The sequence below is a fragment of the Heterodontus francisci genome, chromosome 5, assembly GCF_036365525.1.
Source record: "Heterodontus francisci isolate sHetFra1 chromosome 5, sHetFra1.hap1, whole genome shotgun sequence".
Taxonomy (NCBI): Eukaryota; Metazoa; Chordata; class Chondrichthyes; order Heterodontiformes; family Heterodontidae; genus Heterodontus; species Heterodontus francisci.
Genome location: NC_090375.1, coordinates 189,366,480 through 189,438,568, shown reverse-complemented (window position 1 = coordinate 189,438,568; position 72,089 = coordinate 189,366,480).

Here is a 72,089-nt window from a genome sequence, read left to right as displayed (position 1 = left end):
TATATACAATGCAATTTGAGTGCTAGCAGAGACCAAAAATGGTGAAAGAAAATATTGGTAAGAACAAGAAAAACAAAAATGTCAGTTGACCTTGAAAAATTAAAAGATACATGGATCAAAACGCACCAAATTTAAAACATAAAATATGACTTTGACCAGTAACCTAAGTGGTCATTTCCCTTTAAGAAGCCTACTAGAGTAGGCCAAATTCCAGGATTCTGCAGGTTCCCCTCCAAGTCACACACCATCCTGACTTGAAATCTTCACTTGTTCCTTCACTATCACTGGGTCAAAATCCTGGAACTCCCTCCCTAATAGTGTACCTACCCAACACAGAATGCAGCAGTTCAGGAAGGCAGCTCACCAACACCTTCTCAAGGACAATTAGGGATCAGCAATAAATGTTGGCCTTGCCAGTGATGCTCACATCCCATGAACAAATAAAAAAAAAAGCCCCTACTTTAAAATGCAGGAGCTGCACACTGTGGACCGGAGCCGCTTCTGAAGTCATAAGATTCAGCGTGCGGCCAATTTTAGATCATTTATTTCGTTTTTGTAAGGTCCTCCTTATTATTGTGTCCCCCAGATCAGCTGTCGCAAAATGTAGCCTGCTGCAAATCAGGCCTACACCAGCTTGGACTCCTACTCCTGACAGGTTCTTGTAAAATCAGCCTTTTATATGGATTTGAATAATTGGAAAAGGAAAAGGAATACCTTTCAAGATAAACAAGTACGATCCTGAATCTTAATAGGCATGTACAATATGGTTTCTCCAGATTCATTTATAAATCATATATTACTAATTTGTTCTGATTCTCAATGGACAGTTTAGGCAAATATGTGATAGTCATTGAGATAGTGTGTAGTTTCTCCTGCATCAGAAATGGCAGGTGTATTGGTTTTGTCTGCCTGTTCAGGGGCAAGATGTAGAATTTCTTGCTTCCAGAAATAAAGTGGACGATGCTTTGGAAATTCGACAGCCCAAATTCCCTGCGAATCATTGCTTCCTCCTTCCATTCATTGTTTCTGCTATCCCAGTGCCTTAACACTACAAGCGTTTAGATTTGTACACTTTCAGCATTCAATATTTTAAGTGTTTTTTTGCCATCAGACTTGCCATTCCAAAAGATCAACGTGTATTCACTGCAGTCCTTTGATTCCTTGAGAACAAGAAATCGATGAGCAATATCATTAACTAAGAGAGGTCACCATAATGAAGGCACAAAATTCAACGCTACAACTGTGTGGCAAAGAGCGCAGACAGACAGTATTACCTCTGAGCCTGTCTCAGGCTGTTGTGTAGAATAAGATTGTATCAGAACAAATGGGAGACAAATTCCATGCCCACTGAATATATAGATCTGAGATTGTTTTCAGAATGAGAGGCCGAGCAACATATTTGGACAAATGGACTTAGTTTCACATGAAGGGAGTGGATTGACGGATGTGGGGCAGAAATTGTCCACTTGTGTTACCAGCCAAATTTCAGCTTTTTCTCTGTTGCATAAAGGAAGACACAATTTAAATAGTTCAGCAGCTGCTCTTTCTTCAATTAGCTTCATTTCATCGAAACTGATTTGAGCATGGCAGCTGAACCAAGGCTGGTTTTCTCAATCTACATTACGGTCCAAATACTCTTTCTGCTGGTAGCAAGATGACATTTAAATATGTTAATTTTGTAAAATAAATGAATGAATTACTTACCCACTCCAAAAATGTCAGTCCACCTGCGCGGACCACACGTCGCGGAGCCTGCGTGATATTCAGCTCGGCGGATAATTTAAATGGCCAGGGCAGACCACACCCCACCCCCCACCCCCCGATGATGTGGAGGGGGTGGACGGTCCGTCCCCGGAAACGGCGTCAGGTGCCACTGCGCAGGTGCCGATGCCATTTTTTAAGGGTTTTGAGCCCTGCATTACAATTTAAATTTTTAAAGATACATTGCTTTTAGAAAATGAAATAAATTTATCCTGTCCCTCTCCCACCCCTTCCCCCTCTCAATAACCATGGAATTTATATCCTGCCCTCTCCATCCCCCCAAAAAGCCCTTTACTTGTGCTCCCGACCTTCCCCCCAAAGTTCATCAGCTGTAAACTTTACCCCTTCCCACCATCCCCTAGACCAATGAAATTAGTTTTTTACCCCACTCCCCCACTCCCACACTGAGAAGCTTACCTGCTGCTCCCTCCCCACCAGTGTCCCACATCGGGATAGATCACTGAACGGAGATCCGAAGGCACGGGAGTGCTGGCCACCAGCACCGATATGGCACTGGAAGGGATGAAAGGAACGGGTAAGTAATCAATTCATTTATTTTACTAAATTAACATATTTAAATTTTGGTCCCATCGCTGAGCGGCAGGGGGGCTGCCACGAGGCCTTGCCGCTGCCGACAATATCAGGCCAGACCTTCTGAGCATCGAGGCCCGTAGCGGGCTTCTGTTGGACAAATTCACAGGCCCCTCCCCCCACCATGAACCCTGGTGTCGGGGGAGCTGTAAAATCCAGCCCAATGTATTGAATCCTAAACTAGTCCCTAACACCCCTTTTTGTTGCTTATTGTTGCTCTTGTGGCCCTAACATAGTCGTCATCCGCTCTCTAGCCAGTTTTTTTTTTCAAACGAGCCATCAAGGGGACACTGAAAGAACTGGTTTGGCAACAATATTTACTGGTCGTCACATGACTCAAGTTAAAAATAGAACAGAAACCCTGGTAACAGGGAAGATGTGGGCAGAGAAGTCAGTTGCTCACCCCTTGATAGGACAAGCCCAGGAGCAGCAGTGTAAACCTGAGAGGGCAGAAAACTCGCAAGATTATGGTTGTAGTGTGAGTGTGTTTTACCTTCTGGAATGAGATAAAGTCAAGTCTGCTGAAGAATTCGCAAGGCAGGAGAGAAGGCAACAACCCAGCTCACTTTCCAGCACCTTTCTAAAAGACCCTGAGAAGTCCACTGTGTCAATTCATCTCGTCTCTTGTCTTTGAAGAAAAACCTGCGAAATTACTTATCAACAGCCTGAAAAGAACTGTTCGAAAAGATCGCAGTGACCTGTCTACGTGTACTCAGAAGGTAGACAGTAGGCCAGTTTTGTAACACAATGGGCTGGAATTTATATGCATGTCGCTGATCTCTGCGGCGGGCTTCAAAAATGGCGGGCCGCCAAGGCGGACCGCACGTTGCAGAGCTGCCACGGTATTCAGCGCGGCAACTCATTTAAATGGCTAGGGTGGACCGCCACCCCACCCCCCCCTGCCCCGATGACATGGAGGGGGCAAACGATCCATCCCTGGCAATGGCATTGGGTGCCTCTGCACAGGTGCCAACGCCATTTTTAGAAGGCTTCGAGACCTACATTGCAATTTACATTTTTAAAGATACGGTGCTTTTAAAAAATGAAATAAATTTATCCTGTCCCTCTCCCACCCCCTCGCCCTCCCAATAGCCATGGAATTTATATGCTGCCCTGCCCACCCCCCCAAAAAAACTTAACTTGTGCTCCTGACTTCCCCCCCACCCACAAAGTTCATCAGCTGTAAATTTTACCCCTTCCCAACATCCCTTAGACCAATGAAACTGGTTTTCCCCACTCCCCGACTCCCACAGTGAGAAACGTACCTGCTGCCCCCTCTCCACCAATGTTCCACATCGGGACAGAGATCCGAAGGCACAGGAGTGCCGGTCACCAGTACCAAAATGGCACCGGAATAGATGTTGGGAGCATTAAGTAATTAATTAATTTATTTTACTAAATTAACATTTAAATTTTGGTCGCGTCACTGAGTGGCAGGGGGGCTGCCATGAGCGTTCGCTGCCGCTGGCAACATTGGGCTGGGCCTTCCCAGCATCGAGGCCCGGTGACGGACCTCTGCTGAAGGCATTTTCCACCCCCACCACCGCCCAGCCATGACTCCCAATGTCGGGGGAGGCTGTACAATTCGTCCCAATATATCTCATATATTGTTTTCTTCAAAAATGAGCAGGTATTCAGCCCAAGTGTTTTTTTTGTCTGTAATGGAGCTTTGAACCAACATCCCTTTTATTTTCTGGTTAACCGGTGTATGTATGTATGTGTGTGTGAGTGAGTGTGAGGGGCTAAGGTAAAAAGGGGACTTTAAAATTTCAATCTGTGTGTTTATGCTTTGCTTCATTACTAGTTAGGACTTGCTTTGTAATAAATTGATAATTTTGTTGTTCATTAAAAAAAACCTGGTGGGTGTCTTCTATTCTGGGAAAAATAGAGTATATGACTAACCGTATTGGTAAGTGGGAGAATTTAAAATATATGTGGTGACCTGTGGAGAAGTGGGATTAGGGTAAACAGTGCACTCCTCCCACCTTGGTCGTAACAATATCAGCCTGGGCTTTACAGACCATGAATGAGGTGAGAATCTGTAACCATGTGATGTTGCTCCTTTTGCACATGGCACCCATTTGCTGAGGTCAAACGGGCAGTGACAGCAGGTTGCTGCCTGGAGACAGAATTTAAAACCCATTTGAACAGTGCAGTGTTGGCATCAAACATCTTCTGCCACATGCGATCACTGAGAATTCACTGCCAACATTGAAAGGGGGTGCAGAATGAGTTACAAGTTCTAGGAAATGATGTTGAAACAAAGTTAACTGCTTGAATTTAATTTATGAAATAAACTTTTTATTGGCATCTGAACCTTGGAAAATGGGATGGAAATTCTTTGTCATGATAGTTTTGTGAGATCAGTCACGAATAAATCCACTGGGGAGTTCAAGAGAAACATCTTCTCCCAGAGAATGTGGAACTCGCTATCTCAAGGAGTAGTTGAGACAAGTAACATAGATTCAAGGGGGAGCGAGATATAAACATGAGGGAGAGAAAATAGAAGGATATGCTGATGGGGTTAGATGAATTCGAGTGGGAGCATGAACGTGTTAGCCCAAACAGCCTATTTCCGTGCAGTAAATGCTGTGTAAGAATCCCTGGGTAAGAATATTTCAATCATCATTTAGGTCACTTTGTGCTATTGCCAAATCAAACAATTTGTTGGCTTGCTGGGGTTTAATTGTGCCACATGATACTTGCGTGCAAAACTTCTAACACATTCATATGAAATTCCTTTTCCCAATTATTTGAAATGAGGCTTCAACCATTGAAAATAAATGCCCTGGTGCCTCCACAAAAATAATGGAGAGACATTTCAGAAAAATCTGTTGAGCAATTTGAACAATGTGATGTCACCGCACTTGTCTCTAACCAAATACATCACTGAAAAGATTCTGAAATGTTAGGCGCAATATTAGGTCTTGGCATTATTTGTGAGCCTTTTCTTTGAGGAAATGACTGAACTTTATACTTTGTCATGAAGGTGCTTCCATTATTAATATTTTTTGAGGACTTGTGTTTAAAAGACTGTGGAAAATACCTGAGCAGATGCCTGGACTTATTTTTTTTTAAAAGGGGCCTCAGTCATAACATATAATTGAAGGCTCAGGATTGGAGGAATGCACTGTCCTTCTCTGTCCACAACTCCACTGACAAAATATATAATGACCTATAGAAAATAGAGTCATATTTTATTACAGTGCGTTTAAAATATTAGGAACACCAACATTTTATGATGGGACCCAAATAGGGTTCCAACACGTGGAGCTCTTGGGTTGGATTATCTTCTCTCGTTGCTGGGAGCGGTGGCGGGAAAAAATGGCGTCCCACACATGCAGGCCCTGCCCCGACCTGCCACCGTGATCTTCCTTGTGGCGGCCCAGGATAATGAGCCGGTCAGGCTGTATGCCCCCCAATCACATGGAGGGGTTGGGCTCTCCAACGCCGGCAAAGGCGTCAGCTGCCTGTGCGCAGGCACTGGCACCCTTTTTAAAGGGCAGCCAGCCCTGCCAGGTCATTTAAATTTTTAAAGGGCTACCCCCCACAATGTACTGCCGATAAATCCATTGTCCCTTCCCCCCAATAACAATTAAATTCAACATTTGCCCTCTCCTCCCCAAAACACTTAACTTCAACACCGCCACTGAACTAAAAATCATAAGTTCCCACCTTTCCCACCATGGTGGTGCCTGCTTTCCCTGACCGGGAAAGTGAAGGTGCGTGAGTGCCAGCCGCCGCTTGGAAGATCGTGTTCCGAAGGTAAGATCGCTTTTGATTTTATTCACATGTATTCATTTAATTAATTTTAATATGTTAATCTGGGTCCTGTCGCCTGGCAGCGGGGGGGGGGGGGGGGGCCACCACGGAGCCTCGCCGCCACCAGGAAGATTGGGCCCAGCACTCCCAGCATCGGGCTCCATGGCAGGCCACCGCTGGAACAATCTTCCGGCCTCACCCGCCCACCCCACCCTGCCATGGAGCCCACGTCGGGAGCTCAGTAAAATCCTGGCCCTTGTCTTCAATTGTGCCAAATAGCAAAGCACCAAAAGAAAAGGACTAAGGTCTAGAAATTCATTGGCATGACTTCCAAATTTTCAGGCAGGAAATGGGCAGCTAAGAGTCCAATATGGCAGCGCAGACATGAACTCATACTGAGCCATCTTGGAATGGGCTGCTTTGAAGGCACTTAGTGCACATGTCAGAAGTATGTCAAACCATGATTAAACATTTAAGTCAGGGTCCTACACTTGTATTAGGAACATTTTGTGATTTGGGCTTGATCCAGCACTTGACATACCACATCATAAACTTGCGTAGCGACCTGTGGCGCTAACAACAGGACGGACCCTTCAGCAACTCTCTTTGAAGGGCTCAACCACTCCATAGCAAGATGCACTGCAGCAACTCACCAAGCCTCCTTTGACAGCACCTTCCAAACTCACGACCTCTACTACCTAGAAGGGCAAGGGCAACAGATGCATGGGAACACCACCATCTGCGAGCTCCCCTCCAAGGCACACACCATCCTGACTTAGAACTATATCATAATTTCTTCACTGTCGCTGGGTCAAAATCCTGGGATTGCAGCAGTTCAAGAAGGCAGCTCACCACCACCTTCTCAAGGGAAATTAGGGATGGGTAATAAATGCTGGCCTTGCCTGTGACACTCACATCCCGTGAAAGAATATTAAAAAAAGTTTCTGTTTTGTCTTTTTAGGTTTCAGATTACGTTGGCATTTTTTGGTTTTGTTTTCTGACATATTAATTTGTTCTCATGGCTGAGAGGTCATTTTTGCTGGTCTTGCACTATTTTTCTCCATCTTCGAAAAACTTTACAGCAATCATGGTAGGTCTGGTAGGGCTGCCATTGGGGCTACAGGATGAGGAGGAAACAGTAAAGAAAACAGCAAGACAGGAGAGGAGGAAGGCACTGGGAAGGAGTGCTGACCCACAGTAGGTCTTCAGGGATCACTTCTTAAATCTTGACTTCACTAAGGAGTAACATCTCAGGTGCTTTCACTTCACCAAGGAGGCTGTCACTGAGTTATGTCACCTGCTACAGCCACAACCCGAGCCTGGAACCACTGCTCCTGGCTTTCTCGGTTACTGTAGCCCTTAGCATTTATGGTATGGGCTTCTGCCAGGCTGCAGCAGGTGACATCAGTGACATTTTACAGTTTGAGATCACTTGCATCAGGGACATCATCGAGGCTCTCTATGCCAGGAGAAACACCTATATCTCACTCACCGTTGACAGAGCTAAGCAGGAGAGATCGCATGAGGCTTCACCCACAGTGCAGCCTTCCCGAGTGTCCAACATGCCAAAGACTGGCTTGCTCCCCATCGCTATTCTGGCATTTCTTTTCTCTTTGTTCGGGGGATGAGGGCATAGCTGGCTCGGCCAGCATTTATTGCCCATCCCTAATTGCCCTTGAGAAGGTGGTGGTGAGCTGCCTTCTTGAACCGCTGCAGTCCATGTGGGGGTAGGCACACCCACAGTGCTGTTAGGAAGGGAGTTCCAAGATTTTGATCCAGCGACAGTGAAGGAACGGTGATATAGTTCCAAGTCAGGATGGTGTGTGGCTTGGAGGGGAACTTGCAGGTGGTGGTGTTCCCATGCATCTGCTGCTCTTGTCTTAGGTGGTAGAGGTCGCGGGTTTGGAAGGTGTTGTTGAAGGATCCTTGGTGAGTTGCTGCAGTGCATCTTGTAGATGGTACACACTGCTGCCACTGTGCATCAGTGGTGGAGGGAGTGAATGTTGACGGTGATGGATGGAATGCCAGTCAAGTGGGCTTCTTTGTTCTGGATGGTGTTGAGCTTCTTGAGTGTTGTTGGAGCTGAACCCATCCAGGCAAGTGGAGAGTATTCCATCACACTCCTGACTTGTGCCTTGTAGATGGTGGACAGGCTTTGGGGAGACAGGAGGTGAGTTACTCGCCACAGAATTCCCAGCTTCTGACCTGTTGTTGTAGCCACAGCATTTATGTGGCTGGTCCAGTTCAGTTTCTGGTCAATGGTAACCCCCAGGATGTTGATAGCGGGGGATTCTGTGATGGTAATGCCATTGAACGTCAAGAGGAGATGGTTAGATTCTCTCTTATTTGAGATGGTTATTGCCTGGCGCGAATGTTAATTGCCACTTATCAGCCCAAGCCTGGTGTTGTCCAGCTCTTGCTGCATCTAGACATGGGCCTCTTCAGTATCTGAGGAATCGCGAATGGTGCTGAATATTGTGCAATCATCAGCGAACGTCCTCACATCTGACCTTATGTTGTAGAGAAGGTCATTGATGAAGCAGCTGAAGATGTTTGGGCCTAGGATACTACCCTGAGGAACTCCTGCAGTGCCGTCCTGTGTTACAACCAGGTGAGAAAGAGGTCAAGGGTTCCCTTTCAGCCTTCACCTGGTCTTACTGTAACAGAGTTTAATTTTTAAACACACCATGTTTTTATCTTCCCCTTGGTGAATCCTTGTTCACCACTTTCCAATTATAAGGCAAAGAAACCAGCACAAACAGGCTTTCTTAGGTTTAAAGAAGAAACGTTGAAATTTATTAGACTTAAACTCTAATTCGGTTAACGCCAATGAATACACAACGTGCCCATGCGAGCATGCATATGCGATACACATATGCAGATAGAGACAGAACAGAGCAGAAGAAAAATAAAGTGGAAAGGTTTGAGGTAATGTATGAAAAGCTGTTGTTATGGTTCTTTGAGCTCACTGTAGAGTCCTTAATTGTACTTTTCGTTGGGGCCCAGTATTCTTCTTAAACATTGGTCGCTGTAGGAGACTTTTCTCTCTTGGGGTTCATGTGTCTTCAGTGGATTCAGAGGTTTGTGAGAAAGAGATGGGAGCAGGCAGGAGAGATCTTCTCAGTGCAGGAGCAAACAGACTTGTTTGTACAAATTTTAAAAACTCAGGTTCCCCAGCAGGTTAGTCAGGTGACTAGCTGGTATGACAATGTCCATTTGTGTATTCGGCCATCTTAGCAGTCAACTTGGAATGTAAGCTCCCCCACCTTCAACATCTGGTGATCAAAAGTTCATTGTGGGTTGAATGTGTCAGGGAATGTCTGCTTTGTCCTTCCAAACACTGTCTGTTAATAGCAAATGTCTTTTCCAGCCACAGCTGATCTGTTTAACAAGTTCTTTCTTCACTCCAGTAACAGTTTAAAATCAATGTTCATGACAAAATTAATGTGCCTCATTCTTGGCAGGTGGGGGCCTAGCACGACACCTGGGACTGAGATGATTGACCTCCAACAACCACAAGCATCTTCCTTTGTGCTAGGTATGCCTCCAACCTTGACTCCAGTTTTGCTAGGGCTCTTTGATGCCATACATGGTAAAATGCTGCCTTGATGTCAAGGGCAGTCACTCTCACCTCACCTCTGAAGTTCAGCTCTAGTGTCCATGTTTGGACTAAGGCTGTAATGAGGTCAGGAGTTGAGTGGCCTTGGCAGAACGCAAACTGAACATCGGTGAGCAGGTTATTGCTGAGCAAGTGCTGCTTGATAGCACTGTCAACGACCCCTTCCATCACTTTGCTGATGATCAAGAGTAGACTGATAAGGCGGTAATTGGATTTTGGTTGGATTTGTACTGTTTGTTTGTGCACAGGACATACCTGGGAAATTTTCCACATTGCTGGGTAGAAGCCAGTGTTATAGTTGTACTGGAACAGCTTGGCTAGGGGCACAGCTAGTTCTGGAGCATAAGTCTTCAGTACTATTGCCAGAATGTTGTCAGGGCCCATAGCCTTTGCAGTATCCAGTACCTTCAGCCATTTCATTCATTGAGGGGAATTGAATACAAAAGTAGTGAGGATATGCTTCAGCTATACAGGGCATTGGTGGAACTACATCTGGTATATTGTGTACAGTATTGGTCTCCTTATTTAAGGAAGGATGTAAATGCGTTGGAGGCAGTACAGAGAAGGTTTACTAGACTAATACCTGGAATGAGCAGGCTGGGCTTGAAACTGCTGGAATTTAGAAGACTAAGAGGCGACTTGATTGAAACATATAAGATCCTAAGGGTTCTTGACAGTGTGCATGTGGAAGGGATGTTTCCTCTTGTGGGAGAATCTAGAACTAGGGGTCACTGTTTAAAAATAAGGGGTCGCCCATTTAAGACAGAGATGAGGAGAAATGTTTTCTCTCAGAGGGTCGTGAGTCTTTGGAATTCTCTTCCTCAAAAGACAATAGAAACAGAGTCTTTGAATATTTTTAAAGCAGAGGTAGATAGATTCTGGTTAAGCAAGGGGGTGGAAGGTTAAGAGAGTAGGTGGAAATGTGGAGTAATCAGTTCAGCCATGAACTTATTGAATGACGAAGCAGGCTTGAGGGGCCGAGTGGCCTACTCCTGCTCCTAATTCGTATGTTCATATGTTCGTATGTATTTCTTGATATCATGTGGAGTGAATCCTATTGGTTGAAGACTGCCATCTGTGAATCTGGCAAGTAGTCACATGACTGCATCTCGGTACTCAGCTCATTAGCAAACTACGATCTTAAAGGTACATTACTCTTAAAGGCAATCACACAATATCCCCCTTCTATCCAAAGATAAGCCTTGTATGCTAAAACTACAAACAGATGAAATTAGATAGCATCAAAATCATTTACACATGGATAGACATTATGAACTTTACAAATATAGAAGCTTAGGAGTCCATATATCGTTTCGGTGGTTTGACAACTCTTCCAGGTCTGGTTATGGTATAACCTTCTGGGGATGTGGATTTCACCCTTGGCTGTCCTGGGTTTGCAAGCATGTTGTCAATGTGTTGGCTGTCAACCTGTTGATGTGTTACACCCCCACTGGCAATTGCACAACACATACCACCACCTGGAAAGTAACAAGTAGAGCATGTACAGGAATGGGGTGGCACAGTGGTTAGCATTGCAGCCTCACAGCTCCAGTAACCTGGGTTCAGTTCTGGATACTGCCTATGCAGAGTTTGCAAGTTCTTCCTGTGACCGTGTGGGTTTCTGCTGGGTGCTCTGGTTTCCTCCCACAGCCAAAGATTTGCAGGTTGATAGGTAAATTGGCCATTGTAAATTACCCCAAGTGTAGGTAGGTGGTAGAAGAATTGAGGGAAGGTGGGGATGTGGTAGGGAATGTAGGATTAGTATAAATGGGTGGTTGATGGTCAGCACAGACTCAGTGGGCCGAAGGGCCTGTTTCAGTGCTGTATCTCTCTATGACCCTAGTGGGCAGCATGAAGAGCTGGAGCAGCTTCAACCATCAGTTCCCCTAGCTGCCACAGCTCTGACAGCCACTCATCCAAGTGCATTTCATCTCCATTTATCCTGTCCCTAGTACCTCAACATTTCTCCAATCTGTACTGCCACCATCCAATTGCCTTCCTTCAGTCCAACTTTTATGGGTCTTGCCCTCACTTCACTACAAAAATATACACCAACAATATAGAACTAAAAACAATTTCTCAAAGGACCCAATTCAAAATAAAATCTGAGATGAGGGCTACAGAACCGAGGTGGGTAAATGGAATTAAAATACAGACCAACCATGATCTAAATGAATGGCAGAACAGACTCGAGGGGCTGAATGGCCACCTCCTGTTTCTATGAGAGCAATTCAAAAACTGAGATGGAACAAAATCAGTGAGTCAGGACAAAAAGGAAGTGATATGAAAGTTGTACTCCATTATTTAGATGGAGCATTGTACCTATTTGTTCAGCGGCCTAAATTTATTTGTAATTTTTGCTTTGAAAATACAATAGCTGCAGAAACCTCTTCCTTTATTTACAGAGATGTGTGTATTTGGAGAGAGAGGCATGGATTATTCAGGGTCAGGAAACAACTTTAGCACTTTTCAAAACCAATTCACAACTGCAGACTGAGGATGAAGTTTGGCAGCTCTCAGCTCATGCTCCATTGGAGAATAAACATTCATATTGACAGGATGTGCATTGATGAGAGCATTAAAGAAATAAAGCCACCTGGAAATGCTAACCCTGTGAGAGCACTGTAAGGTGGAACAGATCGAATCAGAGGAACGCATTACAACATACTGTCCTGGTGGCTGACACTTCCAGGAACATCACAGCAAGTTGATGTTCCAGTCTAAACATTTGTTTCACTATTTAATAAAAGCAAAATACTGCGGATGCTGGAAATCTGAAACAAAAACAAGAAATGCTGGATTCACTCAGCAGGTCTGGCAGCATCTGTGGAAAGAGAAGCAGAGTTAACGTTTCGGGTCAGTGACCCTTCTTCGGAACTGGCTCCGGTTCCGAAGAAGGGTCACTGACCCGAAACGTTAACTCTGCTTCTCTTTCCACAGATGCTGCCAGACCTGCTGAGTGAATCCAGCATTTCTTGTTTTTGTTTCACTATTTAAATTTGTTCAGATACTCTCAAGATATGTCTTAAGTCTGCTTTTGGCTTCTGCCCAACTGGATAATCTATCCTTCATTACAAAGGCGTTTGCAGAATATTGCCACAGCTTTTCATCCATCTTCTCTCCCAGTGCTTGTTTCGGTCTTCTAATGTGTTACCCATGTTGATTTGAAGCTTCTTGTATTCTCGATGTAGCCTTTTTCTGGCCTAACTTGTACCCAACCAGCTTGCCATGGTCAAGTAGTTCATATGTACTGTATGATGTGGGGAAATGGAGGTTTGCAATAACAGTGGTTGTGTGAGCACAAGGAAATGGGAGTAGAATGGAGTGTGGTGCAGACTGCAGGAGTGTGAAGGGAAGCAGAGGAAGGGAATATTGTAAGCAGTGAGGCTGGAGGTGTGAGCAGAGTGTAAGTGAACAGTGATCTTATCTTGACAACTCTGGTGAGGTCATCTACTGTTTATGGTATTACTGCCATTTTTTTTATTTGTTCATGGGATGTGGGCATCGTTGGCCACACCAGCATTTATTGTTCATCTCTAATTGCCCATGAGAAGGTGGTAGTGAGCCACCTTCTTGAACTGCTGCAGTCCGTGTGGTGTAGGTACACCCACAGTGCTGTTAGGGAGGGAGTTCCAGGTTTTTGACCCAGCGACAGTGAAGGAACAGCGATATATTTCCTAGTCAGGATGGTGCGTGACTTGGAGGGAAACTTGCAGGTGTCCCCATGTGCCTGCTGCCCTTGGTAGACGTCGGGGTTTTGGGAGGTGATTTCGAAAGAGCCTTGGTGAGTTGCTGCAATGCATCTTGTAGCTGGTAGACACTGCTGCCATGTCTTTGGAGCTGAACTTCTGTTATTAACCTCTGCAACTCCTGACTTATCTCCATGTTCTTTTCAGCCTCCATGATAAAAATATTCTTTAGACTCCCTTTTATCACCTGTATTCCTGATCAGACCAGAATATAACTCTACTGCTTTCCAAATCCACATTTAGAATATTTCACCGATCCATTTTTAATTCTTTGCTCATTTAATCTCTTCTTTTCCCTTTACCACAGATGTTAACCTATGCAGAAGGCAGTTTGTCAGATTGTCCTTTGAACACTGGCAGTGGAAGGGAGGAGGTGTGACCGTGTGGTGTATGCATTTGCTCATCATCCACATTTCTTCCCTCCATCAGGGAAGCCTCTCGTTCTTTGTTTTTTCATTCGTTCTCGGGATGTGGGCATTGCTGACAAGGCTGATATTTATTGCCTATCCCTAGTTGCCCTGGAGAAGGTGGTAATGGCCCACCATCTTGAATCGCTGCAGTCCTGGTGAAGTTGCTGCCACAGGGCTGTTTGGTAGGGGGCATTCCAGGGTTTTGACCCAGCGACAATGAAGGCATGGCGAGTGCTCCTCACCTGTCCATGGGGAAATTAATTGAAATTAGAAACTCACCCATACGATGAATTGAGGCAAGAGGCCAATATCTGATTACTCTGTGGCCCAATGCTTTAGTGCAGGGGCAGGCAACCTTAATAGCAAGAAGAGCCATTTTTTAGATGTAGTCTTAAGGGATGCAATGCTGTTCCTGAAACGCCAATAATAATGAAAAACAAGACGGACCCATTTCAACAATGTTTTAAACGCTTTTACAAAAAGGTTTTTCATCGAATGATACTTTCTCACAAGTACAGTGTTAAGAAAAGTTTTTTAAAAACGTAACACAACATTGAATTACCATTAAAATGGGTTCAATTGATCAAGGTTGGGAACTGCACAAGTCCTTACTGAGCCCCATGTGGCTCGGGAGCTGTAGTTTTTTTTCATTCGTTTATGGGATATGGGTGTCACTGGCTAGGCTGGCATTTATTGCCCATCCCTTATTACCCTTGAACTGAATGGCTTGCTAGGCCATTTCAGAGGGCAGTTAAGAGTCAACCACATTGTTGTGGGTCTGGAGTCATCTGTAAGCCAGACCAGACCTTCCCTAAAGGGCATTAATGAACCAGATGGGTTTTTACAACAATCGACAATGGTTTCCTGGTCACCATTAGACTAGCTTTTAACTCCAGATTTATTAATTGAATTCAGATTTCACCATCTGCATTAGCCTGGGCTCTGAATTGCTAGTCCAGTGACATTACCACTACTCCACCGCCTCCCCCCAGGTTTGTAGACCCCTGTTTTAGTGCAATACTGTGCTGCAGCACATTTAGAGATTTTCCACACAAACGTACAAAATTGCTGGGCAGGAAAAGACCTGCTGGTCAATCCAGCTTGTCTCACACACCACGATGGCTGGAGCATTAATGACTAAACACTTCTGAACTGCTCCTCTCACCCCATAACCACGTAATCCCCTGTGAGAGACAAAAAACAACAGAGAAAAAACAAAGTGCCAATAAAGGGAAAAATACCCTGGAAAATTCCTCTCCGACCCCCTTAGGCAATCAAAACCAGTGCAGGGGGATCACATAGAAAACAGAAAATCCACCACCACATCTACCCTGTACCCCATTAACCCCTGAGTGTGAGAAGTTTTCAGTAATCAGCAATGAACTGGAGGTGAGGTCTCGTATCAAATGAACAACACCTGCATATCCCCTCTCTTCTTTCTACTGTGCAACAAGCTTCTTCATACATGTAGGAGATCATAATCTTGAGAAGGTAAGGGAAACAATCTTGTTTCCTGTATCAAGATCCCGTCAAATGTGGGGCAGTTGGAAGCCTGTCTTCTCAAAATGTCTTTCACAAAACCAAGTCTGCTGTAACCCTAAGATTAGCCTAAAGTCTCCTTGGACAATTTGACAACTGTCTCTTAACCTTGGTTTTAAGAGCCTCTAAGTTTCTCCGATAGCCTTCCTTTATCAGGAAAGAAAGACTTGCATTTACATAGCACCTTTCACGACCGCATGATGTCCTAAAGTACCTTACAGCCATTGAAGTATTTTTGAAGTGCAGTCACTGTTGTAATTGAAAAAGCATGGCAGCCATTTTGCACCCAGCAAGGTCCCACAAACAGCAATGTGATAATGAATGGATAATCTGTTGATTGAGGGATAAATATTGTCCTCAGGACACGAGGGGTGAACTCCCCAGCTCTTGTTCAAAATAGTGCCATGGGATCTTTACGGCCACCTGAGAGAGCAGACAGGGCCTCAGTTTAATGTCTCATCTGAAAGTTGTTTTAGAAGCCCCCTATAGATGACTGGAGATAGATTGGTGGTTCCCTCATTGACACTATGGCTTTCTTAAATGTTGTATATTTCATCTTTTCCCAGCACTTAATTTCTAGTTGCCTTTCAGCTTGGCTTTTCAGTTTCTCCTTGCAGCATCCTCAGCCTGTCATGAAGTATACAACAGTTACATGATTTTTCCAGTGTTGCTTTTAAAACCTTGTGTGTTTATTTGATTAATAATTGTACCCTTACTACAGGCACAGCAAGCGCTGATACGTAGTCGACACTTGGTGAATCGGTGTCATCTCAAAATGCATCATGCCTTTGAAAAAGGTGAAAAAACAACATTCATTCCTTTGTGTGTTGACACCCTCATGCTGATTATTACAAAGGGACATACAATAAAAGCACTTCAAATATAAACAGCAGGAAGTGAAGTTTTGTGCTTCAGACACAGGTGATTAAGGCAAACTCAGCTCAGTTCTTGACCCTAAATAGCAAGCAGTGAGGATGAAATCTTTTTTTTGTGTGTGGAAGGTTCAAATCGAGGTCTCCAGGGGTGAAGGGAAGTCCTTTTAAAGCAACATGCCAATTGCAAAACATTTCCTATCTCCTTTTTATTATTTGTGAGCTGCCCATAACTGATTCATAAAAGATAGATGGATATTGCATTTGGCTGTTTTTTTTGGCTTGAGAAACTTAAGCAAGGAATTATGTTAAATAAAAGCTGAAAATGCTGGAAGTTGGACATGCAAAGCAGAAAGTTAAATTAAAATTGCAGGTGGGACTTTTCGTTAGACCAGAATTTTATTTTAGATTCCAGATTTTTTTTAATAGCTGAAAGATTAAGTTAATTATATTAATCTTCAACTGTGGCATCTATACTGTGTTTGGCAACATATGGTTTGATTTAGTTTGTTCACTTATGCACGACTGACCACAGTTTTCAAAGACTTTGCAGTCGAAAGATGCTACTCCATTTTAAAACGCAAATGAGCTGGGAGACTTGTATCTGTATCGTGGGTTCACAGATAACTGCACCAGCCCCTTGCTGTTGTAGCAAAGGAATCTGCTTTTGCATAGACATATTTCATGTAAAGTCAGAGGGCACTCAAAGCATTTTAACTGCTGAAACAAAATATACTTTGCTTTGCCTCGAAAAAAAGGAGGTGGCATAGCATAACCATTAGTTTGTGAATATTGATTATTATTTTATCTGCAGAAGAAAACTCAAACAGAGTAGATGGGTTTATTATGCAGATAATTACAGGGGATTAAAATACAATAACATCAAATGTGGCTCCAAATCCTTTACTTTTTTCACTCTCTGTCCACCTTCAATGGATAAAGCAGGCTGCAGACCAGTGAGCTGTTGGAAGGTGGCTGTCAGTGTGTCTGATTAATGACCCCAGTGAAACATGTCCAGCCACATTAGGGTTCCATGTATCTGCCAGAGCCCACATGGACCAGGCTTTGTTCTAAGAGGAAATGGTGTCAGCAGCCACTGGCGTTTACCCATAAAAAGATAAAGATTTACTGTCATCAGGGGCAAGATTAAAGTGCACAATGCTGACATTGATTTTTACCAAAAATTCACATTTTGGGAAAACTCATTCCAGGGGACGGCGGAGATATGATCAGCTTATTTGGAGAGGGATAATATGGAATCTTCTCTTGAATGAACTTTGAAAGAAGTAAATTGTAAATATTGATTTCTGAAATGAACTGTCAATCTCAGTTGGTAAGATTATTCCTATCATCGTGCTGCGACGATGAATTCAAAACTGCTGACAAAGTGGAGTGTATAGGATTTCTGTTAAGAGCAGTCAAGGGGCTTTACTCAGCAGAGCCTAGTAATAGTTGTTCAATTTTATCAGATAACGACTTCAGATCTCATCAGGAGTGAAAAATGAAATGAACTGTGACTCCGAATCAGGATTCCCACTCTTATCCCGGACAAAAATCATCACACAGCAGCAAAGGGTTTTATATTATTTCAGGTCACTTCATTATTGGCTGGCAACAGAAACTGAATTGCTTTAAGCAGAGATGACTTCCCTGTTTCACCCGAGGGTCATTTCTGAGGGGCAGCTTGATATGCTACCAGCTTGTTAAAGGGTTATCCTATTACTACTAAAGAGAAGTGTTGAAAGGAAGCAAATCTCACCTGCTTGTTATCCCATATTGCTGTTTCGTTTTTTGCTCTCTCCTCCCCGCCACTTCAAGCAGGTTATCCATTTTTAATCTGTTGCAGAAAGACATATATCACATTTTTTACATCAATGACTCTATCTCCACTCTAATTCATGCGTATGGGTTTCGAGAAAACATTTGCTCATGTGCCTTGGCACGTCACATTCGTGGCTGTATTTAAATGCAAAGTAAGCAGCCAACCTGGAACTTTTACGACGACTTAATATCTCCAGGATAATTTGCAAACCCAGACATTTTGCTGGTGCTAATATTGAAGGCAAGGCCCTACTTCCAAAAAGAAAAAAATACTTTTGAAGAAAAAATTTAACCCTAAATCAGTAGGTACTGTGAATTTGTCTGTACATGCAAACTTCAAGTAGAAAATACAATATTAAGATCAAAATTAGTATTACACTGAAGAGCACAGAACTAGGTGAACAAGTGAAAGTTCATTATGCCATCACAATGTTTTGATAGTGTCGACTAGTCCAATTGGTAATATATGTTTATGCTGTTTGTTGGAGTGGGGCATCTTACAGTTAGTTAGACTTATTTTCTGCATCTTTCAGCTCAAACATTTTTTTGCGCCATTAATTACTGGAAACGTGAGCTGATAACATTGTGGGTGGAACATATGAGACCGCAGTGGATGACGGGACCGACAATCCATCTCCTTAACCAGTGTGATTCAAGGATTGAGAAGGAGAGTGAATTAGAGTGGGTGAATTAGCATCAAATTAGATACAGAAAGAGAAATAAAGAGAGGGAAAGAAATATTTGATAGAGAGAAAAAACTGATGTAGAGGAAAAGTTAGAAAAAATTAAAACAATTAAAACTTGATATTTTTTAAAATCTCCAATAACAATTCAATACTTGAAGCGATGAGATTGAACACAAAATTGTTCCCATTGTGAGCCAGAGATACTGGTTGGCATTGTATTAACAATTATCACATTGTTAAAAAAAAGTACTTGCATTCTTAATTGCCAGACTTAACTTTCTGCAGCGTGCTTAACGGGCAAATATTCTGCAAATCCAGCAAGTTCTTAAAAATACCTGTTAGGCTAAGGGCGAGATGCTGTTTGAGCAAATAAAATGATGGAGCGACATAAATCGACTCACAAATTCTGGAGATTGGCAATTTACGGAATATCTCTTAATCTCCTGAACTTGCTGGCCGATTTGCATATTAATAATTGTGTTATTAATACATTGTTATTTATCAGCAAGATCCAGCCCATTGTTAGGTATATAATAGCATTATTTAGGTGGCACTACTGCCTGGAACTTTGAGAGGACTTAGAGAATCATTATTCCTTGTCCAATTATTCCAATGTCGTGTGACATTGATCACAAGTCGTGGGAGTCAGTTGCCAGCATTCGCCAGAGCTGGCGGGCAGCCATAAAGACAGGGCTAAATTGTGGCGAGTCGAAGAGACTTAGTAGTTGGCAGGAAAAAAGACAGAGGCGCAAGGGGAGAGCCAACTGTGCAACAGCCCCAACAAACAAATTTCTCTGCAGCACCTGTGGAAGAGCCTGTCACTCCAGAATTGGCCTTTATAGCCACTCCAGGCGCTGCTTCACAAACCACTGACCACCTCCAGGCGCGTATCCATTGTCTCTCGAGATAAGGAGGCCCAAAAGAAAGAAAAAAAAGAAGAATTCCTTACCTTCAGGAATGTCAGAAAATAAACTAATTACAGATTTACAAGGCAGTTGCAAATCAAAATGCTCTGTGAGGTGTCATAAACCATCAAATGATTTTTCGTACCTGAAACTTGAGATTTCTGTCATTTTATTTTTTCTTTTACTCTATGTAACACACGCTTATTATTGTGTCCTATCATGCTACCGCCCCACAAAAAAGGGTGACCTGGTTGATTCACCAAATGGGGAAAAGGGTTCGTGAGCCCAGGTACCACTAACGTAAAGCACACTATTATATTACAATTCAATAAATCCAATATGGGATTCAGGAGAAACTCTCTACTTGGCAAGTGGTAAGAATGTGGAACTCACTGCAACAGGAAGAGTTGAGTCGAATAGCATAGGTGCATTTAAGGGGAAGTGGGATAGAGACATGAGGGAGTAATGAATAGAAGGTTATTCTGATAGGGTTCGATGAAAAGGGGAGGGAGGAGGCTTGTGTGGAGCATAAACACCAGCATGGACCAGTTGGGCCGAATGGCCTGCTTCTGTGTCGTACATTCACTGCAAGATGTATAAGTGAGTTACATATGGCACAGTGAAATAATGTTTTACACAGGTTTATTGAACTTTGATGGTGCCTCATGTGTGACACTCTTTGTTTTGACTGGAATGTGAGGGAGAGGTGGTGAGTGGGAGCCGGGGACCTCACGACAGGTTGTCAAGAAGGTAAATCCACGGATAAGGTTGCTTACTTTGGTGTGGTCAGAACAAGTTCCGCGATGTCAATTTCTCCTTCAGTCGCATAGGGCTGAATTTTCGCCACGGAGCCCACCCCAATGACTGAGACCCTTGCAGGAGGGTATTGGAGGGTACCACCCTTGCCCCAGATGTGCACCTTCAGAAGCCTGATGGCCTGCTCAATGGTTGTTCTACCAAGCAGGTGACATTGGTTGCATCACCTCTGTGTCTCTGTTTGGGGATCCCGCAGAGGGGTCAGTAGCCGTGTCCTCAAGGGATATCCCTTGTCCCCTAGGATCCATCCACGCACCTTGGGGGTTGGAGTGAAGATTTGAGGCAGCCTGGACTGCCAGAGGATGAAGGAGTCATGGCAGCTGCCAGGAAAGTGAGTGCACACATGGAGGAAGCTCTTGTTGTGATTACAGACCAGTTGAACATTGAGGGAGTGGAAGCCCTTCCGGTTGATGGATCTCACTGGCCGGTCACTGGGTGTCTTGATGTCCACATGGTTGCAGTCGATGATGCCCTGCACCTGGGAGAATACAGCGTTGGAGACAAAACCCAATGTCTTCTGTCCCTGTGAGGCTGTGTCTGTCATTAAATGAATGGGCTGTTCAGCTGTGGCAAAGAGGGCATCAGTGACCAGTGAGATGCAGTGGTGTGCAGCTGGTTTAGAGATACCACTAAGGTCTGCAGCTGGTCCGTGGAAGGAGCCGGAAGCGAAGTTCAAGGCCTCAGTGACTATGATGGCCACTGGCAGGGCATGGTGAACGTGCTACCAGGTGCAAGGTCTTCAGCGATGAGGGCAAAGATACGCCTGTGACCATCTGCCTGGAGAGTCACAGTCTCCTGTGGTGCTGGTTCTCGGTCATCTCCTGGTAGCTATGTCTTTGACGGTCGATCTTATGTTGAGGGATTGGCCTCCATTGTCTTCTTGCCTCTCTTTCCTCTCCTGTACCCTCCTGATTCCAGGAGTTCTCCCCTCTATTGCACCGTTCTTCACTATTTTCCCGGGTCAGATTCACTTCTTGATGACTGCCAGTGCCTGCTCCAGCCACAATACACCTTCCCTTTCGGAAGTGAAGGCTAGCTTTAAGCAGTGCAGGTTAGATTTAAGTGGTGCTAGGAAGTTCCAATTTGGAGCCCCTGCTGATGCGTGCAGCCAATGAACAGCAGGATTAGTGCTGGCTGCATGCAGCAATCATGCCAATAAACAGGCAGCACAAAGATGATGTACTGCCTGCATTTCAATCAACGGGCATGTGTTAATCGTGCATCGCGATCTCCACACCTATATTCAGCGGCTATCCAATTGCAGCTCCTTAGAGTTTAGGTGAAATTAAATAGATGTGTGCAAGCTGGAATCAACTGGTGGAGCACTCACACTGGGTCAGAAGGATATAGGTTCAAGCCCCTATACCAGGATTTGAGCGCACAACCAAGGCTGATCCTCCATGACTGTGTGAGTGTTGTATTATTGGAAAAGAGGCAAGCTTTTAATGCACCTCTTGCGCATCCCTGATTACCATGGCAACACCATTGGTGGCCTTGCTTTCAGCTTCCTGGGTCATTGGCTCGGGAATTCTCTCCCTGAATCTCTCTACCTCTATCTTCCCCAGTGTATAAGTACCATCAATATTGCACCCAATTGCATTCTGCAGTTGATGGTCTATGATCTTTAACAGCTTTTTTCAAAACTAATGACAGAAACTTATAATCCTATGCATTTTTTTTCTGTAACTCCACTGCAAACAATCTATGTTAAGTGGGGAGTATTTCTGACCTTACACAAACATGCAGTAGTACCACCTACAGAGTATGCTAGTGAGCTACAGACTGTAATGGGATGAAGTATAGTATGTGAGTCACCAACTATTAATAGTTCTAGACAGAGGCTGTCTTTAAAGCTCGAATATCTCAAGGAACTAAGTAACAAATAGCACCATTAGAGATATGTCAGGGAGAAGTAAGGATTTAGGGAGGGTATGTGGAGGGGACAGTGCTATCACAGGGATCAATGTTACACAAATGTTGGGAGGTAGAGCTGGGACAAATAGAATTATGCACAAAGTGGGAGAGTGGGACTGCATCAGAGAACATATAGTGGGGGAGAAAGAAGGAGAGCTGGGGGGCACAAATATGGACACAAGCATAGACAATCTCAAAGCTGGAAGAGAACATAGGCTCACCCAGTCTACCTTCCTGCTCTCCCAGCAGCTTTATCTGATAATGTGTTTCCCTTCACATGATCTAAACCACTTAGCTTAGCAGGAGGACTAATTCTGAATTAACAAATCCAGTTGAAATGACAAAATTATTCAAACACTATAGGTGAATGGTGTATCTCCACTAGTCTGTAGTCACCAATCAGCTCATCTGAAATTAATACTCATAGTTTGTATTTCTATATTTTTTTATGTCCATGGGTGAGAGATGCTAATGTTGGGAAACAGAACACTTCCCATTTCAGGGGCTCAGTGCCAGCATCAAGGCTCCCCATTCCCAGGCCAGCTCCAGCAAAGCTCATTGTGCTCTGTCCCAACAATATGTCTCAACATTATACTTTAGAAGAGCACCCTCTTGTGATGTTCTTCCCATTTCCCACACGTGGCATCCTGAGGTCTCTCAGGTGAGATTTCCAATTAGTGTCATTATTTAACATAGGAGACTTATATAGACAGGGGATTTTTTTTTTTATCCCTGCAGTCTGATTTGGATTCAAAGCCAGGTTCAATTGGTAGAAAGTCAGTGCCTAACTCACTATGTCACCCAGCTCCAGCCCCCCCACAACATCCCCGCTCCCCCACCCCCCCGCACCGCACCCATCCACCCCAGTACTCAAAGATTCATGGCAAAAATAATCAAGTACTTAACAGAATTAGAGAACAATAAATGAAAGAAGTGATGGTAATTATTTTGACCATTTCACTTTGATTTGCAATGCACAGTGTGGTTCTTTACAATGGTCCCACACTCTTCACGTGACTGGGCACTATGAATGGGGTTTGGCAAGGAATGGAGGACTCAAGCAAACTCATAACAGCAGCAAGGCCACCAGAAACTCAATAACTGACCAAGATTCCTGGCAAAGCTACAAGGTATGAGTTGTTTCCAAAATTGATACATATGCAGGAGATAGTGGGATTTCTTCTTAGATCAATGTCAAATGCTCCTCGACCTCGATGAAGGTATTCTAGCGGCTCCATCCTTAGCAGAAGGATATTACTAAAGCAAAATACTGCTGATGGCGAAAATCTGAAATAAAAACAGAAAATGCTGGAAATATTCAGCAGGTCTGGCCGTATCTGCAGAGAGAGAAACAGAGTTAATGTTTCAGGTTGATGACCTTTCATCAGATATTACTATTAACTATGGAGAGATGTATTCAGATATATTGAAGCTTATTGTGTTGAAATGTGAGGTGTGTTTTAACATCAAAGGAGTCTATCCTTCAAACTGTACCATCTGGGCCTCTTCTGGCCCAGGATCTGGCTGTAAACAGGTTTGGACCGATAGTGGAGTCCAAACTAATTTCTGCACTCAGGTCTTGGGCTAAAATTACAGATAGAACCTAATATCCATATTAGAAGAACAAGGGCAGCAGGCTCATGCATACACGACCACCTGCGAGAGCCCCTTCAAGTCAAACACCATCCAGATTTGGAAATATATCACTGTTCCTTCATTGTCACTGGGCCAAAAACCTGGAACTCCCTCCCTAACACTGTGGATGTACTGTGGATGTACCTACACCACATGGACTACAGCAGTTCCAGAAGGTGGTTCACTACCACCATCGCAGGGGGAGATGATGGCGTAGTGATCATGTTACTGAGCTAGTAATATAGAGGTACTGACTAATGCCCTGGGACACAGGTTCAAATCCCACCATAACAGCTGGTGAAATTTAAATTCAATTTTTTAAAAAATTCATTCATGGGATGTGGGTGTCGCTGGCCAGGCCAGCATTTATTGCCCATCCCTAATTGCCCTTGAGAATTAATTAATAAAAATCTGGAATTGAAAGCTAATTTCAGTAATGTGCCATGAAACTATCATCAATTGTTATAAAAACCCATCTGGTTCACTGATGTCCTTTAGAGAAGGAAATCTGCTGTCCTTACCTGGTCTGGCCTACATATGACACCAGACCCACAGCAATGTGATTGATTCTTAACTGCCCTCTGAAATGACCAAGCAAGTCATTCAGTTGTGGAGGGCAATTAGGGATAGGCAACAAATGCAACACCCACCTCCCATGAAGGAATAAAAAGCAATTAGAGATGGGCTATAAATGCTGACCCCTTGCTAGTGATGCCCACATCTCATGAATGAATAAAAGGAAAAATAAAGTAGCACTTCAGTTCCTTCCTGGAGGTGTCCTGCTCAAAAGAGCAGGTTAATATCAGGACACAGTACGGAAGGAGGGGGGTAAGTGACTCAATTTTTTTTTAAACTATCCATACCCCACTGACAGGTAACAGTTAAAATCAGGGTCAGACTTTTTACTCCCCTTTCCCTTGGAAGGGTAGTTTTAAAAATATTTAGCACAATGTTACACTTTCAAAAGTGATCAATTTTTCCAATTTTCGGCCTGCTTTTCCAAAACTTGTTTTCATTTTTATCGAAGCTAATTTAGGTGTGTCATTTATTTTTTTCAATGCATTTCGCATCCAAGTACGGCAGGATAGGAAGTAGCCGTGAAATGTTGCGACCCACTTTCCATTGCAGGGTTAAACAACCAGCAAACAATTTCTTCACAAGAGCCCAGGAGACTCTGACTGAACCATCTGGTGTGATTCTGAAAACACATGTCGCAGCCTTCAGCTGCTTATCTGCAAAAAGGATTGACACAAAGAAGACCCTATCTCCCAGCATTTGACCTTGTTAACCTTTGGGGTGTTAATTGCTATTTTCAGGGGGGTCTTGGTAAGTTGACAGTTTCCTTACAGTGTTGAAAAATCTCTTCAGTCACGACATGTAAACCATGTAAAATAATTTCTGGTGGAAACATTATTGCCTGGTAAAATTTAAAGGTAATTATGAAGCACTTTCAGCCCTTGTTACAAGGCAATTTTTACCATCAGGTGAGAAGGATTCAAAAGGCTCCCCTCTTGTCCCTCTCCTTGTTTAACTGCAATAGGGTTTATTTCTTTTAAACTGTAGATATGCTTACCAATTCAATGAGTGTTTAACCCTTTTAGGTGCTATGATCATAAAAGAACCAATCAGACAGGTTTTCTTGAGTTTAAAGAGGAAAGAGGTAAGTTTATTCTATTAAAATCCAAACCTAATCTAAGTAAAATAATAAACTAAGCTCCAACTTTCACACACTCACACACACACACACACACACACACCACCCCCACCCCCCCCCCGCCCACAAATAGGTTACAGAGTGAAGGAGAATAAATTGGTTGGATTAGAGTCAGGAAGAAATAAAATAATATACAGTCTGTGGTGACTGGTAATTTAGTTGTCTTCCAGTTGAACTCAAGGTCCTGAAGATATTGGTTGGTAGATGTGGTCACCTGGTTCAGAGCTTTCTTGGAGACAGTGATGTAGATGGTTTTCTTCCTGGGGTGTCTGTGTGCAGCAATGATAGATTTGGATGTTTTACATCCCACAGGCAGGGTTTGAACTTACAGTGTTGTCTGTAGAGAGAGTGAGAGAGAGACAGAGACAAACCCCCACTTGGGTCCTGTACTGGTCAAAAGCAGGTGTTTGCTTGCTGTAGCCAAAAGAAACTCCAAGTTTTCACACAGATGGAGAGTCTGTTACATGATTGCCCACTGTATTCCCTCTTTTGCATCTCAATTAGTTCAAGTCTTAAGAATTCCAATCGCTCTCTCGGGTCCCATTGTTTCAATGTTTACCCTTGAGATTCGTCTCCACCAGTGTTAATGTTCCAAGATGGCTTTGAATGTCTTGTTAATGGAGGTAAAGCAGGTAGCTCATTAAAAATCCACAAGCCATTGTTCTGCTGGGAGATTAACTAGACATTCGTCACCACCACAATACCTTGGAATGTGAGGTATTTCATTGCAAGTTGCTGAGGCCATTTTAGCTGCTTTCTTTTTTAATTTAATTTAGGTTTCCAACTGATGGATTAAAAATCATCATTCAGCATAGCACGTGTTCATGACACAATGATATCAATGATATGTAATCATCTTGGAAATCTAGGAGACCATTTGATCCCAGAGGTGGCACTTCTGCCTAATAAACTTTTCCAGTGCTGACCCACACTATAAAACACAGGATTACCGAACTCTTTGTTGGCTGTGCACAACTCCTGTGTAACACAGGGATACTACACGGATGTCAGTTAGAGGATTGTAATTAAGATACTGGCCTTAAATAGCATAGAATTTCAGCTGCATATTGTGAGTGCTGAATGTAGGTCACTACCATTTGGCCAGACTGAGGTTACATCCCCGTTTTAGTCTCTCCACCACTGGTGACTGTGTCTTCAACTGCCTGGGCCTTAAGCTTGCAATTCCCTCCCTAAACTTCTCTGCCTCTCTTCCTCTCTCTTCCATTTTTTAAGACGCTCCTTACAACCTACCGTTTTCCTCACCTGATATCTCCTTATGTGGCTTGCGTTGAGATATTATGAGCATAACTGAAGAGCGGACGCTGGGGTGGGATGTGGGTGGCGCTGATGCTCCTGACCCGATCCCCAATTGCACTGCTATCTCACACCAGCCGGTCAATTACCTGTGGCAGGTGGTGGGGGGGTGTCGGGGTGGGTGGGGGGTGTGGGGGGCGGTTGTGAAGGGGGGGGTGGGGTTGCTGACCATTCTGGGGTTGAAGGCAGGCATTTAGGCAGTACCCGCAGCATCAGCTGACACCAACAGATGTGCTGGTGCCATCTTTAAAAGGCTGCCAGCACCAGAACGCAGCCAAAGCCCTCCTTGAGTAAAGCCAGCCTTCCCTGATGATCCAGCCAGCTGGAGGACCTGCCTCCTGAGTGGACAATGCCCATGGCGGGCTGGATTCTATTCTGCCCAAAGCGTCGGGTTCCGTGGCTGGGGGGCACCTGAAGAATGCTCCGGATGAGGCCCACCACGGACCTCGACGCTGGGAGGGCCTGGCCTGATCCTCCCGGTGGCAGCAAGTTTCCATGGCGCACCCCCGCCCCCCACCCCCCCAGCCCGTGGGTGACGGGACTATAATTTAAATATTCAAATGAATAAAATTATTAAATTTAAATAGACTTACCTGCGACCTTGAGGGCCCATCGTGATCTTCGGCACGGCGGCCAACACTCCCGCGCTTTCAGAACCCTGTCCAGGGCAACACCGCACCACACCGGTGGGGAGATCGGAGGAGGTTAGTTAGTCAGTGCGGGGGGCTGCGATGGGGCCCAATATACATAATGGGTCTAGGGGATGGTGGGAAAGGTTGAACCTTAAACTTTGCGCAGTTTGAGGTGGGGGGAAGGTCAGACGTAAAAGGTAAGTGTTTTTGTGGGGGGAAGGGCAAATAGTTATTGTAATTGTTATGAGAGGGGTGGGAAAAGGTGTTGGAAATTTATTGATTTAATTTTGGGGGGTAAAACTTTAAAAGTTTATATTGGGCGGCAGGGTTGGCTGTCCTTTAAAAATGGCGCCGACGCCTGTGCACGACCAGCTGACTCCATTGTCGGGGATGGACAGCCCGCACCCTCTATGAGCTTTGGCGGGGGTTGGGGCGGGCTGCCCCGGTTATTTAAATGAGCTGCCGCGCTTGAGATTGCGGTGGCTCTTTGGCGTGTGGCCTGCACGGGCGGGCCGCTGTTTTCAGAGCTTGTTGCTGGTCTTAAAATCCAGCCCAGCAGGTGGGCACTCCCAGTCTCCAGGACCACTCTCCCACATGCTTCCTCCAGCCACCCCACGCCACCACCTCTCAACCCCATTGCAATGCACCCGAGTGCGAGCAACTAGATGGCACTATGGACGCTCCACCCCAAAGCCCTGACACCTGAACTCTCCCTCCTCGCTGCAAAATGCGAAGACTGTGCTGTCCCAGCAATTTTTGTAAAGGCGCACTTCCTCACCCGACCGCTGCTGAATGCAGCAGTGACTTGAGCTACTGCCTCATTGCTGCCCTGATAGACCTGCTGAGGCTCTGACGCCCCATTGCCCCTGTGCACTTTTCAGAAAATTGGAACAGGCTTGTAAAATACTGGTCAATTGTCACTTTAATTGCCTTAAGTACCTTCATTTCAGAACCACCGCCATTCCCACTAGGCGTGCCATCCACACCTTATAAAATCCCAACCTGGCAAAATGACGTTGGCACTCTGATGCGACTTTGCCCCCACTGCCTCCAAAACCGTCGCTTCTGTGAAGTCGCTTTGGACTTTTAACAGTGTTAGTAATGCTATATAAATGCAGGTTGTTGTTGGTCAGGGGTGTGGAGTAAATGGCTCATTTGAGACCTTATGGCACTTTTTTAAAACATGCCTTCAGGTGGGGGAGGCCAAGACCCACCCCCCAAGAAGGGGGCAAGCCATTGGAGGGAGGCAGAGGAGAAGACCACACAATTCCAGTGAGGCCGAGGTACCAAACACTCCCGGATCAGAAGCAGCAAAGGAGAAAAAGACCATTGGGTGTCAATGTGGATAAACCATTAAAAACCTGTACCCAACAGTGGAACTGGGCACACTGCAGGGGTCCAGGCTAGAACCCCCAAAGAAAAATGGAATAAAAAATATATATTTTGAAATGACTCCCCCTCTTTTACAAAGGGAGCCATTTAAGTTCTATCTACAAAAGGGGACCCTACAACGCACCCCTTCCACAGAGCAAGTTTCATGGGACCTCCTGGTACATTGAGGCAGAGATACAAACCCCTAGCAATGGAGGTGCCCACCATTTATATGCCAAACAGGACACCTTCCACAACAGTACAAACCTGACCTGGTCAGTGCTGGAGGCCCCGGATGGGCATGTCCTGGTAAATGCAACATATAGAAGACTGACTGGAATCATAGAATGATAAGCGCAGACGGGGTTTACTTGACCCATCGTGCCTGTGCTGGCTCTTTGAAAGATATCCAATTAGTCCCACGCCCCTGCTTTTTCCATATAGCTCTGCAAATGTTTCCCCATCAAGTATTTATCCAATTCCCTATTGAAAGTTCCTGTTGAATCTGCTTCCACCGCCCTTTCAGGCAGTGCATTCCAGATCACAACAACTCACTGTGGAACAAAAAAATCTCCACATCTCCCCTTCTTGTTCTTTCGCCAATCAGCTTAATTCTGTTTCCTCTTGTTACCAACCCTTCTGCCAATAGAAACAATCCTTCCTCATTTACTCTATCAAAATGCTTTATGATTTTGACCACCTCTATCAAATCTCCTCTTAACCTTCTCCACTCTGAGGAAAGACTCATTGTGGAGCAAATTGTATTAAATGCTGCCAATATGGATACGAATTGGCCACATTGATCTCATTGACAAACAATACAGTGAAATATTAGTATTTGTTAAAATGAGGTAATTGAAGTTATTGTTTTGATCACCACATTATAGCTATTGATGTTGTTACATGTCAATAGGCTGGATTTTATTGGCCAGAGAGAATGACACATTTTAACTTGGTGATTTATTGTATTCTTTGTGGTTTTATTGATAAATGCATTTGTGGACAGTCCTTCTTCAGATTAATTGCATGGAGCTGCTGAGTTTTAAATAATACATTTCATCACAACGGTGAAATGGAATGGAATTGGACTGAGGAAAAACGGGGGGGGGGGGGACGGGGTGATGAGTGGGGGGTGGGGGGAGATACCTTATGATAAAAAGTTAATTGGTAATCTGCTTTTGTATAAGGACAACCATTCTCATCATGTCACTTTGCACATTGGATGTCAATTCCTGAAGACAGTTAATTAATTTTATGCAGTGAAATTGGCTCTGGGATCCATTGAATATGATGCGATGCAGGGTCGTCTGAGGTGGAGCATAGAAGCTGCATCATTCAGTCCAGCACTGTATCCCCAGAAGTGAGTGATCTGAACACCCACATAAGTATAGCCACAAATGTTAGGAACATCATTTAAGTGTCACTATTTGTGACATTATTTTGCTTTCCACCAATTTAACTTGCCGGTTTCTCCACTTCCCTTCTGCACCCTATCCCTCTTTCCTGGGTAAGGATCCCTAGACCAGTCAGCCTACCTCGTACAAGTGGCCAGTCATTATGTGTGATCTTTGATAGGAAGGACTTGATTTTCCTCCACTATTCAGCCAGGTTAGCTGTGGAAAAGGGGGCAGAACTGGCTGCTAAGGCCTAGTAAAATTTCCCTTCCCCTGCCCTTCCAGCAACTGCCAATGGCAACTCAATCACTCCTTGCATCATGTGCATGCCACTGGGAGGGCGCGATCAAGATTCCCGTTAAATTTTCCCGTTCGATTTTCCTGTTCTCCACACTCCTTACTATTGCTCCCTGGACTGACTGATGAAAAATGGCAGGAGAGGCAGGAAAAGAAGGAGCTTGCATTTATGCACTACCTTTCATGACCACTGGGTGTCCCAAAACATTTTATAGCCAATGAAGTACTTTTGAAGTCTAGTCACTGTTGTAACGTAGGAAATACAGCAGTCAATTAGTGCACAGCAAGCTCCCACAAACAGCAATGAGACAATGACCAGATAATCTGAATTCATGAAGCTGGTTTAGGAATAAATATTAGTTATGTCACTTGACAATGCCTTGATTTTTAAAATTCTCATCCTTGTGTTCAAATTCCTCCATGGCCTCACCCGTCCTTCTCTTTGTAACTTCCTCCATCCCTACAACACTCCAAGATCTCTACGCTGTTCCAATTCTGGCCTCGTGTTCATCCCTGATTTTCATTGCTTCACCATTTGTGGCCATGCCTTCAGCTGCCGAGGCCCGAAATTCTGAAATCCCCTCAAGTTTCTCCATCTCTCTACCTCTCTTTCCTCCTTTAAGCTATTTCTTAAAACCTGCCTCTTTGATCAAGCTTTGGTCACCTGCCCTGATATCTCCTTATGTGGCTTGGTGTCAAATGCTGCTTGATAATGCTTCTGTGAGGTGCCTTGGGATGTTTTTACTATGTTAAAGGTGCTACATGAATGCAAATTGTTGTTGTATTCAAACTGGTTGATGTACATGCAAGCAACCCTTGAGAATTTAGAATGGAATATTAATAAGCAAGGTAAGGTGATTATCAGTGTGAATACTGACAAACCCCACACTTTGCAAAGGCATCAAATTTGATCTTTTTCTTCCACTCTGAATTGAAGAATCGTAACTATTAGAGGTACAGAACCTTTAGCTCAGATGGTAAGCTGCCCAGTGTGAAAGCAGACCAGAAAAGATCTCCCGTTTGATCCTTGAGTCTGTGCTGATTTGTGTCGGAGCGGAGATACAGATGTTATAGTTGGCTTCAGTGCAGCTGAGGCATTGAAGAGAAAAATCAGCCAAAGGTGCTGCTCCTGATCTCTATCCAGGGCTCCCGCTGGAAGTGCCTGCATGTGGATTTTAAGCGAGGACAGGATTTGGACCACGTTGTGACTCATTTGTTGAACAGCCTGCCAACAATCACTACCAGGACTCCCTCCCCTCCTTCACTCACTCCCTCAAATAATCACTAGTTGGACTCAACACCAGAGGGTGGTAGGATTATAAAGAAAGTATTTATTTCAATGAGACAGAATCCATGAAAAGCTTTTGCAGTACTCTTTTTTATATTTTGAATAAATACACATTCTATATTAAATTTTATAGCAGAACGTTTTGCTATAGCTTCAAGAGTTGAGTTACAATGGTACCATTCTTTGCAGAGCTTCTACTATGAGGGAGGTACCACTCAGTCTCCTTCATGCTAAAGAAATGCCATGTTCAAAGCTGGATTTCCTCAGGATGCAGAATCCTGTGGTTCAAAACCTTTGCCAGAGGATTTGGCCTGTAAAAATTGAATTTGCTTTTCTAAAAGGGTGCACTTTCCTCCTGAATCTCCAAAGGAATGTTGACAGCCAGTCGGAATTTTAAGCAGATGGAATCTATTACAGCAAGAGTTTGAATAAATGTCTGCTTCAAAGAATGCTTTTAAAAATTTATTAGCCCAATCCTGCAATACCAAAACATATTTGTGTTCTTAACAAAAACTGTAGTGTTACAAACTAGTAGTCTCCTATGGAATGGTATTGGCGTTTAACAGTAGTTAACTAGCAGTGACGAGAATTCAGTGTAATTGTTAGGGAAAGTGATTTGATGCAGACCAACATCTTTGGAGAAATCAACAAATCTCTACAGTCACTTTATATACCACAATTTGCTGCTTGAATACCACCTCTTTGCATAATGCAAGTCGCAGAGCAAATGAGACTGGTGATATGAGTGATAACAGGTCACGTGTCTTAATGATGGTATTTGCATCTCCATAATTGTGTAACTTCTGTTTGAAGGATGCAAGCTTAGAATGGTACTCTATTTCATCTTAAAGGGGTATCACTGCCCATGTGAAATTGCTGACAATGCTTATTTATTTATTTATTTATGATTGAGTTGTATGCTTAATTTATATCATATTATCACTGGCAACCCAAAACATTATAGTGCCCAAAATGTTGTCTTGCAGCTTGCACCTGATGTTGTGGTGACATTGCTGAAAATAATGTGGGCCTTATTTAAAGTCTCTCCCACCCTAAATTCTCCTTTTAAACAGCTGCATAATTAAAGGTCTTTGGTCTATTGTGAGTCTGTAATCCAAAAGCAAATGTTACGATTTGGCTCAAATAAATATTGCTTCAGATTTGGTAAATGGCATAATTGAGCCAATCGTTAATCAGTTCCATTCGCTGGACAGATATTACAGCTTCTAAACCATTAACAAGTGTGAAACCACCAATTAGATCACTCAAATAATTTCTTCACACTGTTATTAGCTGCTATTTTCGTGTCTCAGAGATGACACGGTGACTAACTTTGCAGGAGGAAGTGACATCATTAGAGCTACTTATCAGGAAGTGACATCATCTGTGGCAACTGGACCTGAAGTGAGATCATTAGAGGCCTCAGAAAGTATCTGCAGAGTGTCACTATTCATAATGTTAAAAGAAAATCACTGACCATGCCTATGAAATTGGTCATTTAATCTTAGAAATGCTTACAAGAACTCTTTTCCATTTAGATCTACCCCACTAGCCTGACGTGGGACTTGAGTTTTGTTTTGGTCCTGGAATTGAAAGTTTCAGCTGGGACTTGGGTACCAGGAATTCTCAATTTCTCTGTGTATGAAAATGCAGCATTTGGAGCTGTAGATTACACACTGTTCTGCAGTATTGAAAAGGCCAGAATGTACCATGACAGTGCAAATCTTGTGACACTCCAATACAAAAGCCCCATCGATGAATTCTCTATGTGAGGCAGTTGGCTTCCAGCGTTTGCAGTTTTCACCCAGCTGTCCATGGAGCAACAGTGTTGGAAGCATCCCATCACGTGACAGGCAGAAAATGTACAAATTCCAACTGTTGAGCCAGTTGAACAGTAGAATTTAAAAAAATCAAAACAATATTGAAAAGCCATTGTGGAAAGCGGAGCAAAAAATATTATTTAAGTTTTTGAGAATGAGATTATGAGGAACGTAAACAAAGTTACTTGCACCTTATTCCAGTTCTGTAAATGGCAAGTTAAATGATTTTGTGTCAGTTGTGCCCTTATTTGGTAGCACTCTTGCCTCTGAGTCTGAAGGTTTTGGGTTCAATTCCCACTCCAGGACTTGAGTACAAAAGTGAAGGTTGACACTCCAGTGCAATTTTGAGGGAGTGCTGCACTGCCAGAGGTACTGTCTTTCAGATGAAATGTTAAACTGAGGCCCTGTTTGCCCTCTCAGGTAGACATAAAAGATCCCTTGGCACTGTTTCGATCAACTGTGCTGGTTGTGGGAGCTTGCTGTGTGCAAATAGGCTGCTGCATTTCCTGTATGACAACAGTGACAGTACTTCATTGCCTGTAAAGCAGGTTGAGATGTCCAGTGGTCATGAAAGGTGCCATATAAATGCAAGTCTTTTTTTCTTTCATTGTAACTATTATTTCTGTGTGGCTGTATCAGTAAAGTGTGCAATAGTTTAATCTTGCTTCAGTATGTGATATCAATGAAGAACAACAACAGGCTGTCTAGTAGTGGAATGATAGCAAAAGCCTATATGGAGCTTTTAGCACAATTGAAGCCTCTTAATGGGAACACTTCATTGTTAAGCAATATGTTCAATTAAAACAACAATTCCTATTATGCTAATTAAGGCAAACATCTGAGGAGCTTCCCTTTTAAATTTGCATTTCCATTGCTACATTTGCTATTGTATGTCTTGTAAAAGGGGAGTCCCTAAATATCTCTACAAAAAATGCTAACAATCTAACAGGTACCTTTGTACTTGCATTGTGTATTTTCTGCACATCACCGCATAACTGGAAAATGGGGTAATCGTTTGCTTTTTTGCCAATGCATCTATTTCAAGAGCGCCATTGATCGGTATGCATTGTTAAGTATTAAAAAAGGTTTTTTGAATGTTCACAATTTCCCAAGTAGAATGGATTGGAATCATTTTAGCATGGCAGACAGATGAAATATGTAAAGTACTTTGGATGTCTTGAATTATTCACAGTCCTTCTATTAATTTAACTGCTTGGGAGATTGTCTTCATTGCAACTAATCATATTACCAACTCTTTCCTTGATTGATATTAACATATTTGTGCTTTGGTCCCATTCAGGGTCATCAATAGTTTGATATAATTTATGTTTAGATAGAAATTTCGAGAAAAATCCACCAGTTAGAAACAAGCACACACACAGACACACAAAAAAAATCAACATGCAAAAGGTGAAATTCTATGTTGATGGCCCCATTGTGTATAAGAAAGAAAAGGAGATCGATAAGGCACTGAAGATGGTAACAGCTGTAAGCAGCCCTTGTACTAGGGCTGTAATCCTGATGAATAATGTTGCTGTCATAACAGCAGGGATAATTTAATGCTGACACTTAGCAGCATGATGAATAGCTTGTCAGACATCGGCAGTGACAGAGTCAAGGGAAACTGCCCATGACAAGTTCTGAAATATTAATCTTCTACTAGACTGTGACTGTGTTAAGGGGATAGGGAAGGAAGACTAGGTAAATCAGTTTTTTTCTGTGAGGTAAAATCTATAGCTTCCTTTTAAAAACAGAACAAAGCGAGTGTATTACATGAAATTGCATTGGATGAATGCACACCAAAAGTTCTCAATTCCTACTGCCTTAGCTGTGCATTTTATTTCGTGAGTGCATGATGCTGAGGGAAAGTTTACATGCTCTAGAAAAGGATTGTTTATCAGGGACAGACACAAAATTAACAGACAAATAGTGCTTCTTTAGAAAGCACTTACGTGCGTTAGGAATGAGAATGGAAATGAGCCCCAATATTCATCCGAACTTCAGTGGTTCAATACGGTTGAGCATTGCCTTTGAAACATCAGTTTTAGACCCTTAAATTAAAATCCTGCATGCTTTTTCCATTTCATGTTACAAAATTGTGGAATATCACAGAATTATAAATGACTTGATTAAACCTTGAATCATCACTTGGGAAAGACTGAGACACTCTCCAAGAAACATTGAGAAACTGGACAATATCTTGTTCATTTGCGACTGGAAGTTTTCAGCCATCCATTTGGGATCCTTGAATGTCCAATGTATGAAAACTTAACTTTTCACCTTTAATCCTGGAGCACCCAGTGAGAGGAAGCCTTTAGCCACTGATTTGCCATTTTGAAGTGCATAATTGGACTGAAGACAGAAACACGGACACTGGAGCTGGTAATCCTTGCAGCAGGAAAGGAAGCTGAACTTCGGGAGATTGGTAAAGGTCATTCTTATTTTGAGGGCTAGAATTAAGATGGGTTTGCTTCAGGCTAGATCCACACTTTGCTGCATAGTTTTACCTGTTTGAAGTTGGATAGTGAGACTAGTATGGTTGACTTGAGAGCAGGTGGTTTGAACTTCCGCTAAGTCCTGATAGTTTGCTCATTGCCAGTATAAAATAGAACATTAAATATTTCAATGGAACTAGCGATATATGTTTGTCATCATTAGGGAGTCCAGAACAAGGGAGGCATAACCTTAAAATTAGAGCTAGGCCATTCAAAGGTGATGCCCTTCTTCACACAAAGTGGAAATTTTGACGCCTTTCCCTCATTCCATTACCCAAAAAAACAATTGTTGAAGCTTGGAGCTGATTGAAAATTTCAAAACTGAGATTTTTGTTGGGCACTGATATTAACAGTTATGGAACGAAGGCAGGTAGATGGAGTTGAGATACAGATCAGCCACAATCTAATTGAATGGTGGAAGAGGCTCAAGGGGCTGAATGGCCTTCTCCTGTTCTGTATGTTCTTATCCAGAAGTGACTGAATAATGCAGGCCTCTCACAAATTAAACACTTTGTATAACATTGGGTTCCTAGGCTACACAAAAATTGCAATGATTTCATCCTCCAGGTAATTATCCACTTCTGTTATCAGTTCCTTGGTATTAAAGCTTCCTTCTTCTTTGACTATTTCATACATTTCCATTTAGACTAAAACATAGCCACCATTTTTCAGTAAAAATTAGTGGTAGATGCAATGTAAAATGAGAACATTTAGTAATAATCATGTCAAATTGACTCTCCAGTCCGAAATGACTAGAATCTGCATTGAGAATTTTCAATTGATTTTGTTTCTCTCCTGTTTGACATTCAGATTCTTACCCAAATGTTCAGAAATAGGAAAACTGTGTAATTATATACTTTGGAATTATGTCTCCTGTTGACAAAATTATCCTGGTTAATTATAGATCCTGTCCATCAGGATTATGCAGTTAGAAAAAAAATAATAGGCTACGTAAGCTCAGACAATGACATACCTGTGCATGCATTACACTGTTGGTGCTTATGATCAAATAATGCTATTAACCCTACAAATCCAGGCTCAATGGAAACTTTTTGTGTTATCTTTTTCCTCCTCTGTGCTTTTGTACCATTCATCTTCCCCGGCTGTCTGATTGGCTGAAGACGGTCAGTACTTTACCCAAGTTCCATAGCGCAATGCCTTGGAATCTGAGAACAGCCTGGGCTGACTTTTCTCTTCCTGTGGGAAAACTATCTGACTTCACCCTGGTGTTTCTCCACAGTGGCAGGACTGAGATAGGGAACTCACTGCACAAGGAAGTATGGGAACAGACCTACGTCGCACCAAGTTGTGGTGCCCAATTCTTTTTCACCCAACTGGAAACTTTTTTAAAAATTGCTGATATGAATAATGCCATCAATGGTGGAAAATCATGGTTACAGGTTTCCTTGATCTATGCTTGAAATTCTAAGAGAGTACCAAGTCTGCATTGGAGCATACTCTCAAAAACAATTGGTCCTCATGTGCAACCTAGAATTTAAAAATACTTGTACGCATGCTAGGGGTTACAGGGTTAACACAATAAATATCATGATTAACACAGTGGAAAATCAAAGTCAAATAACTATCTGCTTGTCATTGATTGTACACGATCCCAAAGTACTGACTCAGGAGCATAGATAGAGCTTTATATGAACAAGAGTAAAATGTGACAACAAAAGCATTGCAAAATCAATGTATCAAATCTTAGTTGTTAGTGTACTAATGTACTTTAGGGCATTTTAGTTGAAACAATACAGGGGTCAGCATTGATCATGCAAATTGCCTGAAATTGAAACTGGTTGGGGTGCAATGCTCTGATTTGGACAATTTCATATTTAGAATAATCCTATACCGAGGGACAAAAATGCCCCTTTGTGCACACATGTTTGATGTTGTGCCAAAGGTTTTCCTTCCAATGTGAGGTATCACTAAATGGAGCCACAGTAATAAAGATAAGTGGTCTTCATCAGTTATTTAGTTCACTTACAGTCTAAAGTGGAGGGACATCATCCAATTGTTAATCTATAAAAGCCTGTGATTTTGGTGGTTTGCTATTACGGAACACATGCTCTTTGTCACGCTTGGTGGTCTAGAGAGTCTGGAGTGGGGCAGAAGGGTCAATGTTGGAAGGTTGATTAGATATAGATGAAATACCTGGTTGATGTGGAGTATTTGTGTGGGGTAATGGGGCAATACTATCTTTAGAACATGTTGGTGCCGAGCTGCTCTTCTATTTGTATTACTAAATTTCATCTTTTTGGCTTCTGTTTTGTAAATGACTCAATTTACAACTGGCATGAAATAAAATCTCACCCATCTTTTTCAAGTACTTCAGATGCAGGACATGTAGTGAGGAGGAAATTTGCCAAACAGAAGAAGATGGAAAATATAAAAGGGCAAAAGAAATGAAGAGTGTAGGAATGGTCACATATGAATGTGTGTGTGTGTGTGGGTGCACACGTGCGTACATGCGCACATATTGGCCTGTGCGCATCAGAGCCCCAGTTTAATAGATTGAATAAAAAGGTGATGGAGAGGACTTTATGAGTGTAATCCAATATCAAGTTCAAATGACATTCATAAAGCTCTCAGCTTGGCTTTTATAGTTATGGCATCTTCTCAATCTCCTTAATATGATCATATCCTCATCTAACTCCTTTCATGCATATATTACTGTAAGTGTAGTCTTTCTATATTTCTTATTTATAAGTGTCAATGCATCTTAGTTTATGTATCTCATTATCTTTGATTAATATGTATAATATTGATAGACAGCGAACGTAATTTATTTTCCCATCTGGGAGACTTGCCTCCACAATATATAGTCATTGTGCAGCGGACTTGTATTGCAAGCAGTTTTAAGACTGGAAACTTCAAAGGGAATTTCAATTCAGGATTCAAAGTGTACTTCACAGTGTTTAACAACTAAATTCACCTGACTCCACATTCAGGCAAGCATGAACTTTTGTATTAACCTTTTTTTGGTGACTGCCTCCAGCTACCTCTTTAAAGACCACTCCACTGGGTATGGCTGGTTTGTGCCCAAGAAAACTGACTGCGCACTCACTAACAAAGGGGCCTGAAACAGACCCATTGTCTAGTGCAGTACCAGTACGGAGTACCCTAACCAATGTGGCTTGTGGCACATTTTACACGTGGACCAAGCCCATTTTTCGCCCGATTAACTGTTTGAGTTGGGTGCCCTGGACTAGTACAGGGCACCCTAACCAAAGTTCCTAGTGTCCTGGACAATATTTATCCCTCAATTAACATCAATTGTAAAAGAACAGATGATCTGGTCATTATCACATTGCTGTTTGTGGGAGCTTGCTGTGCATAAATTGGCTGCCTCAATTCCAATATGAAAACTGTGACTAAACTTCAAAAGTATTTCATTGGCTTTAAAGTGCTTTGGGACATCCTGAGGTTATGAAAGGTGCTATATAAATGCCAGTCTTTCTTTTTGTATATACATGATATATACATGCATGTGTACATCCAGATATACAACTTCCAAGTTGACAAACAGTTATATTCATGTTTAATTGTTTCAATGAATCTATATGCTAGAAACAAATTACAATAGGAGAGAGAAGGTGACTGGCATGCAGAACTGGTAGGAGGTTTGGTAGTCAACATAGGGGATTCAACTGTTGGAACTGTAGAAGAAAGAAGATTCAGCTTGGTGTCTTCTGCCAAATTATATTGGCATTTTTCAGTACTGGCATGAGATGGTTTTCCTGAATGTAATTTGGGGCTCATTAATCAAGCCAAATATATTGTGTTTTGAGAGTTAGATTATGCATCCAACCTAACCTCCCTAATGCAGCATAATATTGGCATTACAACGTGACCTTGTGCAGCATTTCAACACAAACAGAACTGTTCACTAATTAATCATTTTGGCAAAATACTGTCGCACCAGGAGGATTGGCCAGCCCTTGACCTGTGAAATCTGAAGGGGACACAGAAATCATCTTTCTGATGACTGGCAGTGGTTGTCAGTTTAATTGTTTCTGGCACAACCTCAATTCAGTGTTCAGTAGACACATGTCCTCAATGCAGAAACTGCCTTTTAATTTGACACCACTGACGCTACCTTGGCTTTTTAGTTCAAGAAGTGTTGTGCAGAGTTTGAGGATTGGGAAATGTATATGAGTACAGTCGAAGCCATGGAACCCTCTTATGGAGGGAAAGGATTTACAAGTTTATTATTTAGGCAACATCGTGGAACCAATACAATATATGCAGAGAGGTGATCCTGGCCAACATTTATCTCGTAACCAATAAAAAACAGATTCACTGGTCATTTAACTCATTATGCTTTATGGAACCTTGCTTTGTGCAAATTGGCTACTGTGTTTGCCTACATAACAATGAATACACTTCAGAAGTAATAAATTGGCTACAAAGTACTTTCAGACACCCCGAGGGCGTGAAAAGTGCTCTATAAAGGCAAGTTTTTTTTCTTGCTTTCATGTGCTAAATAGAAATGATTGATTCTATCCCTGGTGTGAAGGGCGAATTGGCCTGTTTTTTCTGGTATCATAATCCCTCACCTTGACAAACACAAACAAGCGAAAGCACAGCATACCCATAATTTACTCGTCATGAACACCAAATAAAATTACATTTTGTTAGTTTTTTCTAAGAAAACCTGGTTGATGCCACAGAGGTTGTTCAATTCATGGTGGCCTAATTGTGGTAGCTTTCTGTTTTTCATAAGGAACTATTCTGATGAATAGTATCTATTTATCCTCATAGCTCTTGTGCTCCCTGAAGAAGTCCCGGACAGGATTTTATTTTAACCTTGCAAATACTTGCGTGCTCTGCCTTTCATAACCCGAAAAATACAGAATACTCAACCTTGTATACACATATGCATACATATCGGTAGAGTAAGACTCTTAAAAAGGGGGTCTCGCTTCTCTCTAAGGTCCAGACCCCGTACTGAGTATCAATCGCATGAAACAGACTTTGGATACAATTTCCACTTTATGTGGAGCACCTTTATTAACTCACCAAGCGATAGTATATATTTACAACAACAGTTGCTTAGTAGACCCGCATACAGGAGCTCATTCCCGGCTGGTCAGGTCCGCTGAACAACTTCTCCCGCACGACCTCCTGTGACTGACCAAGTCACACTTCTCAGCTGCAGCAACAACATCCTTGTGAGCTGTGGCTTGAGACCCCTTTCTGACCCCGGTCCCTCAACATATAAGGTAATGTTTTGAATTGGGTCATCCGATTGGGTTGCAGTGCCTTATCGATCCCATCCTGGCTATGCAAGACCACCTGCATGTGGTCATATCCTGCTCTCAGCAAGGGGGATCTTTGGTGCATACCGTCCATGGATGTGATATCTGCATCTCGATAAGACAAGAAGGAAACCATTCACACATATTTCAAAAGGCCATTATCCATGAGAGTGGTTGTAGACAGGCTGACTGATGTTTTAACAGCCCAGGCTACCACAGCAGTGGCATATCCTGACGTGTGTGTGTGTGTGTGTGTGTGTGTGTGTGTGTGTGTGTGTGTGTGTGTGTGTGTGTGTATATATATATATATATATATATATGTGGGGGTCCTTGTTCAATTATGCTGTCTTTTATTTTTAAAATGTCCAATATGAACCCTAGCGATGATGTCTCTGTCCCGTGTCCTCCGCCTCCATATTCTTACCACCCAGTGAGCTCCACACGCTGGTCCAGACCACAACTGATTACATTTTACTTATTAACAGAAATGCAGGAGATATTAACAAATGCCTCACAGCATAACAAAAATACAAGAGGTATCCAAATGCATGACAGTAGCAATAAAACACTTGAAAGTTCAAACAAACAGACCTGTATAAATCCATTTCATTAATTTCCAATACACACAATATAGCCATTGTCAGTATTACTTTATGCTGTGGCTGTTAGGTAGGATAACCAGTTTCTGGTGTCAGATGTCCAGGGCATTAAACTACGCTGAGAATTAACCAGCAGTGAGCACTCACAATATCTGTAATATTAATGATGAGGTCAGATTAAACAAAGAAAAAACTTGCATTTATATAGCGCCTTTCACGACCTCAGGAAGTCCCAAAGCGCCTTGCAGCCAATGAGATGCTTTTGAAGTGTCATCACTGCACTAATGTAGGGAAACGAGGAAGATAATGAGCATATAAAAAAAAATCATCATCAGGGTGACAGAGGTGTGCCTTAGCTGGGTGGCAATCATCTTGGTAATTGCCTCGACCTGAGAGAGGAAGACATTTCCTCCAATTGCCATTCTCGTTGTTACTTCCTCTCCTGAGTCCTCTGAAGTTTCCTGTGTGTCAGCAGTCCCTTAGTGCCTCACCCAAGTGGCCATTTATGAACCTTTCAATCGCACATGTTGGCAGGATACCTGATTGTGGGATAGATCCTGGTCTAACCTCAACTGGCGACTCTCTCCATAGTCCCACTACAACAGGGTTGTCCAAGCTTTTCACGTGGAGGGGAGGGGGTGAGGGGCACATTACAATTTTTGTCTCACATAGGGGGCTGGTGAGACAATTTCAGAAAGATAAAAGCATTAAAAATTTATCTTACTATCAATCAAAGCAACAACAAATGTGCATTTTGTGAAGAAGCTTTAAATGAGAAAATTCATTTATTGACTTACTTTCTCATCACTATATTGAACATTGATTTAGTGAGATACCTGGCATTTTTTTTGCTTGCACAAGTAGCCAATGTTTGCCCGTACACTTGTTGTAGCAATGCAGAGTATTCCCGATAGATGTTCATCTGTCAGGAGTGATCTTGATCACTCTCTCTCCTCTCTTCCTCTCTGTCTCTCTCTCTCTCTGACTCTCTCTCTCCCTGACTCTCTCACTCCCTGAGTTCCGCCCTCTCTGTGTTGTTCCTCCCTCTCTGTGTCGTCCTCGCTCTCTGTGTGACCCCCCATTCTCTGTCCCCCCTCTTTCTCTCTCTGTCCCCGTCTCTCTCTGTCCCCACCTGTCTCTCTGTCTCCTCTCTCTACTTCCTCTCTCTCTATCTCTCTCTGCCCTCTCTTTCTGTCTCCCCCTTCTCTCTGCCCCCTCTCTTTCTCCCTGCTCCCCCTATCTCTCTATTTGTCCCCTCTCTCTCTCTGCCCCACTCTCTCTCTGCCCTCTCTCTGTTCCTTCCTCTCACTCTATGTCCCCCTTCCCTCTCTGTCCCTTGTGTCTCTGTCTCCGCCTTTCTCTTTCTGACCCCTCTCTGCTCCCTCTCTCTCTTTGCCCCCTCTCTCTATCTGTTCCCCCCTCTCTCTCTGTACCCGTCCTCTCCCTCTCTCTGTCCCCTGTCTCTCTCTCTGCCCTCTCTTCCCTCCCTCCTTCTGTTCCCTCTCTCTCTCTCTGTCCCCCTCTCTCTGTCGCCCCTGCACCTTATCTCTCTCTCTCTGCCCCCTCTCACTCTGTCCCCCCCCCTCTCTTTCTGCCTCCCCCCACCCATCTCTTTCTCTCCCTGCCCCCTCTCTCTCCCTCTGTCTGACAGTTGCAGGGAATGGGAGTGCTCAGCACAGCAGCTTTGTGGTCATCAGTTTTTTTAAAAATGCACCGAGTTTCACAGCTGACAGTGGTTTCTGAACTTTGGACAGATTCAGGGGGTTTTTGGCAGGCTTTTAAAAAAAGTTGGAACCTGCCAGAAATTTCCGAATCTGTCTGAAGTTGGGAAACCACTGTTCCCGATGTCAGCACCTGTCAGCTGTGAAAATGACAGTGATTTCTGTTTAAAAAGCCGGACTGAAAGAAAATGACAATGGAAAATTTCTCATCTCTGAAGTACATCTGCAGGCTGAATCCTTGGCCTGTGGGCCAAATGTTGGACAACTCTGCACCACAACAATATCAACAACTTGCATTTATATAGCACCTTTAAAGTAATAAAGCATCCTGAGACACTTCATAACATTATGAAGCACAACTGGACACCAAGCTACATTAGGGCAGGTGGCCAAAAGGCAATAAGGAGCATCTTAAAGGAGGAAAAGCGAGGTAGAGAGGCAGAGAGGTTTAGGGAGGGAATTCCAGAGCTTAGGACGCAGGCAGCTGAAGGCATGACTGTCAATAGTGGAGCAATTAAAATCAGGGATACTTAAGAGGCCAGAATTAGATGGGTGCAGAGATCTCAAATGGTTTTGGGGCTGGAGTAGATCACAGAGATACAAAAGAGCGAGGCCATAAAGAGATTTGAAAACAACGATGAGAATTTTAAGATCAAGACGTTGCTTGACCAGGAGGTAATGTAGGTCAGCAAGCACAGGGTGATGGGTGAATGGGACTTGGTGTGAAGAAGGACATGGGCAGCAGAGTTTAGGATGTTTAAAGAGTACTGAATGGAAATACTGGATGGGAACACTATTTGATTTCCATCCCTTTCTGTCCAACTGAGATCAATTGTGGCACTCCTACTGCTGATCAGCTGGGAGCACCATATCAGCATAGTCCACTGATGAAACCTGATACCTTCATAGACTGTATGTTGCAGGATCACATTCACGAGGCCAAAGGGGGAGAGCTGTTACAGAATGTGCATGACAGGAGAACATTCCTCCTAATGTAAGCAACCATCCAGTCCAGTGGTGTTAAAAAGTAGTGAAGTGAGAGCTGGGGGAGTTTGAAGGTCAGTTCACATTAGGATGTGACCTTGCAAAGTTGAGAGTTAAAGGCTCTGCTGCTGTTAGACTCACTCAGATATTCCACTGTCTTAAATGAGGCTCTTGGCAGTAGTTACCGGATTATGCATTTTAAGGTGGATGAGCTATAACTCAAGCATACCTCTACCTCTACCACCTAGAAGGACAATGGCAGCAGACACATGGGAACACCACCACCTGCAAATCACACACCATCCTGATATGGAACTATATCTCCGTTCCTTCACTGTCACTGGGTCAAAATCCTGGAACTCCCTCCCTAACAGCACTGTGGGTGTACCTACACCACACAGACTGCAACGATTCAAGAAGGCAGCTCACCACCACCTTCTTAACAGCAGTTGGGGATAGCCAATAAATGTTGGCCTTGCCCACATCCCATGAACAAAGAAGAAAAGTATATGATGCTGAACCTGAATTGGAGGATGCTGTTTTTAAAAGAGACCAACTTTATAAATGCCCAAGTTGGAAGTTCATTGAGGCACTAAACTTTAAATTGACTCTTGGCACGACTTATCATACATCACTCATGTGGTTGTTTGAATAAACATTTGCATTTTCTCTTGTGAAGCTCTATCATGCCTCAAAGAGAATTGACCTGTATATTTCTTTCCCTCTATTTGCCTGTCAGTAAATAATAAGCCAGGTCTTGTTAAGTGAGGCTGCTGCTACTCTCAAAGCTGAGGGGCACAATTGTGTATTAATACATTACATTTATTGATAGCAAGGCTCAATATTTAACTAGACAGATAATGCAAACATACAATCACTTTAATGCAGCATCTGCTAAATATAATAAGGTTCCATAATGCATTTTTAACTTTCCTTAATTGCCTCAGTCATTTCATTATTATAAATATTAGGCATTTGAAACAAGGAACAGTAATTCTTTTCACTCGGCGAGAGTCTTCCAGCATGGGTGCAGGCATGCTAATCTAATTATAAAAGTGGTGAAGCATAACGGCTGCATTTTCTCATACTTAGCATTCACAAGTCAAGTCCCAACAGATGTGCTGTGAAATTAATTTCCTCTGGTGTAACCAGAAACTCTCTGTTATGCAATTTCCATTTCACAGATGATAACCTATTATCACTTTATTCAAGGAAAATGTGTTAATAGCCACAAGGAAGATTGAATTATTCATAAATGCTCATTTCTATTCCGCACCTTACCCCGCTCTTTTCATGCATTGGGAGAGGGCTAATGTAAACATGACCAGATCCTTGTAAATTAGCTTGTAGAGGAGGCAGTTAGCATACTGCCTGGGGACTCATCCTGGATGGGGCTAATGGCTGATAGCTGCAAAATATACATATACATACACGTATGCACAGAAGCACATGCACATATGCAGACACATGCCCACAGATACACCGCCCCCCCACATCTACATTCACACACACACACACACACATATACATACCTTGCAGCCACCCACACACACCCCACACCCACACACATACATATATACCCCTGCACACACATGGACGCACACACCCACTACACACCCACTCACACACACACACACGCACATAGCAGGTTGCTACGACCCAGCAATGTCATCTTATGAAAGCTCGATCAAGAAGTACAGCTGTTTATACAAGCTTTATGTGGACGAATAACATGAACTACATGAGCAGCTGATGACAGGTATATGATGTGTGGGAACTTGGGACCAATTTTGACCCTCTTCAGATTTAAAATTTGTATTCCATGACTGACATAAGGAGCATTACCACTAAAAACTGAATGCCAAGAACTGTTAATTTATTACATATTGTACATGCTAAGCTAAAATAAGTCCAGGATTATTTTCATGGGAGATGTTTTTTTTTAAGTGTTGTTATAAATAGAAGATAATCAAAGTGGATGGATACAATCCTTTTCTCTGTACATGTGTAAATCTTGATGAATATGTGCAAACATATACAGTGGAGAAGTGTGAGGATTGTCATTGACACTGCATACAGACAGTTGTAAACATTGCTTGAGTTACAAGCTCTGAAAAGCTAATGAGTGACTGAAATGGAAAAATCTAATCTCGGAGATTGACACCAAAAGCCATGGACAAATGGTCTAATGGTTCAAGGCATTGTAGGCCCCATGTTTAATTCTATTCACATCCAGCTGATGAGTCATAAACAGCACAAACCTCTTTCTGTATTGCTATCTAAATAATAACTTTGGGTATTTAAAAGGAAAATTATGGAGGTCAAATAATATCAAACTTTAGAACATAGCCATTTAAGCCTGGACACTAAAATAAAAGCAAAATACTGCAGATGCTGGAAATCTGAAATAAAAATGAGAAATGCTGGAACCACTCAGCAGCTCTGGCAGCATCTGTGGAAAGAGAAGCAGAGTTCACGTTTCGGGTCAGTGACCCTTCTTCGGAACTAGCAAATATTAGAAATGTCAAAGGTTATAAGCAAGTGAGCCGGGGGTGGGAAAAGAGATAACAAAGGAGAAGGTGTAGATTGGACAAGGCCACATAGCTGACCAAGATGTCATGGAGCAAAGGCAAACAATATGTTAATAGTGCGTTGAAAGACAAAGCATTAGTACAGATAGGGTGTTAACGAACTGAAGATTGAACAGCAGAAAGTACAAACATGAAAAAAAAAGTGGGTAAGCAAACTGAACAAACTACAATGAAATGAAATAAACAAAAGAAAATAAATTGTAAAAAATGTAAAAAAGAAAAAATAACTAAAAATAAAAGTAAAATGGGGGGCCCGTCATGCTCTGAAATTATTGAACTCAGTGTTCAGTCCGGCAAGCTGTAGTGTGCCTAATCGGAAAATGAGATGCTGTTCCTCGAGCTTGCGTTGATGTTCACTGGAACACTGCAGCAAGCCCAGGATAGAGATGTGAGCATGAGAGCAGGGGGGAGTGTTGAAATGGCAAGCAACCGGAAGCTCAGGGTCCTGCTTGCGGACTGAGCGGAGGTGTTCCGCAAAGCGGTCACCCAGTCTGCGTTTGGTCTCCCCAATGTAGAGGAGACCACATTGTGAGCAGCGAATACAGTATACTACATTGAAAGAAGTACAAGTAAATCGCTGCTTCACCTGAAAGGAGTGTTTGGGGCCTGGGATAGTGAGGAGAGAGGAGGTAAATGGGCAGGTATTACACCTCCTGCGATTGCAGGGGAAGGTGCCATGGGACGGGGATGAGGTGGTGGGGGTAATGGAGGAGTGGACCAGGGTGTCGTGGAGGGAACGATCCCTTCTGAATGCTGACAGGGGAAGGGAGGGGAAGATGCCTTTGGCAGTGGCATCACGCTGGAGGTGGCGGAAATGGCGGAGGATGATCCTTTGGATATGGAGGCTGATGGGGTGGAAAGTGAGGACAAGGGGAACCCTGTCACGGTTCTGGGAGGGAGGGGAAGGGGTGAGGGTAGAGGTGCGGGAAATGGGCCGGACACGGTTGAGGGCCCGGTCAACACCAGTGGGGGAGAATCCTCGGTTGAGGAAAAAGGTCATATCAGAAGCACCGTCATGGAAGTGGCATCATCAGAGCAAATGCGTCGGAGACAGAGAAACTGGGTGAATGGAATGGAGTCCTTACAGGAGGCAGGGTGTGAAGAAGTGTAGTCCAGGTAGCTGTGGGAGTCAGTGAGCTTATAATGGATATTAGTAGACAACCTATCCCCAGAGATGGAGACAGAGAAGTCGAGGAAGGGAAGGGAAGTGTCAGAGATGGACCTTGTAAAGGTGAGAGAAGGGTGGAAGCCTGAACACTACCTTCAACCCCCAACTAAAATATTGACTCCATTCTTGTCCTACCATTTTTTGTGAAGGTTTAATTTGGTTGGCTTCAGTTGACTGTAGAATGATGTGATGTAATCGCCTGACTAATCTAGGGTCACAACACAAGTTACCAGCTCTGGTTGGACATATTCCTGGAGGTTTCATCACATGACCTCACATTTTGAACTGCTCTGCCCAGCAAAACAGCTTTTTCCATCTCCAATATTCCTTATAACTAATAAATGAAAATATTCAAAGAAATTGGAAAAGAAGTCTTTTTTTTGTAATGTCCTTCTATGATATTCTCTCGGGTTTCCTTGCAGCAGTGTCCAGGAGATTGTCTTCAGTTCTTAGAGACACTCCTGGCAAGTTGGCAATCCTTCCAAAACCACAACCTCCACTGCCTAGAAGGACAAGGGCAGCAGGCGCATGGGAACATCACCACCTGCAAGTTCCCCTCCAAGTCACACGTCATCCTGACTTGGAACTATATCACCATTCCTTTATTGTCATTGGGTCAAAATCCTGGAACTCCTTCCTTAACAGCACTGTGGGTGTACCTTCACCACAAGGCCTGTAGCAGCTCAAGAATGGTGGCTCACCACCACCTTCTCAAGGGCAATTAGAGAAGGGCAACAAATGCTGGCCTTGCCAGTGATGCCAACATCCCTTGAATGAATAAAAAAAACCTAGCACAACTAGGTTGTTTTTTGTAATGAAACACCCACCAAATTCATTGCCCCTGTGTGTGTTGTGTGGCGACTTTGCAAATGCTCTCACTTCGACTATAATTCCAGCCGTAAAATGTAACATGCAAGGCTCCCTCATGCAGTATTCCTCATTTCTGCTAAACACACCTCCTTCCAGCACAATATGTAGCTATATCCCAGAATCAGCCCTCACAGCTGGCACCTCCTACACCAAATTGGAACACTGGTTTTGCATAGGCTTGATAATAGGTCACCTGACTGCGCTTTCAGATGAGATGTAGCTAGGGTAAGTCATTCGTTATCGCTCAGAAACTGACATCTTCACCATGTTCCAGATCCATTGACACCAAATTGAGGTGTTCAAGTATGTTAAGTATAGAAATGTAAGGGATATGTTGTGGGACTTTGTGCAGTGTGAAATCATGTGCTGTGTGCAGTACTGAGACCTGAAATTAAAGGACAGAGGAGTAATAGATAAGCAGCAGAAACATTCATTCTGATTGCGTTTGACTTGCTTGATCTGTTTCTGATTGTACCCAACAGGATACAGCTATGATGAATTGGCCTGCTATAGCACATAGCTTCAGATACAAAGTCAATATTCTTCCAATGACAAAGGTGTCATGGTATTGGGGCAGATGATCTAACTTAGCATCTCAACTTGGGAAACTGTTTATTTACTGACTGATTGGTGCTGCATTGCTCAATTGGATATATATTTCACTGCTGTTTGCGAACAGGGATTGATATCCTCTGTGCGCCTGTTAGAAAATCATAAATTGCTTTTATAAATGATTTGATTTTGTTGCATTCATTGTATAAAGGAAATCTTTACCCTATTGTTCTCTGTATGCATTGCTTAATGCAGCCTGCAAGGAACTTGTACTTCTGTGCCTTTTTCCGTTAACATTATCTCTGCAACTGAGAATTGTGACATATTTTATTGTCTTATTTGATGTAGAAAGCATGAAAGGTTTGATAGTATAGACGTAGAGAAGATGCTTCCACTTGTGGGGGAAGATCAAAACTAGGGGTCCATAAATATAGGATAGTCACTAACATATCCAATAGGGAATTCAGGAGAAACTTCTTTACCCAGAGAGTGGTTAGAATGTGCAACTTGCGACCACAAGGCGAAAGCATAAGATACATTTAAAGGGAAGTGAGATATAAACATGAAAGAGAAAGGAAGAGAAGGATATGTTAATAGGGTGAGATGAAGAGGGGTGGGAGGAGGCTTGTGTAGTGCATGAACATCAGCATAGACCAGTTGGATCAACTGGCCTGTTTCTGTGCTGTGCTTTCTATGTAATTCTATGTAAATTTCAAAATAGAAAATGTAGAGTTGACTCTGACAAAAATCTGAGTACATTTGCTGTTAAAATAAAAACTTTATAAGTGTAATCATGACTTGCATTGATGTTCAACCATGAGAAGCAAGCTATAGGTTCTCATTGACTAAACAAGAGGACTGGCATTTGGTTGTTCACTGTTGTCCAATCATTGCCGAGTGTTTATTACTAGTTTTTCTCCCTCCATCGCCTTCTCTTGAAGGTATCAACTCTAGTTAGGGTTTGTTTCCGCAGATGCCCTTACCTCACCCAAGTGAACATCTGTCATGTGTGAGAGTTGGCCATGGTCTCTCTCATCTCTGAGCCAGAAGGTTTTTGTTCCAAGCCCCACTCCAGAGCTCTGAGCACTAAATCTAGGCTGACACTCCAGTGGAGTACCGAGGGTGTGCTGCAATGTCAAAGGTGCCTTCTTTTAGATGAGATGTCAAACCGAGACCTCGTCTGCTCTTGATGGTGGTCATAAAACATTCCCTAACACAATTTCAAAGAAGAGCAGGGAAGTTATACCCAGTTTCCTGACCAATATTTATTACTCAATCAACATAAAGAAGATTATCTGGTCATTATTACATTGCTGTTGGTGGGATCTTGCTGTGCACAAATTGGTTGCCATGTTTCCTACATTATAAAGTACACTGCAGATGTCTGTCATTGGCTGTAAAGCACCTTGGGATGTCCTGATATTGTGAAAGGGGCTATAGAAATACTTTTGTTCTTCACATTTATACTTTCCAGTAGAGGTCATTGAACAGCAATCAGAAGTGGGAGCACTGCTGATTGCTTCCTCTTTAGCTCAGAGGCACTGAGGTATTTCTTGGAGTTGCCAGATTCAGCAGTGCTTCTGTTCTTCTCCAAGTATGGCCCCTTGCGTATCTTCTTTGCCCCACCAATGGTGGCAGTGCCTTCAGCTGCCTAGGCTTAAGCTCTGGAATTCCCTCCCTAAACGTCTGTGCATTTATATCTCTGCTTCCTCTTTTAAGTTGCTCCTCAAAAGCTACTTCTTTGACCAAGCTTTTGGTTACTTGTCCTAGCATCTTCTTATGTGGCTTGGTGTCAAATTTTGCCTGATAACGCTCCTGTGAAGCACCTTGGTGCAATATAAATGCAAGTTGTTGTAAAATGAGTATTTAGCTATGGGGGAAAAGTGGCATTTTTGCTGCAGTAGGATATGTTTAGTAGTTGTGGACTGGACAGAATCTATGTTGGAGGTTAGACTTGGTGGTTAGTTCTGCTCAACGAGGCATCCTGATCAGTCGGGAGCACATTACTGGTCTGGCACTGCAGCTGTAAATTCGGTTAACTATTAATGAGAAATAGTTACACGGAGAAGCTGTTAATACACTGCTCTGTGGACCAGAACTATTGTAGAAAAACACTCATATACTCAAATGCCCAGCAATCAGTCAGGACGCACAATGTTGTCCATTTTAATAACATGAGGAGACAGTAATGCATTTATTATGTGAACGAAAGGAAGAGCTTTCATTTATATAGCACTTTCATGACCTCAGGATGTCCCAAAGCACGGATGCATAGAAGCCATGATGCATAGTTACTGTAGTAATGTAGGAAGCACAACACAGCAAGCTCCCACCAACAACAATGTGATAGTGACCAGATAATCTGTTTTTCTTTGTCATAGTTGAGGGATAAATATTGACCAGAACACCATAACATTAATGACGCTTCTAGCGTCTGTGTGTTCTGGGTTGTCAACATAAATGTCACATGAAAAATCCAAATGTGCCATTTGTGTCTGCAGGATGGATCTGTATTAATCATCACTTTATTAAGATCTTGCTATCTGCAGCCTTTGATATGGTTGACCACACCATCCTCCTCCAATAACTCTCCACTGTCATCCAGCTGGGTGGGATTGCTCTCACCTGGTTCCATTCTTATCTATCTAATCAGAGCCAGAGAATCACTTTCAATGGCTTCTCTTCCTGCTCCCGCACCGTTATCTCTGGTATCCTCCAAGGATCTGTCCTTGGCCCTCTCCTACTTTTCATCTACATGCTGACCTTCGGCAACATCATCCAAAAGCGCAGCATTAGTTTTCACATGTATGCTGATGACACCCAGTTCTACCTCACCACCACATCACTCGACTCCTTCACTATGCTAAATTATCAGACTGCTTATTCGACATCCAGAAATTTCCTCGAATTAAATATAGGAAAGACTGAAGCCATTGTTTTGGGTTCCCGCTCCAAACTCTGTTCCATAGCTACCGACTCCATTCCTCTCCCTGGTAACAGTTTAAGACTAAACCAGTCAGGTCGCAACCTCGGTGTCATATTTGACTCCAAGATGAACTTCTGACCACATATTCACAGATCACTAAGACCGCTTATTTCCACCTCCGTAACATGGTCCGACTTTGGCCCTGTCTCAACTCATCTACTGCTGAAACCCTCATTCATGCCTTCATTACCTCTAGACTTGATTATTCCAATGCACTCCTGGCTCATCTCCCATATTCTACCCTCCGTAAACTTGAGGTCATCCAAAACTCTGCTGCCCGTGTCTTAACTCGAATCAAGTCCCGCTCCCCTATCAGTCCTGTGCTCACTGACCTACATTGCTATCCAGTCAAGTAAGGTCTTGATTTTAAAAATTCCAACCTTGTTTTTCCTAGGCCCTAAGCTCTGAAATTCTCTCCATACACCTTGCATCTCTTTATCTTGTTTTCCTCTTTTAAGACACTCCTTAAAACCTACCTCTTTGACCAAGCTTTTGGTCATCTGCCTTAATACATTTCCTTATGCAGCTCGGTACCATATTTCATTTTAAAATGCCCTTGTGAAGCACCTTGGGATGTTTTATTATGTTAAAGGCACTATAGAAAAATAAGTTGTTGTTGTGTTTAGTTTATATGTTTGTGAATTGGGCACAATTTTATTTGGTAAGGAAATCTGAGGATCTTGCTAAACGTTTTATGAAAGAAATATAACAGGACTCCCTATAGAATAAACTAAAGAAAGAACTTGAATTTTTGCATATCCATTATCTGTTACCAAGGTGTTTGTTGTCTCTACCTGTTACCCCTTTTGTGTAACTACTGCTGCATATTCTGTCTGCCCCCATCGAGCCAGTTACTATCTAACCACTGCTCAGTTTAACTCTTTCTATTGACTGTAAACACATTGGTGGTGAAATTGGTGCATATTAGCAGTGGTTTGACAACTAGTTGTGCATGGTGAAATGAGAACAGAAAGTGTCAGAAATGCTCAGCAGGTCTGGCAGCATCTATGCAGAGAGAAACAGAGTTAACGTTTCAGGTCTGTGACCTTTCATCAGAACTGGCAAAAGTTAGAAATGTAAAGTGAATGTGCCTGATTTCCTTTTCGATTGAAGTTAATGCCCAACTCATGGCCTGAGGCAGGCCCATGGCTTCACTTTCCCTTAGTCTTTAATGATCTCATATGCAATCTGTGCCTGGGGTGACCTCTTCCAAGGGAGTAAAGAGACTTGTCATTTCTTAATCTTCAGTTCAGGATCCATTGTATTAGGCAGCCATCTTGTGCAAACAGAGAAGTAATCTAGTTGTATTATTGTAAGTTAAGGAGCACAAGTGAAGTCACAGACTGAAGCTGGAGCAGATCCTGGATGTCACTAAGTAATCGTGCAGCTGACGCCATGTTGTAATTCTTTCATGTGGAGGTATAAGATTGTTGCGTCTTTCAATTGTGCATTCCGGCTGTGATATGTGCCCTATGGAGGCTTGTGTGAGGAAAGTGCAACAGGTTGGCTAGCAACTTTTTATGGCATGTATGTGTAAATTAGATACTTGGTAAATGAAAGACTTGCCAGCTTCTTCAAGACATGCCATCTTCACCATCTCTTCCTGAGTCTTTGACTAGTACAGACAATGCTGAGTTTGGCCATCAGCTCCTGTCAAACATGCCACCTTCATGGGAGAAGGTGACAGGAAGAGTGAGGGTGCAGTATGAGCAAGCAGTTTCACCAGAGTGGAGTTGGGAGATGCCAGATTACATACATTTGACCCAGAGAAGGATAGAATCATTTGAAGGAAATATCAAGGCTGGAGAGAGTAGACCAGAGTAGGTACAAGCACAAATAAAATCAAGGGGCAGAAATTCAGCATTGTGAAATTCAATGGGTGCAACTATAGCCAGTTTATTATGGCCAAGAACAACTACCCAATCCAACTAGGCATTCGGGTCATTGCCAAATTGGCCAGGGCCTTTACTTTTCATTGAAATAAACCTCACACACCCACCTCTGATCCTAAATATGGTTAGATTAGTAGAGCTAACCTTGACCACACGTGGAAGGCTAATTAAAAAGGCCCCAAAACTTTCAGAGATTTTTGGTTTTGCTTAGTAGGAATGGATGAGTGCTCCATAATACAACTGTTGGCCTCCATTCAATCACAACACCACTCCTACCCCTTATTCAATCAACTCCTCCATCAGACTTAACTGTAAGCATCAGCTCAGATGAGATTGGTTCGGTACCCAACTAATAACCCGCATTGAGTGTCTGATTGCTGGTCACAGATCATCGGAATTATGATGATGAGGTCTGAGGACTAATTTAGGACAGTCTTTTTTGTTTCTTGATTTTTTTTTTTTGCTGCTAAAATTAGTGGAGAGGAATTTTTACAAGTCCTCCTCACCCCTTATAGTTTGGGTTGGGGGTGGGTCTGATTCTCATTAAGCTTTGCTATCAGTGGCCCAGAGAACAAGGCAAAGAGGAAAATCAATCTGATCAGTTTCCCCATCCCTCCCCCACCATCACAATCAGTTGCCTGTCCTCCATGCAGTCACACTGCTAACACTTTAGAGTTGATGCTGATGGGCGAAGGAGGTATTGTTCAATGTAATAGATGAAGCACACTCTCCATTTCTTCCTCAACAAATTGCCATTCCCCCTTGTTCCTAAGTGGAAATGATTAAATCTATTTTTTTAAAAAAGTTGTACAGCACGATACATCAATAAAAGGAACCTGGTTCATTTTCAGTCAGCTCTAAAGATTATTGAAGGAAAATTCTTGCATTTGTAGTGTTGTCATTTAGTCGACAAATTGGTACACTGGAGTACTGACTCTTAAGAGAGTTGCGTCATCTGGATATGGTTCTGAAATGTGCTTGTAGCCAATTTATGATCATCACTTAATGGATTTCATCATTAAATTAAGTGTGACCTTATTCTGAGAAACAAGCTCAATATAATTTTGATTGTTATTTCCAAGTGGAACAAGCTGCTAGTTGATGTGCAAGAGATTGATCATTGCTACTTGTGGTGTTTTGTATTATGCAAAAGAAGTTGTGAAACCTCTCATACCCTTATTTAAATACAGCACATATCAGTAAATATTACCAGGCAGGAATGTAATTCTGTTGGCAACTCTCTTCAGTTTCACTGCCTGTGTTGAAAAGAAAGAAATCGCCAAAAACTATTACGAGCTATAAAAAATAAAGGATGGAGTCTGGACTGAAAGCTGAGTTTGAAAACCAGACAGAAGTGATCACCTGGTGGGGCAAGCTTTCCCCATCATATTGAGTGTATATCAATGACTGTAAAGTGCCTTAGGAACATCCTGAGGTCATGAAAGGTGCTATCTAAATGCAAGCCTGTCTTTCTTTTGTCCTTTCTTTATAGAACATAGAACATTACAGTGCAGTACAGGCCCTTTGGCCCTCGATGTTGCGCCGACCTGTGAAACCATCTGACCTACACTATTCCATTTTCATCCATATGTCTATCCAATGACCACTTAAATGCCTTTAAAGTTGGCGAGTCTTCTACTGTTGCAGGCAGGGCGTTCCACGCCCCTACTACTCTCTGAGTAAAGAAACTACCTCTGACATCTGTCCCATATCTATCACCCCTCAACTTAAAGCTATGTCCCCTCGTGTTTGCCATCACCATCCGAGGAAAAAGACTCTCACTATCCACCCTATCTAACCCTCTGATTATCTTATATGTCTCTATTAAGTCACCTCTCCTCCTCCTTCTCTCCACGAAAACAACCTCAAGTCCCTCAGCCTTTCCTCGTAAGACCTTCCCTCCATACCAGGCAACATCCTAGTAAATCTCCTCTGCACCCTTTCCAAAGCTTCCACATCCTTCCTATAATGCGGTGACCAGAACTGCACGCAATACTCCAGGTGCGGCCGCACCAGAGTTTTGTACAGCTGCAGCATGACCTCGTGGCTCCGAAACTAGATCCCCCTACTAATAAAGGCTAACACACCATATGCCTTCTTAACAGCCCTATTAACCTGGGTGGCAACTTTCAGGGATTTATGTACCTGGACACCAAGATCTCTCTGCTCATCTACACTACCAAGAATCTTCCCATTAGCCCAGTACTCTGCATTCCTGTTACTCCTTCCAAAGTGAATCACCTCACACATTTCCGCATTAAACTCCATTTGCCATCTCTCAGCCCAGCTCTGCAGCCTATTTATGTCCCTCTGTAACCTACAACATCCTTCGGCACTATCCACAACTCCACTGACCTTCGTGTCATCCGCAAATTTACTAACCCACCCTTCTACACCCTCATCCAGGTCATTTATAAAAATGACAAACAGCAGTGGCCCCAAAACAGATCCTTGCGGTACACCACTAGTAACTAAACTCCAGGATGAACATTTGCCATCAACCACCACCCTCTGTCTTCTTTCAGCTAGCCAATTTCTGATCCAAAGCACTAAATCACCTTCAATCCCATACTTCCGTATTTTCTGCAATAGCCTACCGTGGGGAACTTTATCAAACGCCTTACTGAAATCCATATACACCACATCCACAGCTTTACCCTTAGCCACCTGTTTGGTCACCTTCTCAAAAAACTCAATAAGGTTTGTGAGGCACGACCTACCCTTCACAAAACCGTGCTGACTATCTCTAATGAACTTATTCTTTTCAAGATGATTATAAATCCTATCTCTTATAACCTTTTCCAACATTTTACCCACAACCGAAGTAAGGCTCACAGGTCTATAATTACCAGGGCTGTCTCTACTCCCCTTCTTGTACAAGGGGACAACATTTGCTATCCTCCAATCTTCCGGCACTATTCCTGTCGACAATGACGACATAAAGATCAAGGACAAAGGCTCTGCAATCTCCTCCCTGGCTTCTTTCAAGAGAAACAAAAACTGTCTTTCTTTCTTTCCTCCCCTCTTCCCAAGCACTGGCACGTTTTCTAGGGTAGAATAGGAACTGGGAATGGAACAGAATGATGGAGAAAAATTAAGATTTCTTTCACAATTCTCACTATTGAATTTTGTTTCAAGTATGTCCTGGAATATCATTAAAAATGCAATTCATTTGGATTTGACCAGCGGTGGTGACTGTTGAATCAAACGGATTCAAGGAGTCATCTGAAACTCCCGTTCACAAATTTCAGACATAGCAGCGGTTTTCTACTGGTGGCTGATTGATTTTTCGCTTGCTTTTTATACGTTAAATAGAGTGACAGCACGACTTCATGTAATTATGTGCATAAACAACATAATGCCTTATTGTACAAGATGCTTATAAAGTCATTGTGCAAATTTAAACTTTAATAACTTAATGATTGAAGAAACTGTAAACAGCATTTGAAAGCATTGCTCATACAGTTGTTTAATATTAATGTTGTTTTCTAATGTTGTACTACTGTTCATGCAATCACTCAGCCACAACTGGAGGATATTTTCAATGAGTTGGAAAATTGAATTGAATGATGTATCACAAAAGATGGCAATAATGTTGAAGCCTAGATACGCAAACTGAATTGTGTTAAAACTTTAACACTTACCTTTACCATCTGACCTTCCCAACCCAAACTGAACAAACTTTAAACTACAACCTTTTCCCACCATCCCCTACACCCATGACGTTTATTTGACCCCATTCCCCCTCCCCCTGCACTGATTAGCTTACCTCCTCCCCCCCTCCCCACCAGTGTTGTGCCTCGTTTCCCCGGATGGGGAGCTGAAGGCGCGGGAGTGCCGGCCGCTGGGCCAAAGATTGCAGTGGGACATCAAGATTAATGGTAAGCACATGCCAATCTATTAATTTACTTTCTTCGCATATCCTGATTGTAGTCCCATTGCTGAGTGGCAGGGGGGCTGCCACAGTGCCTCGTCGCTGCCAGAAGGATCGGGCCAGGCCCTGCCGGCGTCAAGGTCCATGGCGGGCCTCATCCAGGACCATCTTCATAGATTCCGACGTTGAGGGCTCCTTAAAATCCAGCCCATTCTTTTCGTTAATGTGTCTTTTATCATCATTTAGTGATTTGAAAGACTTGACTTGTGCCAATAAGTCGGCATAAACTGTGGCTCATGATGTAGCCTTTATTGGAAGAAGCTCCATCTTTGTTGCTTCCTTCATTTTGTCTACAATGTTATTCTTTGGTTGGTCCCGGTAGAGGCAGCATAGTTAAAAGGGATTTGATTCAGCAGCTTTATACTGAGACTTCTGTATTTCTATGGCGGTAAATATGGTGGAAAATATTAACATAGTAAGACCTTAAGAACATAAGGTTGATTGCCATGAGCTAAGGACAGCATAAAAATAAGCCTACTTTAAACTAACTTCCTCACATTTACAGTTGTTAATCTGTGGAATATACTGGCACTTACTGCACTGAATGTGGATTCAGTTGAAGCTTTAATAAAGGAAGTACAGATTTCTTATTTAGAGGGATTAAGACTTGTTGGCAAGATGGTAAGAAGATGAAAATGCTCTTTTTGCTTTCTGAATGAACACTGGAGTAATTAGGTTGTGAGGTTGAGCTGAAGTCTTTTTATTCATTCATGTGATGCATGTAAATATTCTACAGCATACTGTGAAGTGTTCGCAAATTGTACTAGAGGCATTTAGGCCCTGATTTTAACTGGGGACAATGGGCAAGTGGCAGGCTTGCCTCAACCCACCAACATGGGCCAGCAAACTCCCAAGCCTCATTTAGATATACCAGGCCCAACTCCAGCTTGAACCTGGCATCAATGATGTCAGGCCAGCAGGCAGGAGCATTGCAAGAAGGCAGGGCCGGGATTCTCAGAAACAGTGGTCAGGGACCCTCGGGAACAGCGCTCAGGGAGCCTCGGGAACAGTGCTCAGGGAACTCCAAGAACAGTGATCAGGGAGCCTCGGGAACAGTGCTCAGGGAACTCCAAGAACAGTGCTCAGGGAGCCTCGGGAACAGTGCTCAGGGAACCCCAAAAACAGTGCTCAGGGAGCCTCGGGAACAGTGCTCAGGGAACCCCAAAAACAGTGGTCTGTGATCTTTGGGAACAGGGCTCAAGGAACCCTCAGGAACAGTGGTCTGGGACCTTCGGGAACGGTGGTCAGGGATCCATGGGAACAGTGGTCAGGGACCCTCGGAAACAGTGGTCAGGGACCCTCGGAAACAGTGGTCAGGGACCCTCGGGAACAGTGGTCTGAGACCCTCAGGAACAGTGGTCTGGGACCCTCAGGGCATTGGGGGTGATGGAAGTAAGTGATTATTGGCAGGTGACAGAATCTCTGGGCTCTACTACAACAGCAACAACAATGCCCCAAGGCACTTCGCAGCAGCAATACCAAACAATATTTGACATAAGTCGAAATTCAGATAAGCAACCAAAAGCTTGGTCATCAGGTGGGTTTTTTGAAGTCCCTTAAAAGGAGGAGAGAAAAGAAGAGAGGTGGAGAGGTTTAGGGAGGGAATTCCAGAGTTCAGGCTCCAGGCAGCTGAAGGTTCGGCTGTCCAAGGTGGAGAAATTTAAATCAGCCCACAATTTCTTTGTAGGCAGGTGGGAAGAGCACTCCCGGTTCCCTGCCCTGCGACAAAACCTGTTTAAACATACTTATCTTTTCAACCCTCTTTTAGTTCTGCTTTAATTTCACTGGTGGTGACATAAGCTGGTCTGAGATATAAGTTAAGATGAGATGGGAGTGTAAATCAACTGTCTAATCTGAATCAGCCCTAGTTCTCCCCTGTCAGGTTATGTTAAAATTGGGGATATAAATTGCGAATCAGAATCTAACTTCAGTCCTTCAATATTCATGGACAAATTCCAATAACAAACAAAAGGAGAAACTATTAGCTGGATATTCTAGCTAAGAAATATGACTTTCTGGATGTGATTAAAGCCAAGTAAGTACCTTACTAAAACCTCACTAAAACAGATTATCCGGCCATTGTCATATTGCTGTTTGTGGAAGCATGCTGTGCACAAATTGACTGCCGCGTTTCCCTACATTATGACAGTGACTACACTTCAAAAAGTAGTTGATTGGCTGTAATGAATGTCCTGAGGTCAGGAAAGGCGCTATATGAATGTAAGTTCCTCTCTCTTTAGGCGATCATACAGCTCTTCACTTCTTTGGGGTTTCTTCTACTTTTGAGACGAAAGGCCCTTCCTGCTTGACCAACCTAAATGCAAGATTCACCTTTTAACAGCAGTGTTGACCATTTTTCTGCTCCGATTTAAGTAATGCTCTCAATTACTGCTCTGAATATTTACTTGAAACAGCTTTTTGATCTGTTGCTGTCGCCTAAGACGGTAATAACCAAACTCTCACACAGGTAAGAATCTCCTGAAACCTGCTTTGCCTAAAGAAAAGAAATTTGGTCCTTGTGAAATGATTTCCATTCAACTATTACACTCTGTCCAATTTCTGAGCATGGAAAATAATAAAGAATTGCATTTACATAGCACCTTTCATAACCACAGGATGTCCCAAAGTACTTTACAGCCAATGAAGTACATTTGAAGTATAGTCACCCTTGTAATGTAGGAAACACAGCAGCCAATTTTACACACAGTAAGATCCCATAAAGAGCAAGATGATAAGAACCGGACAATCTGTTTTTGTGATGTTGATTGAGGGATAAATATTGTTCAGGACACCTGGGAGAACTCCCCTGCTCTTCTTCAGGATAATGCCATGGGATCTTTTACATCCACCTGAGAAGACAGACAAAGCCTAGGTTTAACTTCACATCCGAACAACAGCACCTCCAACAGTGCAGCACTCCCTCAGTAGTGCACCTTCAGTTATTATGCAATTGCATTAATTAAAGTCCTTAGGGCCTGCAGTAAGTCATGAATATCTTTGCAAGAATGTGCTTAATTGAAGGAATGATGACTGAGAATCACTCAGGGTATTAGATAGTATAACTGAAAATGATCAGAGAAATTCACAAGTTGTGGAGCCAGCTATAATGTTAATACTAAATAATATTCTTATACAAGTGTCAGCTGCAGCTTAGTTAGTAGCAATCTCTGCTCTGAGTTTGAAGGCTGCAGGTTCAAATTCCAAATCAGGGCTTCAACACAAAACTGAGGAAGGTGTCATGGTGCAGGGCATGTTCACAATCACTTCATGTATTAAAACCTTCACTCCAGCAGCTATTGTATAGTGGGTTTGTTATTGGGCTGTCATTACCTTTTGCATGCAAACTCATGCCTACTCCTCGAGTTTCCTTTCTCTTTTATCTTGGCTCATCTCCTCCCATGGTGAATTCACACTTGACAGGTTTTACGTTATTGTGAAACCGAAACTACTTAGCACAAACATACTACCTGGATTGGCCCTCAACTGACTCCAGAATGAGAGTCAGCCCTTTGCTTCTTGCCTTCGCTACAGTTATAGTGTAAATGCAGCCTTAATCCCCTGCGCCCTCAGCATGGCTGAAGGCCGATAATGGAACAAAATACTTGTTGACTCTTTCCAAAGCTTTTCAGAATTTTTGTCACCTTACTGTAGTGATTTCTCTTGAATTGCCTCCATTTCATTTTCAGGCAACTTTCCTCACAACACATGCTGTCTAGACCTGGTCAAAATCAGCAGCTGAAGTTCTGCAAATGAACTGACCCAGGAAAACTGGGTGTAAAGAGTACACTTTTGAAACCATTACTAACCCAGCAATAACCATTGGCTCCAAATTTCACAAATGGTGGAAATTCTAGGTTTTAAATATTTCATTCCTGACAGGTTATGTTTAGGCCCACCTGATCATAAACGGTATAAAAGAATAAATCAAGATCAATACTTCAAACGACTTCACAAAAATCAGGCAAGAGGACCCTGGTTGAAACCAGTGAAAGGCAAACTTAGTACTAATATGAGGCAGTTCTTCATGTAAAGAGTGATCAATGTATCAAATGGACTGTTTGCGAGAGTAGTCGAGCTAAAAACTCTGCAAGCATTTAAGAAAATACTCGGTGCTCCAGTGGGTCCTTTTGAATATATGAACTAAACGAGAATAAATAGCCTTCCTCATCAACAATTATCCTACAATCTCGTAGCACAGTAATTGCAGAGTCTGCAGTTACACTCAGTTCTCTTCTGCCCTCTCTCCCTAATAATGCAATGGGAAGAATGGTGACTTATCTGCGACAGACCATATTCCACTGGCAGTGAAAGTTAAAAGCTACTTCTAGTATTGGTGCTTGGCAAAAGAACGAGAGGGGAAATGAGGAGAACTGTTTTCACACTGAGGGTTGTTAAGATCTGGAACACACTGCCTGAAATGTTGGTGGAATCAGCTTACATAAGAACTTTCAAAAGGCAATGGAACATGTACTTGAAGAGAGCTCATTTATTTGCAGGGTTATTGGGAAAAAGCTGGGGTGTGGGATTAAGTTCAACAGCTCTTCCAAAGAGCCTGCACAGGCACGACAGGCCGAATAGCCTCCTTCTGTACTGTAAGATTCTATTTTGTTCCGACAACGGGTGTCCTGGAGGCTGGTTGGAAGATGAGGGGAGACCTCGCCTCGGCACCGTCGGACCCCATTGCAATTAACTGCCCATCATCGGGGATGCTGGCCCTTTAAGGGATGAGCCCCCGTCTCCAAGAGGTGCCGGACAATTGGAAGGCAGGCAGCTCTGCAGTGCCGATAGTGTCACTGGGAGCAGTGGCCACTGCTGGTACTACAGGAGGCCCTGAAGCATCAAGAGGATAGAAGACCCTAGGACAGGTAAGTGGGTCAGGGTTGCTGGGGCCATTGAGACAGGCCCTGGCGACGGGGGTGGGGAAGTGGTTGGTGAGGTGGGATGGATGTATTCCCGGGGGCAGGGTGGGAGGGCAGGTGGCAATCACTGCCGGTGGGCCCTCCATGGGCCCTGGATTGCCCCCAAAGGAGCAACCCCCCTGACCTTGGGGAAGCTGTGGCGTAATGGTATTGTCACTGGACTAGTAACCCAGAGACCCAGAGTATTCCACTGGGGACGTGGGTTCATATCCCACCACAACAGAAGGTGGAATTTGAATTCAATTAATAAGAAAAAAATCTGGAGTTAAAAAAACGAGTGGTGATCAGGATTTTTGTAAAAACACATCTGGTTCACGAATGTCTTTGAGGGAAGGAAATCTGCTGTCCTTACGTGGTCTGGCCTACATGTGACACCAGACACACAGCAATGTGATTGACTCTTAAAATGTCCTCTGAAGTGGCTGAGCAAGTCACTCAGTTGTACCTAACCACTAAAAAGTTGATAAGGAATGAAACTGGATGGACCACCCGGCATCGACCTAGGCACCGGACACGATAATGGCAAACCCAACACTGTTAACCCTGCAAAGTCCTCCTTATTAACATCTGGGGGCTTGTGCCAAAGATGGGAGAGCTGTCCCACACACTAGTCAAGCAACAGCCTGACATAGTAATACTCACCGACTCACATCATACAGAAAATGTCCCGGACACCACCATCACCATCTCCTGGTATGTCCTGTCCCACCAGCAGGACAGACCCAGCAGAGTTGGCGGTAAAGTGGTATACAGTCGAGAGGAAGTTGCCCTGAGAGTCCTCAACATCGACTCCGGACCCCATGAAGTCTCATGGCATCAGGTCAAACATGGGCAAGGAAACCTCCTGCTGATTACCACCTACCACCCCCTTCAGCTGAAGAATCAGTACTCCTCCATGTTACACATAACTTGGAGGAGGCATTGAGGGCGGCAAGGGCACAGAATGTACTCTGGGTGGGGGACTTCAATGTCCATCACCAAGAGTGGCTTGATAGCACCACTACTGACCGAGCTGGCTGAGCCCTAAAGGACATAGCTGCTAGACTGGGTCTGCAGCAGGAGGTGAGACAACCAACAAGAGGGAAAAACATACTTGATCTCATCCTCACCAATCTGCCTGCCGCAGATACATCTGTCCATGACAGTATTGGTAGGAGTGACCACAGCACAGTCCTTGTGGAGACCAAAAACCCGTCTTTACATGAAGGATACTCTACATCATGCTGTGTGGCACTATCACCGTGCTAAATGGGATAGATTGTGAACAGATCTATCAATGCAAAACTGGGCATCCATGAGGCGCTGTGGACCATCAGCAGCGGCAGAATTGTACTCAACCACAATCTGTAACCTCATGGCCAGGCATATCCACCACTCTACCATTACCATCAAGCCTGGGGATCAACCCTGGTTCAATGAAGAGTGCAGGAGGGCATGCTCGGCATGCCTCATAATGCGATGTCAACCTGGTGAAGCTACAACCCAGGACTACTTGCATGCCAAACAGCGTAATCAGCATGCGATAGACAGAGCTAAGCACAACCAACAGATCAGATCTAAGCTCTGCAGTCTTGCCACATCCAGTCGTGAATGATGGTGGACAGTCAAACAACTAACAGGAAGAAGTAGCTCCACAAATATCCCCATCCTCAATGATGGGGGAGCCCAGCACATCAGTGAAAAAGATAAGGCTGAAGCATTTACAACAATCATCAGCCAGAAGTGCCGAGTTGATGATCCATCTCAGCTTCCTCCTGAAGTCTCCGGCATCACAGATGCCAGTCTCCAGTCAATTCGATTCACTCCGCATGTTATCAAGAAATGACTGAAGGCACTGGATACGTCAAAGGCTAGGGACTCTGACAATATTCCGGCAATAGTCCTGAAGGCTTGTGCTCCAGAACTTGCCGCGCCCCTAGCCAAGCTGTTCCAGTACAGCTACAACACTGGCATCTACCCAGCAATGGGGAAAATTGCCCAGGTATGTCCTATACACAAAAAGCAGGGCAAATCCAACCCTGCCAACTGCCACCCCATCAGTCTACTTTCGATCATCATTAAAGTGATGGAAAGTGTCATTGACAGAGCTATCAAGTGGCACTTGCTGAGCAATACCCTGCTCAGTGACGCTCAGCTTGGGTTCTGCCAGGGTCACTCAGCTCCTGACCTCATTACAGCCTTGGTTCAAACATGGACAAAAGAGCTGAACTCAAGAGGTGAGATGAGAGTGACTGCCCTTGACATCAAGGAAGCATTTGATCGAGTATGGCATCAAGGAGCCCTAGCAAAACTGGAGTCATTGGGAATCAGGGGGAAAACTCTCTGCTGATTGGAATCATACCTAGCGCAAAGGAAGATGGTTGTGGTTGTTGGAGGTCAATCATCTCAGTCCCAGGACATCACTGCAGGAGTTCCTCAGGGTAGTGTCCTAGGCCCAACCATCTTCAGCTGCTTCATCAATGACCTTCCTTCAATCATAAGGTCAGAAATGGGGATGTTTGCTCATGTTTGCACAATGTTCAGCACCATTCGCGAATTCTCAGATACTGAAGCAATCAGTGTAGAAATGCAGCAAGACCTGGACAATATCCAGGCTTGGGCTGATAAGTGGCAAGTAATGTTTGCGTCACAAGTGCCAGGCAATGACCATCTCTAACAAGAGAGAATCTAACCATCTCCCCTTGACATTCAACAGCATAACGATTTTTGAATCCCCCGCTGTCAACATCCTGGGGATTACCATTGACCAGAAACTGAACTGGAGTAGCCATATAAATACCGTGGCTATAAGAGCAGGTCAGAGGCTAGGAATCCTGTGGCGAGTAACTCACCTCCTGACTCGCCAATGCCTGTCCACCATCTACAAGGCACAAATCAGGAGTGTGATGGAATACTCTCCACTTGCCTGGATGGGTGCAGCTCCAACAACACTCAAGAAGCTCGACATCATTCAGGACAAAGCAGCCCGCTTGATTGGCACCCCATCCAGAAACATGCACTCCCTCCACCACTGATGCACAGTGGCAGCAGTGTGTACCATCTACAAGATGCACTGCAGCAATGCACCAAGGCTATTCAGACAGCACCTTCCAAACCCGCGACCTCTATCACCCAGAAGGACAAGGCTAGCAGATGCCTGGGAACATCACCGCCTGCAAGTTCCCCTCCAAGCCACACACCATCCTGACTTGGAACTACATCGCCATTCCTTCACTGTCGCCGGGTCAAAATCCTGGAACTCCCTTCCTAACTGCACTGTGGGTGCACCTACCCCACATACCCCACATAGATGGCAGCGGTTCAAAAAGGCAGCTCACCACCATCTTCTCAAGGGCAATTAGGGATGGGCAATAAATGCTGGCCTGGCCAGCCATGCCCACATCCCATGAAACGAATAAAAAATACCCTGCTAGGAGGCCGCCAGGCTTTACACGGCGGTGTCTCCACGTGGTGGCGGAGCCCTCCGCCTTTTATTAAATTGAGGCGGAGGCAGGAAGAGACCTTTAAGTGGCCATTAATTGGACACTTCAGGGCCTCAATTGCCCTGGGCATGACGGCCGTCCTCAGCCTACCCTGCCCGGACTAAATTGGAAGGCGGCGGGAAGACTTGGGCACTCTACCCCCATGTCTCCCCACACAATTTTATGGGTCACTCCTGCCTCCATTCCTGTCCTGAGGCTCAGATCTTGTGTTTGTGCAGCTATTCCAATGTTTGCAGCAATGCTCTGATTCTGCCCCGCAGTGCCAATGAGGGAGTTTAGGTGGGCCTTGCTCTATTAGAAACAATATTATAATATAAATGGGAAATAAAACTTCTTGGTAATAATAGCAATACCAGTCTTTGTTACAGAGCTCATGTACTGTATTTTAAATGCATTCTGTGAAAGATAATGGCAGTAAAGTTGACAAAATCTCCTTCAGTTATTATGCAATTACATTATTTAAAGTCCTTAGGGTCTGCAGTAAATCATGAACATCTTTGCAATAATGTGCTTAAATGAAGTAACGATGACTGAGAATCACTCAGGGGATTAGATAGTATAACTGAAAATGATTGGAGAAATTCATGAGTTGTGGAGCTAGCTATAATGTTAATACTAAATTATATTCTTATATTATACAAGTGTCAGCTGTGGCTTAGTTGGGAGCACTCTTTGCTCTGGGTTTGAAGGCTGTGGGTTCAAATTCCAATCCAGGGCTTCAACACAAAACTCAAGGCTGGCACTCCAGTGCACTACTGAGGGAGTGCTGCACTGTTGGAGGTGCTGTTATTCGGATGTGAAGTTAAACCTAGGCTTTGTCTGTCCTCTCAGGTGGATGTAAAAGCGCCTTGGCATTACCCTGAAGAAGAGCAAGGGAGTTATCCCAGGTGTCCTGAACAATATTTATCCCTCAATCAGCATCACAAAAACAGATTATCTAGTTCTTATCATCTTGCTGTTTATGGGATCTTACTGTGTGTAAAATTGGCAGCCTTGTTTCCTACATTACAATGGTGACTACACTTCAAATGTACTTCATTAGCTGTAAAGTGCTTTGGGACATCCTGTGGTTATGAAAGGTGCTATGTAAATGCAACTCTTTATTTTTTCCATGCTATGAAATTGTACAAGGAGGTTGGGCCTAGTTTAAAGGCATATCTAACTGTTAGTGGTTACTGCTTGTGCCAGCGCCCTGCTGGATGGTAACTGCAGATGCCCTTGCAGCAGATAAGTTAAGGAATGGCAATATAGTTCCAAGTCAGGATGGTGTGTGGCTTGGAGGGGAACTTGCAGGTGGTGATGTTCCCATGTATCTGCTGGCCTTGTTCTTCTAGGTGGTAGAGGTTGTGGGTTTGGAAGGTGCTATCGAAGGAGCCTTGGTGAGTTGCTGCAATGCATCTTGTAGATGGTACACACTGCTGCCATTGTGTGTCGGTGGTGAAGGGAATGATTGTTGAAGGTGGTGGATGGGTTTCAATTGAGTGGGCTGCTTTGTCCTGAATGGTGTTGAGCTTCTTGCGCGTTTTTGGAGTTGTATCCATCCCGGCAAGTGGAGAGTATTCCATCACACTCCTAACTTGTGCCTTGTAGATGGTGGACAGGCATTGGGGAGACAGGAGGTGAGTTACTCACCCCAGAGTTCCCAGCCTCTGACCTGCTCTTGTAGCCACGGCATTTATGTAGCTGGTCCAGTTCAGTTTCTGGTCAATGGTAACCCCCAGGATGTTGACACTGGGGGATTCAGTGATGGTAATGCCATTGAATGTCAAGGGGAGATGGTAAGATTGTCTCTTGTTTGTGATGGTCTTTGCCTGGTAATTGTATGGCATGAATGTTACTTGCCACTTATCAGCCCAAGCCTTGATGTTGTACGGGTCTTGCTGCATATGGACACGGACTGCTTCAGTATTTGAGGAGTCACGAATGGTGCTGAACATTGTGCAATCATCAGTGAACATGCCCACTTCTGATCTTATGATGGAGGGCAGGTCATTGATGAAGCAGCTGAAGATGGTTGGGCCTAGGACACTACCCTGAGGAACTCCTGCAGTGATGTCTTGGAGCTGAGATAATTGACCTCCAACAACCACAACCATCTTCCTTTGCACTAGATATGATTCTAATCAGCGGAGAGTTTTCCCCTTGATTCCCAATGACTCCAGTTTTGCTAGGGCTCCTTGATGTCATACTCGATCAAATGCTGCCTTGATGTCAAGGGCAGTCAATCTCACCTCACCTCTTGAGTTCAGCTCTTTTGTCCATGTTTGAACCAAGGCTGTAATGAGGTCAGGAGCTGAGTGGCCCTGGCAGAACCCAAACTGAGTGTCACAGAGCAGGTTCTTCCTGAGCAAGTGCTGCTTGATGGCACTGTCGACAACCCCTTCCATCACTTTGCTGATGATCGAGAGTCGACTGATAGGGCAGTAACTGGCCGGCTTGGATTTGTCCTGTTCTTGTGCCCAGGACATACCTGGGCAATTTTCCACATTGCTGGGTAGATGCCAGTGTTGTAGCTGTACTGGAACAGCTTGGTTAGGGACGTGGCTAGTTCTGGAGCACAAGTCTTCAGTACTATTGTTGGAATATTGTCAGAGCCCATTGCCTTTGCAGTATCCAGTGCCTTTAGCCATTTTTGATATTGCATGGAGTGAATTGAATTGGCTGAAGACTGGCATCTGTGATGCTGGGATCCTTGGGTGGAGGCTGAGATGGATCATCCACTTGGCACTTCTGGCTGAAGATTGATCCAAATGCTTCAGCCTTGCATTTTGCACTGATGTGTTGGGCTCCCCCATCATTGAGGATGGGGAGCCTCCTCCATATCCTGTTAGTTGTTTAATTATCCACCACCATTCCTGACTGGATGTGGCAGGACTGCAGAGCTTAGATCTCAGCTATTGGTTGTGGGATCACCTAGCCCTGTCTATTGGATGCTGCTTCTGCTGTTTGACAAGCAAGTAGTCCTGTGTTGTAGCTTCACCAGGCTGACACCTCATTTTGAGGTATACTTGGTGCTGCTCCTTGCATGCCTTCCTGCACTCTTCATTGAACCAGGGTTCGTCGCCCGGCTTGATGGTAATGGTAGAGTGGGGGATATGCCGGGCCATGAGATGACAGATTGTAGTTGAATACAATTCTGCTGCTGCTGATGGCCCAGTGTTCCTCATGGATGCCCAGTTTTGAGTTGCTAGACCTGTCTTTAGGAGTCTTTAGGTGCCTTTAGAAGACAAAGTCTCTGCATGAACATCATAATTTGACAAAGTGAGGGATGATCACCTCTTTCTGCAAATGCGCGAGTGCAGGTCCCAGCAGGTGAGACTTGTTCATCTTGTCCTGTCTGACCTGCATTTATACATGCTTCTCTTCCTTTTGATCAGACACAGAATCAATAATGAAACTGGGGTTTTGGGGAGGGGCTGAGGTATTAATGTGGTATAACTAACAAAAGAAGCTAATGAGAACCTAAGTGCCAGTAGCATAAAAACTCAAAGCTAAGCCAGTTGTATAAGAAATGGGTGAACTCACCTTTATATTGCTGTGTCCTTTCCATGACATTAAGTATATTTATCACCACCCAGAAACCATGGACACTCATTTCAACAGGACATTATTTATGTTCAATGTCCTGCATACCAGGATGACGGGAATAAGGATTGACATTCCTCCGAATTCCCATTTACATGAAATGCCTGCTTGTTTGAGGCAGGTGCTTTTACCAGCACAAGTGCAATAAAAATACATTGGGATGATGCGTTTGCAGGTTTTCCTGGCAGAACATGTCTTATGCCACTTTTCACTCCCAGCTGCACAAATACCATCCAAAACTTGGCAGGAAGGTGAGGAAAATCTGGGCTTAAAGTTTTGGCAGGTCATTCTGACTCTGGAGTCCAGCTTTGTGGTTCTTCTCTGAATTGACTCCAGTGCTTGAGTGTTGTCTTTTTGACAAGCACTGGGTACAGCACTGAAGATAGATTCCTAATACAAATCTGAGTCTGTCAGGCTGCAGAGTGCTCCAGTCTGACTGCACCTTATGAGCTATAAACTATTCCGTTCTGATCTCCATTGCAGCAATGAAACATCTAAATCCTGGAAGTGGCGTAAGGAAGGGCCATGAGGCTTGTGTCAAGAGAACTAGGTTATGAAGAAAGGTTAGGAAAACCTTCATGGGTACAAACTAGATAAAGGATAGATGTTAAGAAGCAGATTACCACATGGAATAATGCCCAGAATAATTTTCTGGACTAATTAGTAGATGCAAAAACTCTAGAATTATTTCAGAAGCCATGTCATGGTGGAAATATAGGCTCTAAAAGGATAAGCCAGACCAACCACGTGGTATCGCTTACCTTCATAATTTTGAAACAAATTATGATGCTGTGTCAAAAATTTACCAAAGCACATTTTTTAAAATTTGTCAAATGCTTTTATTTTAAATGGAATGGAAGTCTATTGGAGTGGTCAATCTCTTGCCCACTACAAACAAAGAGGTAGGTTTAATGTCATGTCAGACAACACTTAATAATTTTACTTAAGGAAGTTTTCTTCCTTCATCAGTTTTTAAAAATTTCTTTGCCTCACTATTGAGTTTATTACCCGTATTCTCAGTGTTCCATTATTCTTCAGTTTCACGAGTAACTAATGACCCACTTCCATTTCTTTACTTTATAATTGGACAATAGGAAGTGTAATGTGACAAGACCAGGGTGAGTCACCTGCTATTTTCTC